The following is a 72,089-nucleotide window of genomic DNA, read 5'->3' on the forward strand; positions in this document are numbered from 1 at the left end:
CCTGGTGCCCAGCCTGTGCTCCATCTCCTCCTGTATCTGCTTCCCCCCTTCTCCCATCCCCCATCACCCACTGCTGCCTGGCTGAGTCCCCCCTCTCCTCCACTGCACCCCCCTCTCTGGGGTCCTCACCACTCACCGTGGCCTCCTCTCCTCCACCCCTCCCCCACGGACTCATGGGTCAGCCCTGGGGCTGGTCAACGAGAGCTGAGGATTACAGTGGGCGAGAAGCCGGCTATGAGTCAGCAGTGTGCCCTTCTTGCCAAGAAGCCTAGCGGCATATTGGGCTGCGTTAGTAGGAGCATTGCCAGCAGATCGAGGGAGGTGATTATTCCGCTCTATTGGGCACTGGTGAGGCCATATCTGGACATCTGGAGTATTGCGTCCGGTTTGGGGCCAACCCACTACAGAAAGGGTGTGGACAAATTGGAGAGGGTCCAGCTGACGACAAGGAAAATGACCAGGGGGCTGGAGCTTATTTAGTCTGCAGAAGAGGACAGCGAGGGGGGAATTAATAGCAGCCTTCAATAGGGTGACCAGACAGCAAATGTGAAAAATCGGGATGGGGTGGGGGGTAATAGGAGCCTATACAAGAAAAGGACCCAAAAATAGGGACTATCCCTATAAAATCGGGATATCTGGTAACCCTAGCCTTCAGCTACCTGAAAGGGGGGCGGGGGTCCAAAGAGGATGGATCTCAGCTGTTCTCAGATGACAGAACAAGGAGCAATGGTCTCAAGTTGCAGTGGGGGAGGTCTAGGTTGAATATTAGGAAACACTATTTCACTAGGAGGGTGGTGAAGCACTGGGATGGGTTCCCTAGGGAGGTGGTGGAATCTCCTTCCTTAGAGGTTTTGAAGGCCCGGCTTGACAAAACCCTGGCCAGGATGATTTAGTTGGTGTTGGTCCTGCCATGGGCAGGGGGTTGGACTGGATACCTCCTGAAGTCCTTTTCAACCCTCATCTTCTCTGAGTCTGTCAGTCCTTTGTCCATCCCCTCAGTAGGCACCAACTTCCCCTCTGGCCAGTGGGTGCTCAACTCCTGCTCTGCCCCAGGCCCCTCCCCCACTCCACCTCTTCCCCAAAGCACCACCCCACCATTTCCCTGGTCTGCCCCGCCGCACCCCCAAATCAAACCCCTTCAGGAAAATAATAGTAGAGGAAGCAATAGTGGATGGGAACCTAGAAGGCAGTGACCATGAGATGGTCGAGTTCAGGATCCTGACACAAGGAAGAAAGGAGAGACCCTGGACTTCAGAAAAGCAGACTTTGACTCCCTCGGGAAGCTGATGGGCAGGATCCCCTGGGAGAATAACATGACGGGGAAAGGAGTCGAGGAAATACTTTAAAAAGTATTTTAAAGAATCCTTATTGAGGTTGCAGGAACAAAACCATCCCGATGTGTAGGAAGAAAAGTAAATATGGCAGGCGACCAGCTTGGCTTAACAGTGAAAACACAAAAAAACAGCTTACAAGAAGTGGAAGATTGGACAAATACAAATACCCTACAAAGACCTTGTGAGCTCTCCAAGTTCAGGATTGTTCTCTGCAGATGTGGAACCATTATGGCAGATGTCACTCAAGGCTTCCCATCTATTCTGACTGACAACTGGAAACAGGTCCCTCCCCAATCTCACTTTCTCCTGAATGATCTCATGAGATACAGACCAAAACTGATCCCTTCCTCTCTCCTCTGGGGAAGGATTTGGGAAAAATCAGATCCTGATAGGTTTGATCTCTCCTGCACATATTTTGGTTTGTTCATCCCTTTTCCATTCCTCTCTCTGAGATTCCTTTCTCTCCAGCATAGGGAGTGACCAATGTCTGGATTGTCTCTATCTGCCATCAGGTGATGGGATGGTGAGTGAGAATGAGGAGGAGAAACCCCAGCAGGAAGATGCTGAACAAGTAGAACCACGTGGAACATTATCAGGAAGATCCAAAGGGAATGTTTAAGGAAGTTGTGAAATCCCAGAAAAAGCAAAAGACTGTGAGACTCAGCACAGGCCAGAGGAAAACTTCAGTAGCCACTCAGACCTTATTACATGCAAGAGAATCAACCTGGAAGAGACACGCTACAGATGCCATAAGTGTGGGAAAAGCTTCAATCGGAGCTCAACTCTTCTCACACATTGGAGAACCCACACTGGAGAGTAACCCTACATGTGCTCTGAGTGCGGGAAAAGCTTCATTCGGAGCTCTGCCCTGATCACACATCGGAGAATCCACACAGGTGAGAAACCTTATGGATGCTCTGAGTGTGGGAAACGCTTCATTGATAGTTCAACCCTCATCTCACATCATAGAATCCACACAGGAGAGACGCCTTACACATGCGCTGAATGCGGGAAAAGCTTCAATCAGAGCTCAAACTTTATCAAACATAGGAGAATCCACACAGGTGAGAAACCTCATGGATTCTCTGAGTGTGGGAAACACTTCATTCATCGTTCAGCCCTCATCTCACATCAGAGAATCCACACAGGAGAGAAGACCCACATATGCTCAGAGTGCGGGGAAAGCTTCAATCAGAACTCTACCCTGATTGCACATCAGAAAATCCACACAGGAGAGAGACCCTACACATGCTCTGAGTGTGGGAAAAGTTTCAATCAGAGCTCAAACCTTATTAAACATCAGAAAATCCACATGGGGTATGTCTACACTACTGGATTATTCCGATTTTACAGAGACCGATTTTTGGAAACATTGTATAAAGTCGAGTGCACGTGGCCACACTAAGCACATTAATTCAGCGGTGTGCATCCATGTACCGAAGCTAGCGTCGAATTCTGGAGCGTTGCAATGTGCGTAGCTATCCCATAGTTCCCATAGTCTCCTCTGCCCATTGGAATTCTGGGTTGAGATACCAATGAATGATGGGGCAAAAACAGTGTCGCATGTGATTCTGGGTAAATGTCATCAGACAATCCTCCCTCCGTGAAAGCAATGGCAGACAATTATTTCACACCCTTTTCCCGGGATTGCCCAGGCAGATGCCATAGCACGGCAACCATGGAGCCCATTCAGCCTTTTTTCACTGTCACCGTATGTCTACTGGATGGTGCTGGCAGATGCGGTGCTGCAGCGCTACACAGCAGCATCCCCTTCCCTTCCCTTGCAGATGGTGCAGCATGACTGATCTCCGTCATCGTCGTCCCCTGATTGCTCCTGGCCGGCCTTGGTGAGGTCGGCCGGGGGCGCCTGGGCGAAAATGAGAATGATTCCCCAGGTCATTCTCTTCTTTAAGTTTTGTCTCCTGGAGATTCACTCCTGCCTGGAATATCATAGCAGCTGGAGGCTGCCCTCCCCTCCCTCCTTTGATCTCTGCTTGCAGAGGCAATAAAGTCAGTGTTGTTTCAAATTCATGCATTCTTTATTACTTCATCACACAAATGGGGGATAACTACTACAGTAGCCCAGGAGGGGTGGGGGAGGAGGGAAGCAATGGGTGGCGTTGTTGCAGGGCACCCCTAGAATGGCATGCAGCTCATCATTTCTGTGGATATCTGGGGCTCTGATCTGGAGCGGCCATTTGCCTCTCTGGTTTTTTAGTAGGCTTGCCTGATATTCTAGGCAGGACTGACTCTCCCTTTAGACAAAACTTGAAGAAGAGAATGACCTCGGGAGTCATTCCCATTTTTGTCCATGCGCCCCCGGCTGACCTCACCGAGGCCGGCCAGGAGCACCCATGACAGCAGCAGACGGTACAGTATGACTGGTAACAGTCATTGTCAACTTGCAATGCAGCAGACGGTACAGTAGAGCTGGTCACCCTCTTGGCTAATTTGCAAAGGCAAGGGATGATGCTGTGTAGCGCTGCAGTACCGCATCTGTTAGCAACATCCAGTAGACATACGGTGACATTGAAAAAGGCGGAAATAATTTTTTCCCTTGGTTTCACAGAGGAGGGTTGGGGGGCTGATGACATATACCCTGAACCACCCGCAACAATGTTTTTGACCCTTCAGGCTTTGGAAGCTCAGCCAAGAATTCAAATGGTTTTCGGACAGTGCGGGAACTGTGGGATAGCTACAGTCGTCAGTCGCTCCTCCCTCCGTGAGCGTCCATTTCATTCTTTGGCTTTCTGTTACGCTTGTCTCAGCTCCTTAAGTTTCACGCAGCACTGGGCCGAGTTCCTGTTGTGGCCTCTGTCCATCATGGCCTTGGAGATTTTTTCAAATGTTTTGGCATTTTGTCTTTTGAACGGAGTTCTGTAGAATAGATTCATCTCCCATACAGAGATCAGATTCAGTATCTCCTGCACGGTCCATGATGGAGCTCTTTTTTGATTCTGGGACTGAATGGTCACCTGTGCTGATCAGTGCTCCACGCTGGGCAAATAGGAAATTAAATTCAAAAGTTCCTGGGGCTTTTCCTATCTACCTGGCCAGTGCATCCGAGTTCAGATTGCTGTCCAGAGCGGTCACAATGGTGCACTGTGGGATAGCTCCGGAGGCCAATACCGTTAGATTGCAGCCTCACTAACTCTAATTCGAAATGGCAAAACTGATTTCAGCGCTACTCCCTCATCAGGAGGAGTGCAGCTATCGATATTAAGAGCCCTTTATATCAAAATAAAGAATTTCATTGTGTGGACGGGTGCAGCGTTAATTTGGTTTAAAACGCTGCTATATTCGAAATAAACTCGTAGTGTAGACCAGGAAGGAAGGAAAACCTTCAATCAGAGCTCAAGCCTTATTAGACATCAGAAAATTCACATGAGAGAGAACTGTAATAAATGCCTTGACTAGGGTTGGCCAAAGATTTTTTTTTAAATCACATTTGTTAATTCCCCACAAAGTGATCTTCACATCATCTTCACCGTGGTCTCTCAGCTCCTGCAGATGGGTTGCCTGCTTCTGCCTTTTGCAGCTGACCCTTCTTTGGGGTCAATCCTGCGTTCTTTTCTATCAACTTTTTCCTTTTGAGTCGTAGGAGTGTGTGTCCCTCCAGCTAGGAATGTTCATCAGCTCCAGGTGGGGAGAGAGAGGTTTGATCCCAACAAGCTACACTGAGGCAAAACTACCTGGGCCTTCCATCCACTAGGGCTGCACATGGTGTTGGCTGCCTGCTAGTGACCTTGGTGTAAAAAGACAGTTATAGTTGTAGTGCAGCTGCAGCCCAGGTGCAGTGGTTGGCATTAGCTTTCCCTTTGACCTGACCTAAACTCCATCACTTTTCCTAGTCTAAACAAACCCTGCTCATCACGGTTATACTGTTCCCCCATTTCAAAGCAATTGTTAGTCATCAACAAATTGTTTCGTTCCCAGTTGCTCTGATGTTGCTTCAGGTTGTGCTGGAGAACAAATTGTTACTACCACTTTTCTCACTTAAAATATATTGAACTATAACAAAGAGATGGAACTGGGAGAGAGAGCTCAGTGGTTTGAGCATTGGCCTGCTAAACCTAGGGTTGCGAGTTCAGCCTTTGAAGGGATGATTTGGGGCAAAAATCTGGGGATTGGTCCTGCTTTGAGCAGGGGGGTTGAATTCAATGACCTCTTGAGGTCCCTTCTAACCCTGATATTCTATGAACAGGGCAGGGATAGGGGAAAATGTCACTTCACCCTCTCTAACAACAGAAGAAGCTAGGGTAAGTCAGAGGGCTTCCCTATCACCATCCAAACCATTCAGTTGGGAAGGTCAATATATTTTCTAAAGGGCTGTGAAGAAGGGAGTGGGTGGGTGAGATTCTGTGGCCTGCATTGTGCAGGAGGTCAGACTAGATGATCATAATGGTCCCTTCTGACCTTAAACTCTATGAGACTATAAGATACACATGCATTTGGCCCCCAAAGCAGTTGTGGCCCAGGCCCTGCAGGAGGTTGCTCGTGAAGAGATGTCCTTCCTAATCAGGTGCGGGTTGCCTGTTATTTGGGAAATGCAATTCCCATCTAGGTAGGGAAGAGGAAAATGGAAGTGATGTTTCTGTTCAGTCACCCCTGGGTGATGCTGCAAATATGTAGAAAATGAAATCCGTGTTGAATGTGATATAGCTGCAGAAAGAGACCTATTTTCCATAGATACCTGACATTTGGTGTTTTACAAGGATTCTAAGCCACACCTGAATTTAGTCCCTAATTTAAATCTGTGCCACCAGATTAAAGAAATAAAGGGCATATTTGGGGGAGGGGAGGAGTTATACTTCACTATTGCTACTGATCTTTTATGTGCTTGGTGAAGAATTCTACACCAGAGAAGTATAAAATTACTCCAAGAAAAGTCAAAGATTTGACAAGGACGCAGGTAGAAATCGCATGTACTAGTGGTTGATTTTTCGCCCCAGTGATGGAAGCTATGGTGACCTGTGGCCCAGGTAAACTATTTTTAGAATGCTGCTCCCTAGTTAAGTGGCATTGGTCTCACTCCTAAAGGATGCCATTATTAAATTGGGAACAACTGTCTTTTACCATTTGGATCGAAAGTTTCATGAAGCACAGAGAGAGAAACATCTGATTGCTTCAGAGCCAATCCATGCCTATGGGTCCCAATCTAGCTGCCTTTTTGGACAAGAAGCAGTTCCATGCTGGGCAAATTATGGTAGCTAATGAGGGAATGTATCAGATTCCAAGTTCAGACTGCAGGATACATGAATGCTGAGTCCTGACTCTGTGGTTTGGTCTCTTAGTTTTGCTATTAAGTCTTATGCATTTGTATCACTTCTCCACCTGTTGCTACTCTGAAGGATTAGAAAATGTGATAATAGAACACAGGTGTTTTTTCTCATGATGCAGCCTTCCCACGTAGCGTGAGAGCCCTTCCACCTACACTTATGGGCGAAATGAACTCACATAAATGGAAGGCTCCTAGGTTATTGTAGAATGTGACTTCACACAAAACTCAATGGTGGAAATGGGAATTAAGAGAAAACTGCCCTATAGGTTTATATTTTGTAATCTTTGAATAAGTTGTTACCAGTGACAATGAAATTAAACATGAAGTTAATTAGTGTAAAGTAAGAGGCTGATTATGTGATAACTTTCAGTGTTACTATATAATTCAGGTTTTCTTCTAGTTCTCTCCCCGCCCCTCCTACTATATTGGAAATGGTGGCTAATCCTGAAAAGTAAAACCTCACTCCAAAGGAATTAGAGCGGGGGAATATGTGGGAGAAATAGCATGTATGAAAATAGAGCCCCAGTGTAGACTGTAATTATTTCTCTTTCAAATGGAATTTATTTTGATAAACTTTAAAATAAATATTCTGTGAAGAGGAAAATTGCTTGAGTCAAGATGTGTAACCTTCTACCGAGTTAGAGGGTAACAGCCACATAGTCCCCAATTTGCTTGTTTGCTAAACAAAGACACATCGGGCGGGAGAGGTCAGAATTTAAAATGGTGATGGATGCAGGATGATTGATTTTTGCAACCAGTTATTTTTACGGGTGCTGAGACCGTTTTTCCTTTTGAGGAGGCAGCTGTTAGAGCCCAGCTGCTTACCCCTCAGGCCTGGCCATGGAAACCTCCCCGTAACTGGCCTTTGTTTCTTTCACGTTTGATACCTTTGGGGTTCACACGTCCACACTGCATGCGGTTTACGGCAGCAGATACTTTGAGAAAACTGCCGGGCTCAGTCGGGCTCTTCCAAACTGACGTTGGCCCAAACTCTGCCTCACTTCATCTAGAGTGGGACATGTCTGTATCGAAGGATTGGTTCACACCTGATTTGCCCAGACACCTCGCAGGAGGTGTGGTAAGATGGGGTAAGCTGGAATCTACAACGATAAAGTAAAAGGTAAGGGTGGGAGTCCTTCAGCTTTCAGCTCAACAAGCGTGTTCTGTTCATTCTCTCTGAAGCATCTGGCACTGGTCACTCTCAGGCAGCACACTGGGCTAGATGGCCCATTGGTTTGACCTAGTATGACCTGTCTTGTGTTCTTATGTAAGTCATCTAAGGGAGACTGACTTCCAGGATCCCAGGACTGATCCTCTGGGGAATGAAGCACAACAGTGACAGGCTGTGCAGCCTGCACTAGTCTCCTGTACCTGAAAAGCCTGCTAGCCCGAAGTGCTGGGCCAGCTATGCCAGTACCTGGTTCCTCAACTGCAGCTACAGGTCCTGCTCCATGTGACTCCAAAGCCAAAGAGCTGCAGAGATCCAACCCTCATAATCTTTGCCATTTATTTTCCTTTTTCTATTATTAGTGATGCAATAGTGAAATCTAAGGAGAAAACTAATTCACTTTGAGGCTGTGGGCTAAATATAAGCAATAATTTGGTTTCGGTATTGAAATGTTCACCTCTCCAAATCTGGGATGCACTGCCTGGGTGAAAACCTCTGATTGGGGTTTTGGTACCACTAAATATGCACCTGCCTCCTTGGGTTGCTGTTCTAGGATTTATAAGGGTTGATTTTCTGCTGTATTCTTCTGATGGTTTGACTAAATTGATGACTTGATTCCAACGCAATATCCTAGTTAACTCGTTGATTTACTGATTTGACCTGAACTTTATCACTGTATTGTTTAACCCTTCATTAGCTAGTCGTTTAGCCTTAGCGATGTATGTTCTTGGTTGTATTTGTTCATGTTAATAAAACATGAAACTGGGATATTGAGTCATTTCTTTCAATAAGCAACAAGGGCTGGAACTGTGGAGAATGTGAACGGAGATCAGACATTGGACGTCTGAGCCTTATCAGATTTGTCTAAATTAACAGTGTGTTTCCCAAAGGGGAGCAATGGAGGGGGCATCTATCTTAGCTCCAGCTGTGGCCGGGTGGGGAGGGAGAGCTCAGACCATCACAAGGGAAAATAAGCTCCCCTACCCAGGCTTTCAGGAATTTGGGGAGGGGTGCAGTGTGTCTGAGTGAGGAGAGATCAGTGAGGTGGGGCTGATCTGAGTAGGGGTCGGGGTCTTGCTCTGCAGCCACTCTCATGGCCCTGCCCAATCCTTACCCCAGTCTGATTTGCCCAGGGTTGGGCCTTGTCAGGCCAAGATGGGGTTGGAGCTCTGGTTGGAAGGGCTGTAAAAGGTAGTGAACAGTTTGTAGATTTCAGCCAGCAGGGTGTTGGTAGGGTAAATGTGTGTGTTAAAGGGACGCTGCTGACAGAGGACAGGATGAAGGTGGTGCAGGCAACTGTAACTGCGTCTCCTGCTTTTCAGAAGTTTGAGTCTTGCGGCTGCAGAGGTTCTGCAAGGGGCTGATATTGCTCCAGCCAATCTTAACTCTGCATGAAGGAAGGGTTTTGCCCTTTAATGATTAATTCTCCTCAGTACTAACTGGGCTCTGAGGCTGACCCCAAGCTAAATGCTTAGAAAGAAAACAATGAAAATATCAACTGTCCATGACTCGTTTAAAACAAATCCTGTCCCTCCTGTCTGCACTGGCAATGATGAGAGGAAACCAAGCCAAGTGATTCATTGCCTCGGGAGAAGTTTAACCACTTCCATTCTCTGTATCTTTACTGTAACGGAAAGGAACAAGAAAAGCAAACGGAGTTCACAGAGAAAAAGTGGCAGATTTCTTTTCTCTCCAAAGCTCTGAGAGCAAACCCTGTTCTCCACATGACCCTCTTCTTTATATTTAACTCCTCCCCATTGGGCTGGATTACTGCTAGTAGCACATCCTCGCTCTGCTTCCTTCAGCGTCTCAGTGTGATTACGATTAGATGAGTAATGTCCGTCCTTTCCCTTCAACCTGCAAAGGAAACTTCTGCTTCACCACACCAGCTAACAAGAAGTCATGAAAGCAGTTTCCTTGGGAATCCAGTCCTTGTATTACCACCAAAAACACTAGACTGAGAAATGAGTGGTTCTTTAAAATCAATGTCTTCAACTAAGGCCTGGTCTACACTAGGTGGGGGGGGGGTCAATCTAAGGTACGCAACTTCAGCTACGTGAATAGCGTAGCTGAAGTCGAAGTACCTTAGCTAGAATTACTTACCCGTCCTCACGGCGCGGGATTGACGTCCACGGCTCCCCCGTCGACTCCGCTACCGCCACTCACTCTGGTGGAGTTCCGGAGTCGACGGGAGCGTGTTCAGGGTTCGATATCGCATCTAGATGAGACGCGATATATCGAACTCCGAGAAATCGATTGCTACCCGCCGATCTGGCGGGGAGTGAAGACATACCCTAAGAGGCTATATTCTGATCTCACAGGACCAGCCGCCCACCCAGGTCAATATATAACTTAGATATTTCCCCAAAATCACATTGATGCCAATCCTTCAGTATCTAAATGCTAAAGGTTTATTTATAGAAAGAAAGAAAGAAAGAAAGAAAGAAAGAAAGAAAGAAAGAAAGAAAGAAAGAAAGAAAGAAAGAAAGAAAGGTGAGAATTAAAATTGGTTAAAGGAATCAAATACAATAATTGCAAAGTTCTTGGTTCAGGCTTATAGCAGTGATAGAATAAACTGCTGGCTTGATAAGTCTTTGGGTGCTTCCAAGTCACTGGAAGTGCCTCTCCCTTGGTTAGATGCTCCCATTAGTATAAGTCCATAGTCCAGATGTTTGAGCAGGAAAGAGGCTGGAGCAGGCTAGAGGCACAGTGGAGATGTTTCCAGGGCCTCTTTTAACTTCTGCCATATGAAGGGAAACCCATTGTTTCAAAGTCCTCAGCACAGCTAGTGGAAAATCACAGGTGAAAGATGGGAGCTTGGAGTCACATGGGCAAGTCCCTGTCCATGCCCCATTTTGCTCAGTCATTGCAGGATGGATACTTTGCAGGATACGTCAGATAGAACATTCACAGAAAAGTCCGTTCAGTGTAGATGGGTGCCTCCCATGGTCCATTGTGAATTAAGTGTCCGTTCGATGGGCCACTCACTGGCTAACAGCTCACTTCAGCGGATGCATAGAATGGAACACAGAAAGAAGATATTTATACATACAGAGACCGTGAAAAGGTGGAAGTAGCCATACCAACTCTAAGGCTTTGGCTACACTTGCATTTCAAAGCGCTGCCGCGGCAGCGCTGCCGCGGCAGCGCTTTGAAGCGCTAAGTGTAGTCAAAGCGCCAGCGCTGGGAGACAACTCTCCCAGCGCTGTCCGTACTCCAGCTCCCTGTGGGGAATAACGGACAGCGCTGGGAGCGCGGCTCCCAGCGCTGGGGCTTTGACTACACTGGCGCTTTGTAGCGCCGCAATTTGCAGCGCTGCAGAGGGTGTGTTTTCACACCCTGCTGCAGCGCTGCAAATTTGTAAGTGTAGCCAAGCCCTAAGAGGCCAATCAACTGAGATGAGCAATCATCAGCAGGAGAAAAAAACCTTTGAAGTGATAATCAAGATGACCCACAGAAGGTGTGAGGACACTTAACGTGGAGAAATAGATTCAATTAGTGAAATGACCCAACCATTCCCAGTCTCTGTTTAAAACTAAGTTAATTTTATCTAATTTGCATATTAATTCAAGTTCAGCAGTCTCTCTTTGGAGTCTGTTTTTGAAGTTTTTTTGTTGCAAAATTGCCACCTTCAAGTCTGTCACTGAGTGGTTAGAGAGGCTGAAGTGTTCTCCTACTGGGTTTTGAATGTTATGATTCCTGATGTCAGATTTGTGTCCATTTATTCTTTTGCATAGAGACTGTCCGGTTTGGCCAATGTACCTATGGCAGAGAGGCATTGCTGGCCCATGATGGCATAGATCACTTTGGTAGATGTGCAGGTGAATGAGCCCCTGATGGCGTGGCCACTTTGGAGAAGTGGGGCTCCAGAGTGTCCAGCCCCTGCTGCTGTGCCAAGAAGCACAGACGTGGGACAGCATGGCGGAAGCTGAGCTGTTTGGTCCTGTCCTCCACTGGGCACAAGCTGTCATTGTCTCACCAGGCTGGGACAATGGTCGGTCTTGGGGCTGGTCTATTTGCTCTGAACCCTCAGATCATGTGCTCTGATCCATGAACAGCACGTCAGGATCAAGGCACATGTCCTGGACCCCAGACCCCAGCTGCAGAAGCCTTGGTAGGATGGATGGAGTGGCCGTGAGGACAGGAACTGCAGTGTCCCTAGGACAGAAGAGCTGATTCCCTGAGGCTCCTCCTGTATCTCAGGGTCTCCCTAGAAAGGAGCCAGTGACTTTTCTCAGGGTCCCATGTCCTGCATCTCACAGGTGTTGGTTTCAGTCTCTCAGGCCCCAGCCAGGCCTGGTTTTCACTGTTAGTGCTTAATGCAACCGTGCAGAGCTCTGGCTGAGAGTCCCAGCTCCTTCCCTCTGCTCCCCTGCGCCCCCGCCCCAGGAGGCGTAAGGGTCCCAACATTGCACTGCACTGACAGCTCTGGGAACGTGGGGCGGCTTGGGTCCAAGCTGGGAGGACACAACGGAAACGGGACTCTTCTAGTCTCTCCTTTGCAGCCCCCTGACGGGGTTAAGGGGAAATTCCGCCCCAGACCGGCCCATTCTACTCACCTCCAAGAGGTGCTGCAGCTTAGCTGGGGTGGGGGGTCTCAGTGAGCAGGCACCCGACCATGGCGTCCAGCCTCTGTAAATAGGTGTTGTGCAGAGCCTGCAAGAAGCGGGAACACCCGTCAGTCATGGGACATGGGGCTACACCAGTCACGGGACCAGGGGGGTTCTCTGAGAGCCCTGGCCAGACCCAAAAGGCACATCCTGGCCTCTCCCATTCACATCATTCCAAGGACACTTGGCAAGAGTTCCTAGTCGGATGCCTGCTGGCTCCTCAATCCTTGGCCTTAGCAGTTCTCTGTGCAGGGGCTGGTACCCAGCAGACTAGGGACCAGCCAAACTGCAATGGGTGGGAAGAAGGATCCCCGGGAGAGTCCAGGCAGCAGAACACAGAATGAGGAGAGGGAAGGCTGGGATCAGCCACAGAGGGTAATACAATCCCCTGGAGGGAAGGGGCCATCCCTGCCAGTTTGTCTCGGGCCTGTTCCCAGCTCTGCTCACTCCTCCCCTATTCTCAGCAGCTCCATCAAACCAAGGGAGCAGGGACCAGAGGCGGCTCCTGCTCCTGGGACAGGGAAGTAGGATCGTGACCTACCTGGAAGTGGGCGGTATCCTGCCCAGTGCCCATCGTGAAGATGGTGCAAAGAAGAGCCCGCAGGAGGAGTGATTCCAGCTCCAGGGCAAGCAGCGGCTTCAGTTTGCTGCGGGGAGAGAAGAGCCCGTGTTATCCTTGGCGGCACCGGAGTGGCGCTGGCACTGCCATGGCCATGACCCCCTCCCCCGCAGTGATCCCCTCCCTACGGCCGCTGTAACGTTCCTGGAGTGAAATCACCCCCCAGCCAGGAAAGTGGAGACGTTCCCACCTCCTCTGCTGGGGGATGGGAACAGCCACAGCTGGGGGTAATCTAGGCCGGAGAAGATCTGGGACTCCCGGCTCCAGACCCGATCAGCACCAGGGTTAAGGCAGCTGGATGGGACGGTCCTGGTACCTGAGGCTGCAAACTGCAGCCATGGAGCTGGAGATGATGGAGGTTGGCTCTGGCACCATGGGCAGATTTTCAATCAGCTCCTGAGAGACCCCAAGAAGATAAATTTGCATGTGAGACTCAGGCCCGCAGACCCACAGGCACTTTCCAGGAGGAGACCAAAGTGCTCTGCAGAAACAGCCAGTGTCACTCCCAACCCCAACCAGCTGGGCCCCCCCTTCCGCCCCTCCCTCGAACTTCCTTCCCCTGCCCCACCCCTCCGGCCTTGCACTTCCCCCCCAGCCAGGTCCCGATTGGTGTCAGAAGCTCTCCTTCCCTGCTCCCCAGCCCTCAGCCACAGGAACCACTGTCCTCTGCTTCCCTCTGGCCCCACCAACTCTTTCTCTCGTTTCTGGGTCCCTCGCCCCAGGGGCCAGACACGGGGTCCCACTCACTGCAATGCTCTCCACGAGGGCCGCTTTGGAGACGTGGGGCTCCAGAGTGTTCAGCCCCTGCTGCTGTGCCAAGAAGTACAGACGTGGGACACTACGGAGGAAGCGGAGCTGTTTGGCCATCAACTAGGAGTGGGGTGGGGGGAGAGAGAGAGACAGTTAGGTAGGGACCTCCCCAACCCACCTACACCAGCTCCATGGCTCAGGAACCCCATGGAGTTGGACAGGGAAAGCCGCCCCGCTTCCCGAAACCAGTGTCGCCCTGCACAGACTGGGGTTGTAACTGGGACAGTGTCTGTGGGGAGCGGACACCTTGGCCTGCGTGAGACAAATGCCCCCACTTTGGGGTGCCAGGTAACAAGGGAGCAGTTCCCCCCATTGGGGGTGATGGATTCTCTGGGACAAGACCCCCCTGTGTGGGTGGGGATGGAAGAAGGGGCAGGGCAGACTCAGGGGCAGCGCAGCTGTAAGATTTTTGTACCTCAGCTCTGCCCTGGAGGTAGTCCTGGATGACCCTGATGGTGTCTTGTTCAGGGGACACCTCCTCCTCCTCCTTCTCTTCTTCCTCCTCCTCAGCCCACTGCTGCTGGGCACTGGGGGTCTCTGCACCAGGGAGAGCAGGAGAAAGGACAATCCCTGCTGCCACTGGGGGGATGCAGTGTAGAGAAATGGCTCAATGTCCCCCATCCTCAACAAGGAGCCCCATGGCACAGAGGGCCGCACCCTGCCCCTCCCAGAGACACCCTCAGGCCCATCAGCCTCAGGGCCCCGTGGCTGTCCGCCCCCAACCTCATCAGGAGGCTGGAGCTCCCGGACTCTGCCCAGCATCCCCTGCTCCCGGGTGCAGCTGTGCCACCTCCACTGGTGTTAGTGGGGCTCCCATATCTCAGTCCTGGCGTCTTGGTGACCCAATGGGCACAGGGTGTTATTAGTCCCCTACTGCCCCCATCCTTCCCCCTGTCCCCTGGGTCTCCCCTCACGTGCACAGAGGGAGCCTTCAGCCTCAGGGCTGTCAGACCCCACAGAGGAGGTGCTGGCCCCTCAGGAGTAGGCAGAGCTGCCGGTCCCCATGCCGGAGCCGCCCAGCTCCTGCTCGGTTGGCTGGGGGCTCCTCGGTGGCCAGGCTGGTGGATAGCTCCTGCTGGGCCCTGGGGCTGGGCTCCTGGCTCCTCTGCTTCCTGGAAAAGAAGCCGCAGAGCCACCTTGCCCGGCTCCTGCCCTCGCCTGGGTCCCTCCTACATAGCATCACCCGGGGCCATCTCCATTTGGGACCAGAAGGTGCCTCAGGGCCTGCTAAGGGAGCTGGTCTTTTCCTCTTCCTCCAGAAGGTCAGGGAGCTTCTCCGCTTTGCCTGCCCACTGGCCTCTTCCTCGCCCGCGGGGACAGAGGGGCCACTCTCCTCCTGGGCAAGACGGACGCTGCTCCCTACTGGCTCCAGAGCCACCTGCCCAGCCTTCCTCCTCAGCATCCGCTTCCACCGCTCCATCCTGGAACTGAGTGGGGAGCAGCCATGAGTCTGGGCTCAAGGCAGCTCTCATTAATGGGCCTGCCTGCTCCCTGCCTACGTCCTCTGCTGAGGCAATTCCTCCTCCCCACACACCCCACCCCAGGGCAGGGGGGGCTGCCGTCCACACGCACTGGCAGCAGCTCACAGCACAGGCTGCTCCCAATGTTCCCCCTCACCCAATAGGGCCCTGTGAAACTGGGAGAGTCTCATTCTTTCAGAGCAATGGGGCTCTCCGTTAGTTTGGACAAGCCGCCCTCCACCCCAGTAGACCCCGCTCCTCCCAGGCCAGAGAAAGAGCGGAACCCGGATAGTCCTAAATGAAAGTTCGTTCACACGGTGCCAATCCCAGGAGGGAGGAGTCGCCCTCAGTTCCCACTGATTTCACTGCTTGCCATTGTGGGTGTTCAGCACCTGGCACGTTCTGCCCTCCCCAAAGACTCTCGACGTTGGGAACAATCTCCTGCAAGGGAAAGGCTGGGAGCCCTATTGCTGGGCCATTCCCACCCCACTGGCGATGGCTCTGGAGACCTCCGCTCACTTGCTCTAGATGAGATGGAGCTGGATGGCAGATGCTCTCTTCCTCAATCTCCTCCACCCAGGTGGGCTGGAAAGGGTGATGCACAATGCCCTGCCAGTAGGGTAGAGGGTAGAAGCCAGGAGACCGAAAGTGGCTGTGAAAACAAGACAATGTTTTATTGCCAGGGAATGGATAAATTCAGCCTAGCAACTGGGGGTTCACAACACTCACCTACGGCCAGCAGGACACCCCCCATCTCCAGGTCTCCTAGCACCTCACGCACATTCCTGAAGCGTGACGGCCCAAGGGCTCTAGGGCATTTCTTCAGAGGTGTCTCCACTGTCGTCGTCTTTGCTGTTGTCATGTTCCATTCTATAGGAGTTTATAAAAATATGCTAATGAGTGTGAATATAATGTAACTGCAGTATGCTTCATGCAAAAGGTCTCTTGTAAGGTATCATTACAAGGCTTATAATCTACTGAGTGTGGTCATCCTATTTGTATAAATGTATCACTTTTGTATCTGTATCTGAGTGGAAGGGAACAAATGGGGCAGCCATCGTGAGAAATCCACTAGCTACCACCTGAGCTGGAACAAAGGCTGGACCAGGGGAAAGGAGTGTGAGGAGGGCTCCAGGGAGGCATGGCAAGGCCCAGCCCAGCCCAGACGAGTGGCTCCCTCCAGTCCGTTCCCGACTGAGCGGCTCCCTTCGGCCTGGCTTCGTCCGCCCCTGCCTGGCCCCAGCTGAGTACCCCAGGCCCAGCCCGGTCCCAGCCTGGCCACGGCTGTTTTGACCATATATGGCCTGTGACGTTATGGGTGTAATATAATCTCTCATTGGAAGGTGACAGGGCCAGAAAGAGTTAATTAACTCACAGACTGACTTAACCCTTTAAAGACTGGTTAGGAAGATATGTAAAAATCCACCCACTTTCCTTTGAAAGAGCCCGTGTGGATAGCTTTGAAAAGGTCTCAGATGGAGTAAGGGCTGTTAAGAAAGTTGAGCAGCTCTATAAGCAAGTGGCTGTGTTTGGCCAGCTGGTTGGGAAGACAATGGTGTTGGAACAGGAATGTCTCCATTCTGATTCTTTAAGTGAGCAGTCTGTGCTTCTGTGTTGATGCAAATTACTTGGCTGGCAGGGAGAAGACTTGCTAATGGCTGTTAGCAAAGAGAGCCCACCCCATCAGCCAGTAAATTCTGTTAAGCAAGAAAAATCAGGGTTTGATCCTTCAGAACAAGGAGGAAGTTTGCAAAGGGAAGCCACAGGTTCATGGGTGGCAAGTCTGTAGAAATTTTGGTGGTGCTCAGAACCCGCCCCCCAACTCTGCCCCCACCTGCCTAAGGCTCTGAGAGGGGTCTCGGCGGGGGAGGTCTGGGGTGCAGATCCTGGGCTGGGGATTAGGGTCCAGGGTGCAGGCTTTGGGATGGAGTTTGGGTGCTGGGTGCAGGCTCTGGGCTGGGGCAGGGGGTGGGTGTGCAGGAGGGGGTGAAGGGTGCAGGCTTTGGGACGGAGTTTGGGGTTGGGAAGGGGTGTGTGGGAAGGTGTTAGCCAAAAGGGCTCGTTCTCCCTGGAGCTAGTCAATTACCCCAAGGAGGCACAGAGACCGAAGTAGAGTATAAACAGATAGCAGCCCTTTATTAAAACGATCAGCTGAGCGGGTGCCCCCCTCGGTTCATACCAGAGGAGTGACACACCGAAACAGAGCAGTGAGTACATATATATACCATTTTTGACGTCATATCAGACCATAGTGATACAGCATATTTTCAGGATTTTGCAGACGTGGGGTACATAGGTCTATTTACTTGTACTCTAAACGTTCCACGTTTTTCCCCTTGATCCTGGTACTATTCAATATTTGTTATTAGTTATGTAAGCAGGTCATGGATCATTTAGCAATAGCATCATTTCCTAGAACAACCAAGCACATTCCCAAAACAGACAACTAAGCACAAATCATATTATCTATCAATCCCCCCTTTTTATGAAAGCATTTTAAGAGCTTCAATATCCCCAGTCCTCAGCTTTTACTGGTTGGAATAACACCATAACTCGCTGGTTTATAGTTTGGTTGATCAACCGTCGGATTATTGTCACTAAACAGGGGGTTAAACAAGCTAAAGCTAAGAGGGCCATGATAATACATATAACAAAAAGGAAGCTTTGGCGTATCCATTCTTTGTGTGGTAACCAGGAAGTGAGCCAATTTGTGTCCCACCCCTTCCAGCTTTGCACTGGGACGTGGGTTAGCTTCCTCATTTCTTTTGTTAAGCGTTTAACTGCCTTTCCATTATCATCTATTTGTAAGCAACAATTTGATTCATTTAATTTTGCACACAATCCTCCTTCTTCTGCAAGCAGATAATCAAGGGCTATATGATGCTGATAAATTGCAGTTCTCATTTGAGTAGCTTGATCAGCTAAAAGATCAAGTGCTGTGGCTGTTTGATTTGTTACTATTTCCAAAACAGCTTGCAATCTGATTATTCGATTCAGATTATAAATCGGTTCCCTAGCTCCTGTTACGAGCTCATCGGGGTTCCACGTGGCTGGTCCATAATGTTCTATGATTCTTTCAGGAGGCCACTCCTGTGTACCCCATTTTTGGGAACTTCCAGCTGTTAAAGTAGAATCAATAGATCGTTGTTCCCTAATAAGATCATCATATACTTTGACTCCTAGAGTTTTTCCTTGTAAGAGAGGTAGTAGGAAGAATAGAGGCCTAATATATCCTACATAACATACCCCGGACCAATTGGGTGGTAGCCGACGGTAAGCGTATTGACCACAAATCCAGTAGTGGCCTTTTAGGGCCCATGTCCCATTAGCAAAGGGTCCATCCCAGGGGTCAGGAGTAGTTGTGTTAGGTGACAGGGACCAATTATTAGTTTTATACTTGGGCATTTCAAAATACAAGTGATCGCCAGGTCCTAATGGTCCTCCCCCCAGAACTGATTCACCTTTAGAATTACAGTGCTCACATTTCCAGGCTCCTGCTCCCATTTTCCATACACAATTGCAACCCCCTCCTTTAGGCTGAGTAGTGCTTGACCAAAATTGCCTAAAGTGGGTTGTTCGGGTCCCATTATAGTGTTGCCATGCCCAGCGATAGAGTCGTATTACGTGATCCTTGGCTGTGGTATTATCTCGTTGGCAACTTAAGAATAGATAATTATCAAAGAATTTATCCTGTTGTATTGTGTTGCAACTGCTGCTACTGGCAAAATCATCACTATCATAAAGTTGATAGGAGCAGGCTATCCAGCTGCCATTAGTCAGCTGTACATGGGTTTGATTCCATCGCCCCTGATATTTAGAGCAATTGTATGGTAAACAATTAGGATCCCAGCAATCAAAGCCTGGGGATAAGGTCCATTCACATTGACTTTCCCCTACATATACTCCTTTTGGTTTTGTTCTATTAAGACATAATATACCCATCCCAGAGGAATAGAGTTGCCATGGGCTACTATCCTGGGCCCATAGTTCTGTTCCATTACGGACCATGCTTAAATTACTGACCCACCATTTGGGCTGTACTGGTTGGGCTACCCATGGCCATTCGTTTAAGTCTCCTGGTCCTCCACATACCCAACAATTACTGAGATTAAAAGACTTTGCTATTGTTTCACCTAGTTCCAGAAAGGTATTTTCCCAACCATTACACTGAAGAAGGTATATACTTAACATTAACAATAATACTTGCATTATGATTTCTTAAACGAACCCTTAAGTCCGTCCAGGGGCTTGTAGGTCCAGTTTGAAGCTTCTCCTGTGCTCCCTCGGGCTTCCGGTGCCGAGGTAGACAGAGGGTCGATCCAGTTGCCTGAGGCTTCGCCTGTGCCTCCCCGGGCCTCCGGTGCCGGGGTGGACAGAGGACTGTCGTCCTCTTCTGGTGGTTCGGCTCCTTCGTCAGGAGTAAGAAACCGTTTTACTCTTGTGTGATGAGTCCACTTGTTGTTCCCAAGAAGCTTTACTGCGGCGTGGCTGATGAGGGAGATGGTGTGTGGACCTTCCCACCGTGGTGTAAGGGGATCACGTTTCCACTTCTTGACGAGGACCTGGTCACCAATTTGAAATGGATGGACAGGTCGGTCGAGGGTTAGGGACTGGAAAGATGCTGCGTATTGATGTAGCTGGGATAAAACAGTCTGTAGGAAAGAAACTTGTTTCCATAAGGTATCTTTTCCCACTTCCCAGGTCACGTCTTCCCGGAATTCTGCAATAGGAATTCGGGGAGGAAATCCGAATACTAGTTCAAAGGGTGACAGTTTTAATCCTCGTCTTGGGGCCCTTCGCAAGCGAGTTAGTGCTAGGGGCAAAGCATCAAGCCATTTCAATCCTGATTCCATGCATATTTTAGTAAGAGTTTCTTTTAATGTTCTATTCATTCTTTCCACTTGGCCTGAACTTTGGGGGCGCCAAGCTGTATGAAAGTTCCACTGGATGCCTAAGGCTTGAGATACTTCTTGTGTCACCTTTGAAATAAAGTGACTACCCTGATCAGAATTAATAACCTCTGGTACGTGGTATCGGGGGATTATTTCCTGTATCAAGGCCTTAGCAACAGCTCGGGCTTGACAATGTCTGGTGGGGAAACACTCCACCCAACCAGTTAGTTGGTCAACAAAGACAAGTAAATACTTGTAGCCCCTGCATGGGGGTACTTCGGCAAAATCAACTTGCCATCTCTGAAAAGGATATGTGGCCCAGGGCTGACCTCCCATCGGGGCTGGAGGTTCTCGGCCCTTCTGATTTGTTTGTTGGCAAATTGGGCAAGTGTTGACAATCCGTTGGGCCTCCATATGCATTCTTAATCCTTTAAGGGTTCGAGTAGCTAAGTCGACCATAGCTGCTGATCCCATATGCCCTTCCTTATGTAACAGTCGAAGGGTTTCCTTTAAAATTGGCTGAGGCACAAAGATTTCCCCTCCTGGCAATTTCCACCATCCCGAGGGGAGCAAACGGGCCCCTATGCCTTGGGCATATTGTGTTTCTTCAATAGTATACTGTGGGGTTGGGACTTTACATTCAGTATCTTTTACTATCAAAAGCCACGCAACCCCTTCTTGTGCTGCCTCTCGTGCTGCCTTATCAGCTAATTGATTGTATTTTCGCTGCTCCCCTTGAGGGGTTTTGCCGTGAGCACGTACGTGGATTACAGCAACTTGTAGCGGGAGCATTAGAGCCTCTAGTAAGGATTTAATAAGGCCTCCATGTGCTATCTTTTGGCCTGAGGCTGTAATGAATCCTCTTTCCTTCCATAAGGTGCCGTGAGCATGCACCACCATATAAGCATAACGACTGTCTGTATATAAATTAAGAATCTTTCCTGTGCCCATTCGGAGGGGTTCAATGAGAGCCACCAATTCTGCTGCCTGGGCTGACCAATGTGGATTTAATTTAAATTTATAGATTTGGTCATTCTTAATTACCACTGCTGCCCCTGTGTATCGTTTGCCATTAATTACGTAGCTAGATCCATCTACGTATCCCTCGATGTCGGGGTTAGGCCACGGTACGTCAGAGAGGTCTGAGCGTGGTTTAGTTTCTTGCTGCAGAACCTCAATACAATCATGTATGGGTTCGGGCTTACAGGGGTCCCCAGGGTTAGGCAACAAGGTGGCTGGATTAAGGGAACTGGTGGGTCGAAAGGTCAAGTTAGGAGCTAACAGGAGTTCTACTTCGTAGCGTGAGTGGCGACTGGGATTTAAATGCCTAGCTCCGGCCCCTGTTCCCAATATTTGGGGTACTCCATGCGGGACTATGACCTCAGTATCTCCACCCAGGGTCAATTTCTCAGCTTCCTGCACGAGAAGGGCAGTAGCTGCTACAGCACGCAAGCAAGCAGGCCAGCCTCTGGCGACAGGGTCTAAGACCTTTGAATAATAACCAATAGGTTGCCAGGTTGATCCTGATCGCTGGCACAGAAGTCCAGCCGCTACTCCCTTTCGCTCATGGACGTATAGGGTAAAAGGTTTTCGTGGGTCCGGGAGAGCCAAAACAGGGGGTTGAATTAGTGCTGTTTTAAGCTCTTGAAATGCTTTCTCCATTTCCCTAGTCCACGTCCAGTGTAGCAACCCGTCCTTAGTCAATGATTCATACAGGGGCTTAGCCTTCCCTCCATAGTCAGGGATCCAGAGCCGACAAAATCCGGTTAGACCTAAGAAGGCCCTCAGTTCACATGGATTTTGTGGTTGGGGGCTCTCAAGTATAGCTTGGATTCGTTCCTTACCCAAGCTACGACTTCCCTGTGTTATTTGATACCCAAGAAAAGTCACTTGTTGTTTTACTAGTTGGATTTTGCTTTTTGAGACTTTGTACCCCTGTTTGCCAAGATAATTCAGAAGTTCTACAGTTTGCTTTTTACATGCCGTTTTTGTTTCAGTGCTTAGCAGCAAATCATCACAGTACTGAACTATGGAACATGTGGGATGTTTGACTAGGAATGGGGCCAGGTCTCTTTTTATCTGGCTGCCAAAAATCTCGGGAGCACAGGTCAGTCCCTGTGGAATAACAGTCCACAGATACTGAGCTTTATAATGTGTATCTGGATCTTCCCATTCAAAAGCGAACAGTTTCTGGGATTCGGTGTCCAGAGGTATTGAAAAGAAAGCATCTTTTAGATCTATCACCGAAAACCAGGTATGTTCTTTGGGAATCTGACTGAGGATTGTGTGGGGATTCGGGACAACTGGATAGGGGGCCTCTACAAGTTTATTAACTTGTCGCAAATCCTGTACTAAACGGTACTGTCCATCAGGCTTGGGAATCCCCATTATTGGAGTATTGTATGGGGAAGTACCTTCTTTTAACCACCCACACCGTATGAATTTTGAAATGAGCGGTTTTAGTCCAATTCGTGTGGTTAGTTTCAGGGGGTATTGCCGGACACGGACTGGCCTGCTGCCCTCTTTTAATTGGATCTGTATCGGGGAAGCATTACAAGCTCGTGCCACGCCTCCTGTTTCTGCCCAGACCTCAGGATTAACCCTTGATGTCAACTCCCCCTCAGTCTCCTGGTTGTCTGTTGAAAGGATTTTATCACCCATTAGAGCCATGATATAATTGGAAGTTTGCTGTTTAGGCAAGCATACTTCTATCGTCCCATTATTGAACGAGATCTCCGCTTGCAATTTAGTAAGGATGTCTCGTCCCAACAATGCAATGGGGCAGGAAGGGTGACAAACAAACTGGTGTACGATATGATAGTCACCCACTTTTACTAGAAGGGGAAGGGTCTTTGCTACAACTACATTTCGTCCTTCAAGTCCTTGGACAATAGTATGCCCTGAGGGTCTGCCTGGCGGCGCTGATTTAAGGGGAAGTACACTCAGAGCAGCCCCAGTGTCAATCAGGGCTTCAATTTGGCGGCCCCCTACCCTAATTTCTACCGTGGGATCCAGTCTAGCAGGTTGTGCTGCTAAGAGGGGCCGCTGGGTCCCTCGGCCTCTTCATTGGGGAGGGTCACTATCCGAGCCTTCTGCATTGTAAAGGACTGGGGGTGGGATTGTTTCAGTCCTGCGTCCCTGTCGTATCAGGTGCCTGTTAGGACACTCATTCTTCCAATGTCCTTCCTGTCTGCACAGAGCACACTGATTTCGTCCTAAGCGGGGACGTCGGGGCTTTCCTCCATCCCCTATAAAAACATTCTCATTTCTCCTATTTTGTTTTTCGCCCTTGTCCTGTCCTTGCCTCAAAGCCATTATGAGAGCCTTTGTTCCTTTCTTCCTTTCCTCCTCATCCCGTCTATCATACACCTTTAAAGCAATTTCCAACAGTTCCTCTATATTCTTCCCTGATGCTCCTTCTATCTTTTGTAATTTCTTTCTAATATCCTCATAAGATTGACCAATAAAGAGGGGAGTTAGCACTGCCTTCCCATTCTTATCCCCCGGGTCCAAATCTGTGTACCTCCTACAGGTGTCGCATAAGCGCTCATAAAAGGCTGCTGGATTTTCTTTACGTTCTTGCCTTATATTATATAATTTGGCCCAATTAGGGGTTTTCCGAATACACTTCTTCATACCCTGTACTATAGCAGTGGCATATCTCTGATGGGTCTGTAACTCTTTCTCACTATGCTCCCACTCGGGATCCTTTTCCGGCAGTATATCGCTTACAACTTCCATACTGCTCTTGTTTTCTGATACCCATTCACGGGCCTTGGCTAAGACCATACGCCTCTCGTCCGGTGTTAGTAAAACATTTAATACTACTTGCATGTCCCCCCATGTTGGATTATGTGCTGTTATAAGCATTTCAAAAATTGCTGTCAAGGGGGCCGGGTCCTCTGAAAACGGGGGATTTTGTAGTTTCCAATTATATAAATCACTCGTGGCAAAGGGGACATATACCATGGCAGGCTTTCCCTCTTTCCCTATTGTTTCATGGAGAGGGAGTGCCGTATGCACTGTGGTTTCATCTGTGTTGCTCCTGGTGTTTTTATATACACCGTCCGCATTCTCCTGTAAAAACGTATGTGAAATTTCTGTGTCAGTGGGGCTTGTCTCTTTTACTACAGTGGGAGGGTGTTTAGGGCCCGTACCCGCCATTATTTGTTTATCCAAGGCTTGCAAACTGGGATATAGTGGGGGCAGGAGTACATAATCTGGAGCCGAAGGAATTACAGAGGGTGGACAGGGCTTTAAGGGCGGGCATGGCTTTTTCATCGGTATTCGGGGTTGTCTTTTCATCGGGATCCGAGCCATTAATATTTGCAAAGTTTTTTGTCTACATTCTTGTAGCCAAGGTGGGGGATCGGATACCAGATCCTGCCAAATATTAATATACGGGTACTGGTCCCAATGCCCGTCTCGGGTTACGATATTGTGTACGGCTTGTACTACTTCTAGTTTCAGTGAACCCCCGTCTGGCCAATCTACTCCAAAGGTTGTCCATTCTATTGTACAAAATTTTATGAGATTGTCTTTACTTAACGGGACACCAAAGTCTGATTGGCGTTTAAACGCTTGCCAATTATTTAGCATACAACCAAGGGGTGTCCCTGCATAATAACTCTGAGTGGATCCCATCTTCTTATATGGTCGTAATCACACACTATATACACTTACAGGGAAGAGACCTTCAGACAGTCGGCTGACCCCCCTTGCAATCAAGATATCCTGGTCATTGAGTTTCCTCTAGCAGGAGTCTTGGGGCGGCTGAGGTCAGCGCAAGTCTTACCGGTCCCTATAAGACTGACAGCTCCCTAACATACATTCATTCTCTGATACAAGGTAAAAAGAAAAAGCACTAATATACTAAACAACAGTACTAGGCCCAAAACATGGATAACCCACAAACTAGTTGAATCCCACTGTGCAGGCATGTTAACACAGAAGGTTAAAACAACATACTTACAATATACCTTCCTGTATACAGGCAGCCTCTTAAGTTCCCCTGAGTCCTCCCGCACTTCGGGGGCGTCACTCCTCAAACCTAGAGGCAAACGCACTTACCACCCGGAGTGGCCGCGTCCGGCTCTGGAGACTCGGAACAGGGCAAATTTAAGATCTCTGTGTCCTTGTGGACCCTCTCTAGAGAGGACACTGCCGCCCCGGTCGGCCGAGGTGATCCGAGAGCACGAGCCGCACAATCAGCTCGAGGTGGCCACTTCTCTCGGTACCAGCTCACTAGCCCCCAGTGCGATAGCGCCCTCTACAGGGAGGCTCCTGGCTGGCTCGCCAAATTGTTAGCCAAAAGGGCTCGTTCTCCCTGGAGCTAGTCAATTACCCAGAGGAGGCACAGAGACCGAAGTAGAGTATAAACAGATAGCAGCCCTTTATTAAAACGATCAGCTGAGCGGGTGCCCCCCTCGGTTCATACCAGAGGAATGACACACCGAAACAGAGCAGTGAGTACATATATATACCATTTTTGACGTCATATCAGACCATAGTGATACAGCATATTTTCAGGATTTTGCAGACGTGGGGTACATAGGTCTATTTACTTGTACTCTAAACGTTCCACGTTTTTCCCCTTGATCCTGGTACTATTCAATATTTGTTATTAGTTATGTAAGCAGGTCATGGATCATTTAGCAATAGCATCATTTCCTAGAACAACCAAGCACATTCCCAAAACAGACAACTAAGCACAAATCATATTATCTATCAACGGGGGGGTGCAGCTTCTGGGAAGGGAGTTTGGGGATAGGAGGGAGTACAGGGGTGAGGGCTGTGGAGCTGAGGATGAGGGATTCATGATGTGGGGGGGCTCAGGACTGGGTCATAGGATAAGGGTGCAGGGGGATGAGATTTGGGGCTGAGGATGAGGAGTTCATGCTGCAGGGGCGCTCAGGGATGGGGCTGAGGATTAGGGTGCAGGGGGATGAGGGTTGGGGCTCAGGATTAGGGTGTGGGGGATGAGGGCTCTGGCTGGGGTTGAGGATTAGGGTGCGGGGGGATGAGGGCTCCGGCTCAGGCTGAGGATTAGGGTGCAGGGGGATGAGGGCTCTGGCTGGGGCGGAGGGTTTGGGGCTTTGGAGAGGCTCAGGGTAAGGGCCGGGGCCCGATTCAGGCAGGGCCGAGGGAGAGACCCAGCTCCAAATATTGCTGGAGCAGGGCACCCGGCCCCTGAATATTCCTGGAGCCCGGGCACCGCAGGTGTATATAACCTGCCGCCTATGCACGGGTTAACCCTATAAGGTGCAAACCCCAATGGTATTGAGCTAAAGGTGTGGCATGATGACAAAAATGATTGTAGGTGGACCCTTGCAATGAATTTGTTGTTATCACTAATGGTAATTTTTGTAACTAATGTGTTGCTATTACCAAGAACTGTAAAAATGTTCCAACTAAGGTGACCAGATGTCCCCATTTTATAGGGACAGTCCCAATATTTGGGGCTTTTTCTTATATAGGCTCCTATTACGCCCCACGCCCTGTCCTGATTTTTCACACTTGCCGTCTGGTCACCCACATGTGTGGGTCCCAGCTGCTCCCTGCTCCCCTCACTGAAGCAGGTGTGCAGGGTTACTGCCCTGGGAACTGCAGGGCATCAGTGGACATGGGGCTGGCTGGAGGCAGGGCAGGGGCTGACTGGAGGTAGGGTCTGGCTGCAGGCAGGGCAACGGGTGCAGGGCTGGTGCGGGCAGGACAGGGTGTGCGGCAGGGGCGGGCAGGAGACAGGCTGGCTGAGGGCAGGGAGTGCGGGGCTGGCTGGAGACCGGGGCTGGAGGCAGGGCAGGGAATGCGGGCTGGCTGGAGACGGGCCGGTCAGGCAGGGCTGGTGCAGGCAGGAGCTGGCTGCGGACAGGGGGTGCAGCCCACCCTGTACGGTGGTTGCCCCCTCTTCCTCCCTCCCCCACCAGGGTAGCAGCAGCAGCCCGGGCTCAGGGGCTATTTAAAGGGCCCAGGGCTCCCAGCTTCTACCGCCCCAGCCCTTTAAATAGCCGCCAAAGCTGCACCACTTCCCCAGAGCTCCCCAGGCCCTTTAAATACCCCCCGCCCGGGGGAAGCCGTGTTATACCAATATAATAAAAACCAACAGGATCTAATTAAGAGGGATAAGGCAAAGATGCCACATTTATTGTAAATACCATAACAAAACAAAAGACAACAGTAAACAACGTTGTTTTACTACTTATTTCTATCACTACTTATTCCTTATACACACACACACATATATTCATTCACACAATCATTCATTCAGGTTCTGTACAGATGTTATAGTTACCAGCCTAGACATTGCTCATGCCAAGTTACTGGCCAGGTATCTTGGTCATGAGGATGGAGCCAAGTCTGTGTCAGATGCATTTGATGCTCCTGGAGGCTGGCAGCAGAACCATAGACTCAGGCTGTGGCTACACTTAGCACTTCAAAGCGCTGCTGTGGTAGTGCTGCCGCGGCAGCGCTTTGAAGCGCTAAGTGTAGTCAAAGCACCAGCGCTGGGAGAAAGCTCTCCCTGCGCTGTCCGTACTCCACCTCCCTGTGGGGAATAACGGACAGCGCTGGGAGCCGCACTCCCAGCGCTGGGGCTTTGACCACACTGGCGCTTTGCAGCGCCGCAATTTGCAGCGCTGGAGAGGGTGTGTTTTCACACCCTGCTGCAGCGCTGCAAATTTGTAAGTGTAGCCAAGCCCTCAAAGCCCTCAGTCTTTAGAGTCCAGTTTGATAGGAATTTATTCCTATGTCAGTCCATGAGACTGTTCATTTTGCTGTTGCTAAATCAATCAGCAGGTGGCTGGCTCCATTCTGTCAGATGCTTGTTTTTCCTTCCTTTGAGGTACTGGGGGTCATCTGGTTGATCCCACTTGACACCTTCTTCAGCCGACACTGAATTCTTCAGGCTGGTAACTCCCTAACCATTCATTCATTGTTTAAACTAGGCATGCATTCACATACATTCTCTATCTTAATTACATCTAGTTCACTGTCTTTTTACCTTTAGGGTGTTACCAATTTATGTGACCCTCCTGTCTTTTAACAAGCAAAGATAAAGTGAGATGAAAACTTACAGAGGGTGGGGATCTCTATTTATACACTATAACAGCTACTGTTTTGGCTTACTTAGAGATAATTAATGTTTAACAAGTTTTATACAAAGTATTTCTTTGAGCTTAACAAGTTTTATACCAAGTATCTCTTTGAGCAGGCTTCACACAGATACAGCTGGTGGCTTGCAGGTTAGAGGCTAAATGTTGGGAATCACAAATTTACTTCTAACATAAACCTTAAGTTATAAAGTATTAATTAACAATAAATTAATAAATCATTTCTTTATAAACCATGTTTAATATAAACCTTCTTTAATATCCCTACAGCCGGGCCACCCGGTACAGCGCACTGGCTCTTGCCAGTACACTGTACTGGGGCTTGGGCACAGGGCCCTCTAGGGCGGGGCCCGATTCAGGGAATTGGTTGAATTGGCCTAAAGCTGGCCCTGCTGGCAGCTCCAGCCTTTATAGGCAGAGGCTGGCTGGTGTGTCACACAATCTCTTTATTACTCGCCTGAGATGGGTCACCTGTTACTTGTGGCTCTGAATATGCATATAAGGAAAATCCCAAAAGGTCTGACCATCTATGGCCATCAGGTACCAGTGATATGGAAGTGCCATCACCACAGCGGTGACCATAAAGTCAGGTGTTTTGACCACCTATGGCCTGTGATGTTATGGGCGTAATATAATATCTTATTCAGCCAATCACTCAGACAAAGAAGTTGTTTATATCTGCAGAAGATAATGCTGCCTGCTTCTTGTTTACATTTCTCTGCACGAGATGTCACTATTGTTTCATTGGCAATGGAGTGTGATGTCACAGACTGTGTACATCATCATGTAATGACTGACTGCACCCACCACTTTTAAACCACTTGGTTTGCACCCATGCCCTTAATCCTGTCCTAAAATTACCTTTTCATGTCACTAAGCTCTCTTGTTGCTGTGGGGTACTGTAGGTGTGAGGCAGGGCGGGTTGGGAGAAGAAATATTCTTTATCTGAAGAAGTGATCTGTATGAGGAAAACATTTGAAAACTTGTTTACTGAGTAATGTGAGTTCTTCACTCTACTTGATAGCATTTCTCTGCTTGTAACATGAACTTGTGAACACCACATCCAAGCAATTCCAAAATTCATGGAATATTCTAGGCATCAGTGAGCAGAACTGTATTGGTTTTGGTGAAAATTGGAATGGGAAATAGACCAGTCATGCTTAAGTTAGGTTTGGCGCCTAACTCCTATTGAAATCAGTGGGTGTTATGCACCTAATCTGCTGGTGCAATTTTCAAAAGCACCTTTAAGCATCTGTTTGCATCTTAAGCACCTAAATATCTTTGAAACACTGGTCCTTCATCTCTGCCTCAGTTCCCCATCTATAAATGGAGGTTAATAATACTTTATCCTACTGTTTGCCTATCTTGTTTATTTGTTTAGATTGTATTTGAGGCACGGGACAATCTCTTACTATGTTTTTGTAATGGGACCCTGAATTTTGGTTGGGACATCTAAACACTACCATAAAACAAAAATGATCAGCCCCATAATATAAAGGCCCACCAATGATCTATTTTTCAGGGCAAGTCACAGGCCCAGCTGCCTCAGAGGAAAGTCTGAGAAACACAATATCAAACAATTATGGATTAACCTGCCCATAGGAGAAGTTTCTTCCTGACCCCTATCAGTTGGTGGTAGGCTTATATCCTGAAGCATAAGGATTTATATCCCTTCTACATTTTGTATACCAGCGAAGTTTGGATGATCTGGTCCATATAAATGTCTAATCCTTTTCTGAATCAGCAGCGTCTCACCCAGGAAAAGCAACAAAGAATCCTGTGGCACCTTATAGACTAACAGACGTTTTGCAGCAAGAGCTTTCGTGGGTGAAAGTTCTTGCATCTGAAGAAGTGGGTATTCACCCATGAAAGCTCATGCTGCAAAACGTCTGTTAGTCTATAAGGTGCCACAGGATTCTTTGTTGCTTTTACAGATCCAGACTAACACGGCTACCCCTCTGATACTTGTCACCCAGGAAACTCAACGCCAATATCCTGAGGAGAGAGAGAGACACACACAATCAGACAGAGACTTAGGGCTTCCCCCTCCTTTAGCAACAACTGAAACCCCCTCCCCACAGAGGCATGTCCTGATTTTATTTGCCCCCATGTTAATCCAGCCCAGAGCCTGCCCCCCACCCCCCGGCCTGGTGACAGTGAGTGAGGGTGGGGGAGGGAGGGGGCCGGCATGAGGAGGGAAGGGCCTCGGGGAGGGGCCACGGCAGATCCGGGGCTGCTCTGAGGGTCACAAAGGGCTCGTGGGCGCGAAGAGGCTGCAGCCCCGGAACTGCCGGACAACGCACAGCTTGACTCTGCCCCTCGGTCCCTGCGCACATGGGACGGGACCTCGCCCGGCCCCGCGGCCCCAGGCCGCCGCTCGTGGGGCTGCTCCCCGGCAGCTCAGCCCCTGCCCCACCTGCTGCTGCCCCCCAGACCCCGCGGGGGGGGGTGAAGCCCTTTCACTCCGCGCTGCCTCTGCCCTATGACCCCCCCGCCCCAGCCCGGCTCCCGGGGCAGGGGCGCGGCAGGGGCTGGGCCTGACGCCTGGCACTGGGGGTCTGAGCCCCCAGCCCGTGCGGAGCCGCCACTCACCGTCCCGCCTCAGCGCTCCTCGGACCTGCCCCGCCCCGGCCGCCGGCTGCCCCCGCGCCCCCCCGCTTCGAGCCCCCAGCAGCGCCGGGGCGGGAGTCCCACTGGTGCCGCCCGCGGGGACTGAGCCGCGCAACCCCCCCCCCGCGCGGCTCCCCGGGGCTGGGGCCGCCCCTGGCCGCGAGCGGGATTCGAATCCCAACGGCCGCAGCGCGCCCGGGGCGGGGCGGGGCGGGGGGCGGCGAAGCCTCGGGGCGAGGGAAGCGGGGCATTACCCCTCGCGCCGAGTCTCTGTCCCGCGCTCTCTCCGCCAATCAGGGAGCGGGGAGGGGCGCGGCGAAGTGACGGGATAGGGCCCCTCCTCCACTAGAGGCCGCCTGCCAGAGGGAGAACTACACTACCCAGTGTGCACTGGGAGGGGAGCGTTGTCTGAGCAACCAGGCCGTCCCTGCCGCTCTGAGAAGAGCCAGGAACTACAACTCCCAGCCTGCCCCGGGCGCCCCGTCCTCTCGAGCCCAGGGAAGGGCGGGTCCCTGGGTCCACCTGACACCTCTCCCCCCCCACCCCCGTGCAGTGTATTGACCTGCCCCGCGTAGGAACGTGCCGCGCTGCTTCGCCCCCTGCACAGAGCAGCTGAGCGGGGCGGGGGGAGGGGCGAGGACCGGGGCCGCCGAAGCTCCCGCCCCCCAAACCTGGCGGGGGGGGGCAGGTCTGTGCGGGGCAGGTGAGTGCCGGGTCTGTCTCCGTCCGGTGACTTTACACCTGTGTCTGCACCGCGGGGATGGTCCCAGCGCCCCTTGTTTGCTGGGGCTTTAACCCCCCCCCCCCCGGGGTGAGCTGGTTTCTGTGCGTGTCTGAGGAGCCTTGTACCCGGCTACTGGTCAGCGCCCCTCACTCCCGCTGTCCCTCCCCAGCCACCCCCCCTTCCTCCTCCCTCGGGCGAGCCCGGCTTTGAACACCCCCTGCAGTAACAGTGTCACCCACAGACAAAGCTGCCACTGAACTGAATTAACCCTCCTCATCCCCGAGCCCCCCCTCGCTCCGCCCGTTCCCCAAAGCCCTACCCCTTCCCCTGAGGTCCTGCCCTCACGCTGCCCCTGCCCCGAGGTCCCTGCCTCACATCACCTGTCCCTTCCTCCAATGCCCCACCCTCACTCTGCCCCTTCCCCGAATCCCCACTCCCGCACTGCCCCTCCCCAATACACCCCTCCTCTGCCCTCACATTGCCCCTTCCCCCAAGCTCCCGCCCCTGCACCACCCAGTGACCCAGGAGCAGGCCAGACCCGGGACGGGGGAGGCATAAACATGCTTTGCTCTGCCACAGACTTCGAGTGTCCTTGGGCACATCACTCAGCCTCTCTGGGCCTCAGTTCTCCCGTGCGGGAAATGGGGCTATGTGGTGCTTCCCGCCTTCACGAGCCTGGGAGGAGAACTACCCTACAAATTAGGAAGATGCTGGGATCCTGGAGTCATGGGGAGGTTCAGGGGAGCATATTAGCACCATCATTTGGTATATGGAGTCTGTTTGGAAACAAAATATTTCCCTGAAGTCATTCCAAATCCTGTATTCAGCTATCACCTTGGGAAATACGTAATGGAGCGGTGTGGTTTTTCCTTGTGTAGCCAGCAACGACCTGGCACCACCCCCAGCTCTGCCCCCTTCCTGCCACTGCGACCCCATCTCACCTCCTGACCCTGGCTGGGCACCCCGCAGCCCCTCGTAGCAGGGGGCTGTGTAGGGGGGTCTCCTTGCAGCCCTCAGTGGGTGTCTGGTGGGTGCTGTCACCTCTGCCAGAGACCCCCAAGAAACTCACTAGCTTCCTCCTCATGTGGGGAAGGGCTCCTACTTTCTGACGTGGGAGGGAGATTCCGTGATGGCAGAGCCCATGTGAGGAGGGGTTCTAATCACAAGTCTGGAGTGGCAGGGCAACCCCCTCCCCCAGTCAGATTCTGCTAGGGGGCTGGGCAGGGATCTCTAGGGAGGGAGACACAGGAAAAAACAGTTGCCACTATGGAACCCAGGAGTCCTGGCTCCCAGTCCCCCGCTCTCACCTCTAGACCCCACTCAGCTCCCAGAGCTAGGGATAGAACACAACCCCCACCCTGCTCTGACCATTAGACCCCACTCCCCTTTTAGGCTCACTGCCTCGTCTATCCACCCAGCCCACCTGTCCATCCCTTTGCTGCAGGTTTCTGGGGTCACCCCTGCTCTGCACTCCCCCAGTGCAGCCCAAGACCTTTCCTCCCCCCAGCCACATTTCCTCTCCCCCCTCGTGCTGGATCATCTGCTTGGCCCCCCACCGCCTCTTGAGGTGTGCTGTGCGGCGTGACTGGGGATTGTGCAATGGCTCAGCACCAGGCAATGCAGAATGTAAACCACAGACGCTGCCCTGCCCGACCCCACCGGAGCTGCCGTCCAGGGGCATCGGAGCCCAGTGCCCTGCACCTGTGCCCTCCTGCCCCACGAGGGGCGAGCTACAGTCCCCACCACGTTCCGCAGAGGGGAGAAGGGTCAAGCCAACCAGCCCATTTAGGATGGGGGAAATCAACACCCTTTTTTCTGCACAGCCACTGACCATCAGCAGGATTCCTCCTCCTCCTCCTCCCTCCTGTGCTTCAGTGCGACTAAATCTCCGCACCTAGACAGCCGGTCCATCCGCTGCACCCCAGTCCCCTTACCTAAGCCTCCCTGCCAAAGTCCTGCACCTGACCCCATAGAATTAAGTCTCATATGTCTTTGGGATCTCAACTTCTTGTGCCCAGAGAGTCTCAGCCCCTCAGTAGATGATCTTAGTCTGAGAAACATAGTGTCTGTCTTCTCCAAAGAAGTACTTGGAGAGTTTTCTTATGTGACCATGTGGCCTAATGGATAAAGTAGCTGACTTTGGATCAGGTGATTGAGGGTCAAGTCCCGTTGTGCTTGTGCAGTTTTACCTTCATGCTGAAAGTCCTGCTCCCTTCAGGGCTGGAACCTCTTCTTGGCCACTCAGGCCAATGCTCTGGCTTAAGCAAGAGCCCGGGAAGGAGTTGGGGGGTGGGCGTCACAAAGGCTGGGACATGAGCCCCAGGTGCTTCCAGTCTCACCTTTGCCATTCCTGACTTGCCAAAGAAAATGGGCATCTGCCCAGGCTAGCATGTAGAGCAGTTTCCCTCTTCCAAATGTGCATCTGTCCCTGTGCTTGAGGGGTTTGCTAAATAGCACCGTGGGAGCTTGGGGTTTCTCTGCTTCTCGCCAGCTGGGAAAAGCCTCTTTGGATAAAATCTCCTGCCCCACTGCTAAAGTGAGCACGGAGAGTGGGAACAGTTAGAGGCCCCACCGGGTGGCTGGCCCTGCTTTCCTACCGTCTTCTGATGTTGGCCACAGACCATCAGCAGTCGCTGCGCATGCTGATCTGTGGGTGGCCTTGAGTGGGGTTTGGCATGGCAGGGAGCAGGCTGGCCAGGGTCTTTGTCGCTGTCTGCTGGCCATGCATAGGCATGGTCCTCCTCCTCTGAACAACCAGAGTTAGTCTGTGCTTGAAAGAGAGACACAGGAGACTCAAGACAAGAGGGTGAGAAAGATCGAGAAAGGACCTATGAAGACAGCCCACACAACAGGGACACTGCCTGGTGAAGGGATGTGGAGGCACCAAATTGCCCCATTTTTCCTGGTGCCCTATGCAGCTCCGTACTCCTCCAGCGGCCAGCCCAATCCCCCGACTGGCTGAGCCGGCCAGGAAAGCTGCCCCTGCTCTGCCTCTTCCCCAAAGCCCCTACCCTGCCTCTTCCCACCCCTGCTCCATCCCATCTCCCCCCCCCACTCCGCCCCTTCCCCTGAGCTACATCCCGGTGGACTGCAGGAGGGATCAGGTGCACCCTGCACTCACCGGGCGGTGGGAAGTGGAACGACCTGGCCCCAGCCCGCTCTGCTCCACCAGCTCCCAGCTGCACCGCTGGTGATTGTTGGGGGGTGTTTCCCCACCCCACCCCCCAAGTTCCAAGGCTGGGAGCAGAGTGCAGCGGGCTGGGGCCGGATCACTCCACTTCCCGCCGCCCTGTGAGTGTGGGGTCGGGCCTGCCCTGCAATTCCCGGGCGGCGGGAAGTGGAGTGACCTGGCCCCAGCCTGCTCCACTCTGTCAGCTCGGGCAGGGGACGGGGTGCTAACAGGGGATGGGACTAGGGAACGGGGACACAGGCAAGGCTCTGTGGTGTCAGAGCTGGGAAGTGGGACGTGGGGTGAACAGTCTGCAGTGTCAGAGTTCATAGACTCATAGACTTTAAGGTCAGAAGGGACCATTATAAATCGTCTAGTCTGACCTCCTATACAACGCAGGCCACAGACCTATGTCTGAGCTACTGAAGTCCTCAACTCGACGTTTAAAGACTTCAGGGTGCAGAAAATCCTCGAGCAAGTGACCCGTGCCCCACGCTGCAGAGGAAGGTGAAAACCCCCCAGGGTCTCTGCCAATCTGCCCTGGAGGAAAATTCCTTCCTGACCCCAAATGTGGTGATCAGCTAAACCCTGAGCATGTGGGCAAGACTCACCAGCCAGCACCCAGGGAAGAATTGTCTGTAGGGATGTGGGGTAAACGCTCTGCAGTGTCAGAGCTGGGAAGGGAACAATGTGGAACAGACTCTATCACTGTATAGAGATAAGCCTGACTGGTGTGAAGGGCTTCGGAATCTGCTTGCTTGGAAATTAACTCCAGTAAACTTCACTTTGTCTGTGCTTCCGACTTCTGGTCTTTTGCTGCCTGCGTGACAAGAACCAGGGAAGTGGGCAGGGGAAGGGAAAGCCCACTAACAATGGCACCTTCTCCTCTAGGTGGAAAAGAGGAGACTAAGGGGGGATATGATAGAGGTCTATAAAATCATGAGTGATGTTGAGAAAGTGGATAAGGAAAAGTTATTTACTTGTTCCCCTAATACAAAACTAGGGTTCACCAAATGAAATTAGTAGGTTTAAAACAAATAAAAGGAAGTTCTTCTTCATGCAGCGCACAGTCAACTTGTGGAACTCCTTGCCTGAGGAGGTTGTGAAGGCGAGGACTATAACAATGTTTAAAAGGGAACTGGATAAATTCATGGTGGCTAAGTCCAAAAATGGCTATTAGCCAGGATGGGTAAGAAAGGTGTCCCTAGCCTCTGTTTGTCAGAGGATGGAGATGGATGGCAAGAGGAAGATCACTTGATCATTGCCTGTTAGGTTCACTCCCTCTGGGGCACCTGGCATTGGCCACTATCGGTAGACAGATACTGGGCTAGATGGACCTTTGGTCTGACCTGCACGGCCTTTCTTATGTTCTTATGTTTTCCACTGCCCAGGAGACCCAGCCAGGGACTGATGTGCTGGAGATATGTTGGGAAAAGGAACTGTCTGAATTGCCAAGGCAGGAAGCCAACAATCTACAGCAACATCATTAACCACAAACTCAGTCTGAGCATGCTCCAGCCAGAAGGGAAATGGGCAGGGATTCTCGCTGTTCAGCCATGGCCACACATCCAGAGCTGCTCAGCAGTGAGGGTGCTGGGCAAGCTGATCTGAGCGAACAATTGGAAATGATCCTTCCGTTAGAACAGAACCAGAGTGTAGAAAGGCCCCTGTGTTAAGTGGTTGAGGCTGAGGCCTTAGGAAGCTGGCCTACGATACCATAGGGATCTTTCTGTGGAGGTTTGATTCTTGCCAGCTAGGGGAAGCTGGTGTGTGGTGTCTTTGTGGCTGCACTTTCAGTGATGCAGGTTTCTCTATCCCGTTGTTCCAGGGTCATCCTACTAGATTGCCAGCTGCTTTTCAGCTGCAGTGTGGAGACTGTTTGTGTGTGTGGAGAGACAGTGTGTGTGTGTGTGTTGGGGAAGAGTGAGTGTGTTGAGGTAGGTAGGAGCGGATCATTATTATCCCTACTTGAAAGAGGAGACGCTCAGGCTGAGAAAGGAGAATTGAATTGTCGAAGAAAACTCAGTTCTCGCTTTTTGTTTGGATGCAGCAAAATCAAATACTATATTATTTCTCCAGTAATTACAATGGAGGGAGAGAGTGCCATAGGACACAGGGTCCTGGACAGGTCTCTCAACTGGTAAACAATTACATCAAGCCTTTATACCTTTGTTACAGACAAGCTTAGACAATCATGGAGACAGTAAAAAGCAACAAATACATTTTGTTTATACATAAGCTTTTCTGCTATCTTACTAGAAAAAGCAAGACTGCACATTGCAAGGTCGTAATACTTTCACACAGTTCACTCTGTCTTACATTATCTTGCTTCTACAAATCTCACGTCATAAGGGTCACAGTATGGCCTGACTCTTGCTAACTGACTAACATGCATTAAAATCCCCTTCAAATCCTTATTAATTCTTTCCTTGCTTCCACAGACTTGTCTTAGGTCACAAAGCCAGTCAATGGCTGAATTGGGAATAGGACCCCCAGAGCCCTGATTTTCAAATTAACCATCGGATCTTGAATGTTATACATTGAATGACATCAATAAAGTGCTCCTAGATGAGCTCCAGTCCAACAAGTGTGCACAGTAATTATTCAGCCAGTATTTGAGGAGAACTGCAATGTTAGAGAGAATCATGAACTGCTCAGAGACCACTAATGCAGAGAATCAGCAAAATTTGTCAAACATATAACTGGTTATGACTTATTTACTTGGTCTTAAAAGAGAACAACAAGGACCTGAGTCTCCTCCCTGTCAATAACCCCCTGCTCAGACAATCAGGATAGAGACTGAGGATGGGAGGCTGAGGGGTCTCACCAGAGAGCTACAAGGATGGCCCAGGTCACTGGCGGGGATCACTGCCCCAGCACTACTGCAGCTCCACAGTTTTGGGTGGACCTCCCACAGTGAGAGCTGCCGAGCACTCCCCACACACACACACACACACACACACACACACACACACACACACCTCCTGGTGTTGGGAGGGGAACAGGAGAAAGGACAAAAGAAGCAAGAGAGGAAGAGAAAGGAGGAAGGGATGGATGGAGGAAAAGTTGAAACTAAAAGGACAAACCCTAATGTCCCCAGTGATTCTAAGGGACAAAATCCCAGGTGTGGAATAAAATTCTGCCTCCTTAAGATCATGTTTTCCATGAATTCAACTGTCACCAGAATGATCAGACCGAACAGTTTCAAACCTCGAGGAGTCTCTAACCCTCTAAACAGGGTCGGCTGTTTTCTAGTAAAATCACTTAAATGAAGGAGAAAACTCAAAAGAGGTTCCTCCTGGCGCTCACGTCCGTGAACCTGAATATTCTCAGTCCTCAAAGAGAGACCTGGAGAGGGAGACTTGCTGAAGCAAAGCCACAGGGTCTCTGAGGTTTCCCTGGCCCCTCGCCCCTGTCCTGCCTGGCTGATGTCAGCATCTCTCTGTGAGGTCACCACCTCCCCACCACCTTTGGCCAATAGTCTGAGGTCCTGCAAAAGGCCTTTGTGATGTCACTGCCACACCCCTCCCTTGCTGTGCTAATGTCCTGCCCCTGGCCAGGCACTTTGGAGGTTTGAGCTACTCCCTGTGGATCACCCCACTCAAGGAGCGTTCGTTCTAGGAAGCAAGCCGGCTAGACAGGAAAACATCAGACGCTGCTCCCAATGCTACACTTAGTTTTTCAGAAATTAGTTGACTTTATGGCCAGAAGAGACCATTAGAGCATCTAATCTGACCCCTGCATATCACAGGCCTCCTGTATGACACAAGAGCTACTTTGGGGGTAAACACATTCCAGAAAGGCATCTAGTCTTCCTGAAATGACGTCACGAGATGGAGAATGCACCAATTTCCTTGGTAGCTTGTTCCTGTGGTGAATGATCCTCACTGTTGAATATTTGTGCCTTAATTGTAATATGAATTTGTCTCTTTTCACCTTCCAGCCATTGGGTTTTTTAATGCCTTTCTCTGCTACATTAAAGAGCCCTTTAATAGCCAATCTTTTCTCTCCATTAAGGCACTTCAACGTTTCAATGAAGTCACCTTTCAATCTTCTTTTGAGAAGCTAAACAGGTTGAGCTCTTTCAATAGCTCACTAGAAGGCATTTTTCTCCAGCCCTCAGAACATTTGGTGGCTCTTTGCTGCCTCAACTCCAATTTCACACCATCTTTTTCAAATGAGGACACCAAAACTGGAGGCAGTATTCCAGTATCAGTCTCACTGATACCATGTCACCTCCTGTGAGGTTCTTGACATAATCTGTAACTGTATAGATCACCGTTGCCACCACTGTTCTATATTTGCAGCCAATATTGTATAAAGGTGGTCACATAAAGGGTCTATGGAGAGGTGATGATTGGCTGATTATAATTATGCTATCTCTAGATTAGTATCATTTTTGTAGTTGACATTATGAATATTGGCTCTATGCTGCCTGTATTTCCAACTTGTGCTATGCTTCTGGGGAACACCCCAGCCAGACAAATTGGTGTCAGCTCTGCCTAGCCTGCTTGATGGCCCATTAAGGACCATCAGCTATACAATTGACCCATTGAGAGAAGGCAGATATGCCTTGTGGCTCAGCAAGGTGTGCAGGGACCTGCCTATGGACAGAACTCTAAGGTTTTTCTATGTTGTGTGCTGGATAGAGTGTCCTTGGGACAAAGAAAGCAAAGACCACATGGCAAGAGACTATAAAAGACTGTAGTTTAGTCATTACTGGTTTAAATTGAGATCCCGTCCCTTTATAACTCACTTATCCTCCCCCATTCACAAGTCAAGGGTCATAAATACTGACTCAATAGCATATCTTGAAAACTAGAGCCAATCAAGAATTTTAAGCATCATTTTCGTTCTCAGTGACCCAGAATTAGTAAAGTTGGACTCCATTTATTTCAGAAGCATTTTGGCTGTAGAGCAGTGTAACAAGCCTCTCCTAGCTGCCTCCTGGTGGGGGGAGGCTGGGGAGCTATGGGGACCTGTTCTTGGTTCAGGCTTGTAGCAGTGATGGAATAAACTGCAGGTTCAAATCAAGTCTCTGGAGTACATCCACAACTGGGATGGACCATTCAGTCCTTTGTACAGAGCTTCAGTTTGTAGCCAAGTCCCTCCAGAGGTAGGAAGCAGGACTGAAGACCAGATGGAGATGAGGCATCAGTCTTTTATAGTCTCTTGCCATGTGGTCTTTGCTTTCTTTGTCCCAAGGACACTCTATCCAGCACGCGACATAGAAAAACCTTAGAGTTCTGTCCATAGGCAGGTCCCTGCACACCTTGCTGAGCCACAAGGCATATCTGCCTTCTCTCAATGGGTCAATTGTATAGCTGATGGTCCTTAATGGGCCATCAAGCAGGCTAGGCAGAGCTGACACCAATTTGTCTGGCTGGGGTGTTCCCCAGAAGCATAGCACAAGTTGGAAATACAGGCAGCATAGAGCCAATATTCATAATGTCAACTACAAAAATGATACATATCTAGAGATAGCATAATTATAATCAGCCAATCATAACCTCTCCATAGACCCTTTATGTGACCACCTTTATACAATATTGGCTGCAAATATAGAACAGTGGTGGCAAGGGTGATCTATACAGTTACAGATTATGTCAAGAACCTCACAGGAGGTGACATGGTATCAGTGAGACTGATACTGGAATACTGCCTCCAGTTTTGGTGTCCTCATTTGAAAAAGATGGTGTGAAATTGGAGTTGAGGCAGCAAAGAGCCACCAAATGTTCTGAGGGCTGGAGAAAAATGCCTTCTAGTGAGCTATTGAAAGAGCTCAACCTGTTTAGCTTCTCAAAAGAAGATTGAAAGGTGACTTCATTGAAATGTTGAGGTGCCTTAATGGAGAGAAAAGATTGGCTATTAAAGGGCTCTTTAATGTAGCAGAGAAAGACATAAAAAACCCTATGGCTGGAAGGTGAAAAGAGACAAATTCATATTACAATTAAGGCACAAATATTCAACAGTGAGGATGATTCACCACAGGAACAAGCTACCAAGGAAATTGGTGCATTCTCCATCTCGTGACGTCATTTCATGAAGACAAGATGTCTTTCTGGAATGTGTTTACCCCAAAAGTAGCTCTTGTGTCATACAGGAGGCCTGTGATATGCAGGGGTCAGATTAGATGCTCTAATGGTCTCTTCTGGCCATAAAGTCAACTAATTTCTGAAAAACTAAGTGTAGCATTGGGAGCAGCGCCTGATGATTTATTGTCTAGCTGGCTTGCTTCCTAGAATGGCTCCTTGAGTGGGGTGATACACAGGGAATAGCTCAAACCTCCAAAGTGCCTGGCCAGGGGCAGGACATTAGCCCAGCAAGGGAGGGGTGTGGCAGTGGCATCACAAGGCCTTTTGCAGGGGCTCAGACTATTGGCCAAAGGTGGTGGGGAGGTGGTGACCTCACAGAGAGATGCTGACATCAGCCAGGCAGGACAGGGGCGAGGGGCCAGGGAAACCTCAGAGACCCTGTGGCTTTGCTTCAGCAAGTCTCCTTCTCCAGGTCTCTCTTTGAGGACTGGGGGAATATTGGGGTTCACGTACCTGAGCGCCAGGAGGAACCTCTTTTGAGTTTTATCCTTCCCTTTTAGTGATTTTACTAGATAACAGATGTCCCTGTTTAGAGGGTTAGAGCCTCCTCGAGGTTTGAAACTGTTCGGTCTGATCATTCTGGTGAAAGTTGAACTCATGGAAAACATGATCTTAAGGAGGCAGAATTTTATTCCACACCTGGGATTTTGTCCCTTAGAATCACTGGGGACATTAGGGTTTGTCCTTTTAGTTTCAACTTTTCCTCCATCCCCCCCCCCCCCGCTTTCTCTTCCTCTCTTGTTTCTTTTGTCCTTTCTCCTGTTCCCCTCCCAACACCAGGAGGGGTGTGTGTGTGTGTGTGTGTGTGTGTGTGTGTGCGCGCGTGTCTGTGTGTTGCGGGAGAGTGCTCGGCAGCTCTCACTGTGGGAGGTCCACCCCAAATTGTGGAGCTGCAGTAGTGCTGGGGCAGTGATCCCCACCAGTGACCTGGGCCATCCGTTTAGCTCTCTGGTGAGACCCCTCAGCCTCCCCTCCTCAGTCTCTACCCTGATAGGCTGAGCAGGAGGTTATTGACAGGGAGGAGACTCAGGTCCTTGTTGTTCTCTTTTAAGACCAAGTAAATAAGTCATAACCAGTTATATGTTTGACAAATTTTGCTGCTTCTCTGCATTAGTGGTCTCTGAGCAGTTCATGATTCTCTCTAACATTGCAGTTCTCCTCAAATACTGGCTGAATAATTACTGTGCACACTTGTTGGACTGGAGCTCATCTAAGAGCACTTTATTGAGGTCATTCAATGTATGAAATTCAAGATCCGACGGTTAATTTGAAAATCAGGGCTCTGGGGGTCCTATTCCCAATTCAGCCATTGACTGGCTTTGTGACCTAAGACAAGTCAATTCTCCTTTCTCAGCCTGAGCGTCTCCCTCTTTCAAGTAGGGATAATAATGATCCGCTCCTACCTACCTCAACACACTCACTCTTCCCCAACACACACACACACTGTCTCTCCACACACACAAACAGTCTCCACACTGCAGCTGAAAAGCAGCTGGCAATCTAGTAGTATGACCCCGGAACAATGGGATAGAGAAACCTGCATCACTGAAAGTGCAGCCACAAAGACACCACACACCAGCTTCCCCTAGCTGGCAAGAATCAAACCTCCACAGAAAGATCCCTATGGTATCGTAGGCCAGCTTCCTAAGGCCTCAGCCTCAACCACTTAAAACAGGGGCCTTTCTACACTCTGGTTCTGTTCTAACGGAAGGATCATTTCCAATTGTTCGCTCAGACCAGCTTGCCCAGCACCCTCACTGCTGTGCACAGGGCGGGGCTAAGCGCGCGCGGGCGGGCGGCTGGGGGGGCAGCATCCTGGGGGGGGCGGTTGGTGGAGGCCCCGCCGCCGGCGCCGGCATGCCCCGCGCAGGGGGGCGAGCGGACGGACGCGCGATGCTGCGCCTGCGGCGGTGGGCGGTCTCTGCCCCGTTGAGTGAGCGCAGCAGGCATGACGGCGCAGGTCCGCCCGGGCTGGGGTGTGTCCTGTGCAGGCATGCCGGTGCGCTCCCTCCACCGAGCCGCGCCTCCCCAGATGCCCGGATGCCGGAGGAAGAGGGGACCCCGAGGACTGGGGGGGGGGCGGGCGGCGCTCCCGCGCTGCTTGGGGCAGCCTGCATCTCTGTATGTGTGGCCATGGCTGAACAGCGAGAATCCCTGCCCATTTCCCTTCTGGCTGGAGCATGCTTAGAGTGAGTTTGTGGTTAATGATGTTGCTGTAGATTGTTGGCTTCCTGCCTTGGCAATTCAGACAGTTCCTTTTCCCAACATATCTCCAGCACATCACTTCCTGGCTGGGTCTCCTGGGCAGTGGAAAACATAAGAACATAAGAAAGGCCGTACCGGGTCAGACCAAAGGTCCATCTAGCCCAGTATCTGTCTACCGACAGTGGCCAATGCCAGGTGCCCAAGAGGGAGTGAACCTAACAGGCATTGATCAAGTGATCTTCCTCCTGCCATCCATCTCCATCCTCTGACAAACAGAGGCTAGGGACACCATTCTTACCCATCCTCGCTAATAGCCATTTATGGACTTAGCCACCATGAATTTATCCAGTTCCCTTTTAAACATTGTTATAGTCCTAGCCTTCACAACCTCCTCAGGTAAGGAGTTCCACAAGTTGACTGTGCGCTAAATGAAGAAGAACTTCCTTTTATTTGTTTTAAACCTGCTGCCTATTAATTTCATTTGGTGACCTCTAGTTCTTGTATTATGGGAATAAGTAAATAACTTTTCCTTATCCACTTTCTCAATGTCACTCATGACTTTATATACCTCTGTCATATCCCCCCTTAGTCTCCTCTTTTCCAAGCTGAAGAGTCCTAGCCTCTTTAATCTTTCCTCATATGGGACCCTCTCCAAACCCCTAATCATATTAGTTGCCCTTTTCTGAACCTTTTCTAGTGCTAGAATATCTTTTTTGAGGTGAGGAGACCACATCTGTACACAGTATTCGAGATGTGGGCGTACCATGGATTTATATAAGGGCAATACTATATTCTCCGTCTTGTTCTCTATCCCCTTTTTAACGATTCCTAACATCCTGTTTGCTTTTTTGATCGCCTCTGCACACTGCGTGGACATCTTCAGAGAACTATCCACAATGACTCCAAGATCTTTTTCCTGACGTTGTAGCTAAATTAGCCCCCATCATATTGTATGTATATTTGGGGTTATTTTTCCCAATGTGCATTACTTTACATTTATCCACATTAAATTTCATTTGCCATTTTGTTGCCCAATCACTTAGTTTTGTGAGAGCTTTTTGAAGTTCTTCACAATCTGCTTAACTATCTTGAGTAGTTTAGTATCATCTGTAAACTTTGCCACCTCACTGTTTACCCCTTTCTCCAGATCATTTATGAATAAATTGAATAGGATTGGTCCTAGGACTGACCCTTGGGGAACACCACTAGTTACCCCTCTCCATTCTGAGAATTTACCATTAATTCCTACCCTTTGTTCCCTGTCTTTTAACCAGTTCTCAATCCATGAAAGGACCTTCCCTTTTATCCCATGACAACTTAATTTACGTAAGAGCCTTTGGTGAGGGACCTTGTCAAAGGCTTTCAGGAAATCCAAGTACACTATGTCCACTGGATCACCCTTTTCCACATGTTTGTTGACCCCTTCAAAGAACTCTAATAGATTAGTAAGACACGATTTCCCTTTACAGAAACCATGTTGACTACTGCTCAATAATTTATGTTTTTCTATGTGTCTGACAATTTTATTCTTAACTATTGTTTCAACTAATTTGCCCCGTACCGACGTTAGACTTACCGGTCTGTAATTGCCGGGATCACCTCTAGAGCCCTTTTTAAATATTGGCGTTACATTAGCTAACTTCCAATCATTGGGTACCGAAGCCGATTTAAAGGACAGGTTACAAACCTTAGTTAATAGTTCCGCAACTTCACATTTGAGTTCTTTCAGAACTCTTGGGTGAATGCCATCTGGTCAGTGACTTGTTAATGTTGAGTTTATCAATTAATTCCAAAACCTCCTCTAGTGACACTTCAATCTGTGACAGTTCCTCAGATTTGTCACCTACAAAAGCCAGCTCAGGTTTGGGAATCTCCCTAACATCCTCAGCCGTGAAGACTGAAGCAAAGAATTCATTTAGATTCTCCGCAATGACTTTATCGTCTTTAAGCGCTCCTTTTGTATTTTGATCGTCAAGGGGCCCCACTGGTTGTTTAGCAGGCTTCCTGCTTCTGATGTACTTAAAAAACATTTTGTTATTACCTTTGGAGTTTTTGGCTAGCCGTTCTTCAAACTCCTCTTTGGCTTTTCTTATTACACTCTTGCACTTAAGTTGGCAGTGTTTATGCTCCTTTCTATTTGCCTCACTAGGATTTGACTTCCACTTTTTAAAGGAAGTCTTTTTATCTCTCACTGCTTCTTTTACATGGTTGTTAAGCCACGATGGCTCTTTTTTAGTTCTTTTACTGTGTTTCTTAATTTGGGGTATACATTGAAGTTGGGCCTCTATTATGGTGTCTTTAAAAAGGGCCCATACAACTTGCAGGGATTTCATTTTAGTCACTCTACCTTTTAACTTTTTTTTAACTTTTGTTTAACTAACCATCTGCTTCCTCACCATGGGGAACAGGGGGAGAAAATGATTTTTAAAAAGCCTTTTGAAAAGTAAAAAGTAAAACAAGCCAAGCAACCCCCTCCCTTGCTTTGTGCTGGGTGCCCAGCTGTGGGCTTGTGTGTGTGGGGGGGGGAGGCTGGCGGGAGAGGTGTTCTGAGCACACTCTGGTCAGGGAAGGGGTGGAGTTGGCCAAAGGGGCAGGTTGAATCTTTAGCAGACAATTCCTTTCTCCATTGTGTTAGCTAAGCGTTGCTGTTAAATGTCAGCCGACAAATGCAGCATTTGAAACAATCCGACTCTAAATCCCCCACCCTCTCTGTTGCTGTAGTTCTCACATCCTCTGCTCTTGTGATGTCACCACATGACATAGTGTCTTATTCCCATAGTGTCCTGTAGGTTAGACAGGAATAAGTTTATGAGGTAAAAACTGAAGCATAACTCCATCCCTTCCTCCTTTTGACTTCGGAAAAATAAATCCTGTCGCCTCCTCAGTCCCAGCCCAGCCCCACCGGCGCTGCTGTGGCTTGAGACAGGTGCCCTCTCATCTGGCCCTGAGCTGCTGTGGGAGAGAGGGCTGGAGGGGCAGTTCTTTCTCCTGGGGCAACCTGCTCCCCAATCTCCTCATTCCCAGCCCCACCCCAGAGCCCTCACCCCTGCGCCCCTACCCTCTGCTCCAATGCTGAGACCCTCATCCTAGCCCCACTCCAGAGCCTGCACCCCAGCCGGAGCCCTCACATCACTGTGCCCCAACCCCCAAGCCTCTCCACACTCCAAACCTTTCAGCCTCACCCTGCCACACACCATCCATGTGCAGAATGAATTTTGTAAGGAGCGCAATATGCAGGTGATGTGTCACACCTCACCTCCATATTTGTGCCCAAAACAAAATTCATTCCACACATGGACATAACAAATTAGAGGAAACACTGCTCCTGACTTTCAGCCTCTCTCTCACATCTTGAATTTCACACATTGAGTGATCAGAATAAAGTGCCCTCAAGTGAGCTAGAGACCAACAGTGGTTCATAGTAATTATTCAGCAAGTATTTTAGAAGACCTAGGACATTACTGAAAATCATGACCTGCCAAGAGACAATTAATGGAGAGAAGCAGCAAGATTAATTCCATACATTGGATTGGTTGTGACTTATTTGCCTGATTTGAAAAGAGACCAAACTGACCTGAGTCTCCTTGGTGTCGATAGCCCCCTGCTCAGCCAATCAGCACTGAGACTCTGAGGGCAGGAGGCTGAGGGGTCTCACCAGATGTCCCAAAGGACGGCCCAGGACACCATCAGAGGGGATCACTCTCAAACCCAGACCCACCTCTTGGTGAGGACCTCCTGCAATGAGACCAATACCCCTCCCCTGCCCGCACTCCAGACCCATCCCTCCTAGGTAGAGGGAAGGAAGCTGGAAAAGGGAAAAAATAAGCAAGAGAAGAGGAGAAAGGAGGGAGGAAAGAGGAAAAGATAAACCAAAAAGGATACACCCCAATGTCCCCAGGGATTCCAATCATCAAAACCTAGGGAGGAAATCAAATTCTGCCACCTGAAGCCAGCGCTGTCTGGGCCTAGAATGCTGCCTGCGCCAGGTGGATCAGACGGAACAAGTTCCAAACCTCTCTGAGCCTCTTACCTTCTCAAAGGGATGTTTGTTTTCGGCACAATCAGTGGTAGGAAAGGAGAAAACTCCACAGAGGTTCCTCCTCATGCTCACAACTCTGAATCCTAATTCTCTCTCAGCCCTCGAGGAGAGACCTCGCGAAGGTGACTTGCGGCAGCAAAGCCGGGAGGTCTCAGAGACTGGCCTGGCCCTGCACCTCTGTCCTGCCCGGCTGATGTCGGGGTCTCTCTGTGAGGTCACCCCCTCCCAACACCTTTGCCCAATAGGCCGAGTTCCTGCAAAATGCCTTTGTGATGTCACTGCCACACCCACCCCTCCCCTCAAAGCTGATGTCCTGCCCCTGGCCAGACTCGTTGGGTGTTTGAGTTGTTTCCCCTGGATCTGAGGTTGCCAACTTTCTGACACAAGTTATCTGCACTATCTAGCACAAGTTATCTGCACTGTTCACACAAGTACGAGGCATCTCTGCTCACTTTGGCTAAAGAGAAATGGGTCCCTTTGCAAAATCAAACACTGACAAATAAGAGAGCAAGACACTGTATGATTTCTAGAGCTGATATAGGGCAATTGGTTCAGCTTCATTATGATTGCATCATCCATGACTTCTAGGAATAACATGATGCAATTCATATCATGTATGAGGCAATACCAGCTTCAGATTGTATCCTTCATTGTTTTGCCTAAAAAGCAAGTACTGTCCAGAGCCATTCATAGATTTATTCATAGATCCAGTCAAAGATGTATTATAGTCATTACTGGTTTAAATTGAGATCCCGTCCCTTTATAACTCACTTATCCTCCACCATTCCCAAGTCAAGGGTCATAAATACTGACTCAATAGCATATCTTGAAAACTAGAGCCAATCAAGAATTTTAAGCATCATTTTCGTTCTCAGTGACCCAAAATTAGTAAAGTTGGACTCCATTTATTTCAGAAGCATTTTGGCTGTAGAGCAGTGTAACAAGCCTCTCCTAGCTGCCTCCTGGTGGGGGGAGGCTGGGGAGCTGTGGGGACCTGTTTGAGAGGGTCACTAGTAGCAGCGTAGCACAGGAGGTGTCCTATCGGGTTGAGTCATTGCAGATGATGATGTAGTGCAGCAGACCCCGTTTTGCCAACCTTGCATTAGGCAGCTTTCCATGTTAAGCGAACTCCCAGTGCCCACAGGTGCAGCAGCCGGCGATTTGTCCTGTGGCCGCTAGGTGGCGCTGCAGCCTCGCACTTTCCCGTTCCCCCGGGTATGGGAAGGTTTGATAAGGTGAGCTGGCTCCACCCGGCCCCGGGGAGATGCCGTCAGTGGGGTCTGCTGTGTAAGGGCTGAAAGTCAATTTTACTGGCATTTTATGATCTTTCAATCATGAAGGGGAGCAACTGCTTACCCTGACTGAAGCATCTTATCTCGTTTCCAAATTGAAGTGTCTCCTCTTTGTGTGCGAAGAGACAGGTTAAGGACGCCACAAATGGGAGATGCTTTTGGTTTGGAAAACGAAATATTTTTGCAAAGATTTTTCATCCAAATTGATTTAGGATTAATGGGGTCAAATTCCATGCTGTGCCCTGTGGCTTTAAGGCATTGGAGAACTGCTGAAGAGGTTAAAGGCCGCAGAGCTGGGTAGCTGGGTGTGGGGCCTCCAAAGTTATTGTGCTCTGGTGAGACTGAGCAGTTGTGGGGATTGTGCAAGCTGTGGTGTTTACATGCACATAGAAAATGTAATGAAACTCCATTTTAAAACCACTCATGTCTGGGAATGGAAGAGAAGCTCTTTGAAATAAGTGTCCCCTTCATACTCTTCAAGATCACTGGCTCCAACACTCAGCTGCCTCAGGGAACTCAGTGGTGGTGCATTTGAGGGTGGATCGAGAGGTTTCTGGTTCAAGTCCAGCTGCTCTCTTACATGTCCTCTTTTTTAATTGATCTATATTTTCATATCCATCTCCTGTATGTTCAGGAGTTCCGCTGAACGGGGACGTGAAATGAATTTCATCATTCAATATCTTCCTGTTAAAATGTACAAACACTGAGGAAAGCTGTCCATCAGCTGAAATCCGTTCTGGTCCTCTGAGGCGGTAGTTTGTTTTCATTCTTGAAACAAAGATAGAGTACGACTGTAGATGTGCAGGTCCTTGTTCTCCACGAGCGATGCTGTGCAGAAGAAGAAGAACCAGTGGCAATCAAGTGGACACTAGGGAGTTTAGACTTGCCTTCCAAGGGGAGTATTGGGGGCAAAAGACATATCTGGCTTCAAGACTACGCTTAATACATTTATAGAGGGGATGGTATGATGGGCTAGCCTAATTTTGGCAATGAATTTGGCAATTGATCTTTGATTCTCAGCAGGTAAGTATGCCCAGTGGTCTGGATGGGATGTTAGATGGGTTGGGATGTGAGTTACTGCAGAGAATTCTCTCGTGGGTGCTGGCTGGTGAGTCTTGCCCACATGCTAAGGGTTTAAGTGATCAGCATCTTTGGGGTCGGGAAGGAATTTTCCTCCAGGGCAGATTGGCAGAGGCCCTGGAGGTTTCTCGCCTTCCTCTGCAGCATGGGGCACTGGTCACTTGCTAGAGGATTCTCTGCAGCTTGAGGTCTTCAAAGCACAATTTGAGGAGTTCAGTAAGTCAGACATAGGTTAGGGGTTTGCTATAGAAGTGGATGGGTGAGATTGTGTGGCCTGCGTTGTGAAGGAGGTGGGACTAGATGATCATTATGGTCCCTTCTGACCTTCGAGTCTATGAGTCTATGAGACCATGGGAGGGTGGGGAGGAGCTGTGAGGCCGGCGGGTGTGTGCGGTGCAGGGCATTTGGAGTGTGGGAGCTGCTGGGGGGCCGGTGGGTGCCTGGGCTGCTGCTGCTGCCCCAGCCGGGTCTGTATGGGGGAGAGATCTGCATTAGCCCCCTTTGTGCCCAGCTCTGGGGGGCAGGGAGGTTTCGGACTCTTTGCGGTGGCTGGAGACAGCCTCTGAGCCGGAGCCTGCCGGCGAGTGGAGAGACCTGGGGGAAAGAGCTGCGGCTGAGCAGGAAAGTGAGTCTGGAATTCAGCTCTCACCGCCCCAGATCTGCCGCTGAGGCCAAAGCAGAGGTTCTTTTGGTTCAGTTCTTGGGTAACCTGCATTGAGCTGTGCGCTCATTGCTTACAATCCCTTCAAGCCTATCTTTGCATAGTTAATCAATGTGTGTTCTATTTCCCCCTAAAACTCTTCGTTTTGCTAGATGTGGTTGGGGCACCTGCTCAGGACCAGAGACTGGTGCATGATCCTCTCCACTTGGAGGGAGGAGCAGACTGGGTAATAAAGTGATCCCGTCAGGCTTTTGGCCAGGGCAAGTCGCTGCAGCACTGGGGACCTAGGCTGGGGAGCTGGGGAGAAGCTTCCTGGTCCCTGCAGCTGGGTGTGTCCCTGCCTGTGCAAAGGTTTGTGTGAGTGCAGGGACGGGAGCGAGCTTCATCTTCTCCCAGCAGCAGTGTGAGAGGGAGCCCAGGCTGGGGAGACAGAGAGCTCAGCGGTACCCCAGCTCCAAGTTGCACCCCTGGGGGCCTTTAAACGTTAGGAACCATCAGAGTTAAGGTGACGTTTATAAACTTTGTGCAGTGCTGTTGTGCATGCGTGTTATGATACAGACTCACAAGCGTGGACTTGGGGTGAATTCTCTGCCCACGACAGCCTGTGAGCGCGAGGAGGAGCCTCCTTGGGGTTTTCCCCTTTCCCACTGCTAATTGAGTGAGAAGACAGACGTCCCTGTGGAGCAGATAAGAGCCTCAGAGAGGTTTCATGTTGTAGCACCTCAGCTCCTACCTATTACTTGGGAACAGCTTGGCTCCTACCATTTTCGGGGCATTCAGAGAAATGGACCCCTGAGCCCCAGAAGGAACTGCAAGGGAAGCCCAGAGCTCTCACTTCAGATGCCAGGCAGAAGCCCTGAGCCCAGGTACCCAGAGTGCCGTCAGGAGTTGGGAAGGGCATGAAAGTCCTGAGCCCAGTGCCCCAGTCCTGGCTGCAGCCACAGGGGGCCAGAAGCTCTGAGTCCGGGCACCCAGAGATGTGACTGGAGCAGAAGCTGCCAAGGCCAAAGCCCTGAGCCCAACACCGGGCTGATGCAGCACACTCACTTCTGCATTGCCTCTGCAAGTGCGTCTGATATCCCCACGGAGAGGAAGTCCTGTCCCCAGCCAGGCAGAGAAACAGCTAGGAGGCCCCTACTGGGTTCTCCTGGCTGGGGGGTCCAGCAGGACAGGGAGATCGGATTTCACGGGGCAGGGCTAATTCGATCTAGCCAAAAATGGCACAACAAGAACCAATGGCTGTCAGCTGAAGTGTAAAAATTTCGTAACCTTTTAATCGTTTTTCAAAATCCTGACTTTCTTTTCCTAATTATTTTATGGTTTATTTTATTAATGAAAGCAAACAAGTAACGTTAAATGAAGGGGTTTTTGGTTTGTTACTTTCCTTATTTTTTTTCTTAATATATAATAGTTTTTTCTTTCTATGTACTGTTTAAACAATGAAGCTCTTACTCATCTGTTCTTTTCAATATATATTTTATTGCCATTCTTATCTTTGTGAAGGTCCCTTTTTCACCACTCAATCCTGTGTTTATCAGAGAATTGAAAGTAATTAAATTAAACTGTATTAAAACAAAACTCATTTTATGCAACTTCAGTTTCCGCTAAAGTTCTAAGCTATAACCCTGAATGTGCAAGGAGCAGATAAACAATATCCAAGAAAAAGAGCTGGAATTTTTCATCTTATTTTCACCTAGTCCTTACTAAGGAAAGTAGCAAACAATTGCCCTTTGTAATGAAACACTGCACCCTACTACAGTACAAACTCAAATGAGCACAGCAGGAGGCTATCGCGGCTATCCACATCTGGCCCTGTTTCTTTACAAACTTCCTTTCTGTAATGATGCTCTGGTAATAAGGGGCAATCAGTCATCAAAGGTAGCTCTTGCCATGGTAGCCAGGTTGCTATTCATTCTCCGCAAGTATGCAAATGAACTGGAGGGACGGGTGCTGAATGGTGGATCCTCTCTGATGTCACAATGCTACTGCTCAGCCAGCACCAGGTAGCAGCAAATGTGCAGTGTGTATGAGGGGAACAGGGTTTCCCAGGGCTCCTGTTTCCCCAAATTTCCTAAAGAAGACAATAACCTAACTACATAGAACAGGCATTAATGATGATGCCACACACATGATAATTAGTCTCTGAAATTTGATTCAAGTCTCGCATGGCTTTTTTAGAAACAAGGGTTCCAAAAAAGGAGAGACCTTGTAAAACAGAAAATGTTGATGCTCTGATGTATTTGCAGTTGTGTTAAAATTGAATACTGTGACGTTACATGTTGGGCAGCGTTTCTGTATGTGCTTGCATGCTAGGCAGCTCAGTAAGGCAGAACAAACTTGGGACTTAGCACCAGTCAGTCAGCAGGTACCCAGTGAGTTGTGCCTCTCTGTTATAGGCAGTAGCCTATGTTCTCTCCCTCTGATTTTTGGGTTCTTATGTGCTATTGTTCTGGTCTTAATAAACAAATTGACAAGATATTGCAAACTTTCAGCAAGAATATTTTATGTTTTCTCTAACTTGTCTGCTTGTGTGCCAAAAACAGAAAAGCCACAGTCTAAAAAAAAAAAAAAAATGAAGCCAAAAGTCCTTTCGAAAGAAAAAAAAGAAAGTTTTCCAGCACAACATTTATTTCAGCTGGGAAATGTTGATTCCTTGTAATTGAGACATTCCTGGGAACACGTCCATCTCAATGAGATGTTGTTTGGTGGGCTTCCCACCAAAATGGAAGAGTGGAAGAGTTCAAAGGTTGTTGTAGGAGAGTCACAGCATTGCCACCCTCACTGCCGTCCTGCCTTCAGACCTGGGCTTGGAGGAAGGAGCCACCAACCGTTCTGAAACTACAAGACATTCCCAAATGTGGAGGTGGCCACAGGGTCAGAAGCCCTGAGCCTGGGCACCCAGAGATGTGGCTGAAGCAGAAGCTGCCAAGGCCAAAGCCCTGATCCCAATGACAGGCTGATGCAGTGCACTTGCTTCTGCACTGCCTCTGGAGTGCATCTGATATCCCTACGGAGAGCATCCATACAGGGAAGTCCTGTCCCAAATCCAGAAGACAAACAGCTAGGAGGCACCTACTGGGGTGCTCCTGCCTGAGGGGCTCCCAGCAGGACAGGGAGATTGGATTTCATGGGGCAAGGCTAATTCAATCTAGCCAAGAAAGGCACAACAAGAACCAATGGCTGTCAGCTGAAGCCTGAGAAATTCAAATGAAATGTAAGGCACACATTTTTGACAGTGAGAGACACTAGCCACTGGAACAAATTACCTAGGGAAAGTTGGATTCTCTGTTTCCAGCTATCCTCACATCACAACTTGTTGTCATTCTGGAAGGTGCCTTTTAGTGAATTCCTACAAGCGATTGGGCTTAATATGGTGCTAAGTGTGTGAAATTTCATAGCCTGAGAAATAGAGGCCGGATTAGGCCATCAAATTGTTTCTCAACTGACACCTCTGTGAAAAACTCATTGTGGGGTGAGGAACAGACTCTGCTGTTTTACTGGGTAGCCTGCTTGCTCCCAGAATCAATAATGACCAAGTGGGGAGATCTTGGGGTGCAACTCAAACATCGAACCGGGCTGGCCAGGGGCAGACATCAGGCCTGCAAGGGAAAGGTGAGTGTGGCAGTGACTTCACAAAGGCCTTTGGCAGGAATTCAGCCTATTGGGCAAAGACGATGAGGCGGATGTGACCTCACACAGCTCCCTTGACAACAGCCAGGCAGGACAGGGATGGGGCAGGGGGAAGCTCGGAGACCCTGTAGCCTGGTTGCAGCAAGCCTCCATCTTTGCTGTCTCTCTGTGAGGACCAAGGGGATTGGTGGGGAGGAGATACTTTGTGAGTTTTTTCATTTCTGTGTTTAGATTTTGTCGAAAGAAGTCATCACCTGTGTAGAAAGTAAGACAAAATATAGGCTCTGTGTACAAGATAGAGGATTCAAACCTGGGAACCACCAGCTCTGAAAAAGACTTGGGGTCATGGGGGATAATCAGCTCCCATGAGTTCCCAGTGGCCAAAGGGCAAATGTGACTCTTGGAGCCATACAAAGAGCAGAATCTCAAGTAGAAATAGAGAGGTTCCATATTTGTGTACTGAGCACTGGTGCAACCACTCCTGGAAAATTGTGTCCACTTCTGGTGTCCACAGTTTGAGACAGATGCTCTCACATTGGACAGGGTTCACAGAAGAGCCACATGAATGATGAAAGGATTAGCAAACACTCCTTGTGCTGACAGAGTACAGGAGCTCATTCAAAGAGAAGGTTAAGCGGTGAGCCTCAGGGAAGAAATATTTACTAATGAGCTCTTCACTTTAGCAGATAAAGGTTAAGAGCAGACAATGGCTGAAAGTTGAAGCCTAGACCAATTCACACTAGAGAGAAAGCGCGCATTTTTAACCTCAGGGTTTGGAGCCATTCACCGAGGGTTGTGCTGGATCCTCCACAACTGGCCTTTTTTAAAAAAAATCAAGATTGTGTGATTTTCTAAACAATCTGCTTTAATTTCTGTGGGAATTATTTTCAGGGAAATTCAATGGCCGATGTTAAATAGAAAGTCAGACCAGAGTGGTTCCTTTCGGCCTTGGAATTTATGAATCTGTGACTCGCTGCGGGTGTTTGAAATTTGTCCTTGTGGGCTTCCCTCTTCCTCCTTTCCTCTTTTCTCATCTTCTCTTTCCTCTTATTCCATTTCTTCCTGCTGATCTTCTTCCTGGGATCAGGTAATGAAAGTCTGCATCATCATGGAAATGCACAAGAGGACTGAATTAAGGGTGCCCAGGGCAACACTTATTTGGACATTTGCTAACAAGAGAACGTAAAATTTCGTAACCTTTTAATCGTTTTTGAAAATTTTGACTTTGTATTTCCTAATTATTTTATGGTTTATTTTATTGATGAAAGCAAACGTAAGTAACGTTAAATGAAGGTTTTTTTGGTTTGTTAATTTCTCTATTTTTTTCTTAATATATAATAGTTTTTTCTTTCTATGTACTATTTAAACAATGAAGCTCTTACTCATCTGTTGTTTTCAGTATATATTTTATTGCCATTCTTATCTTTGTGACAGTCCCTTTTTCATCACTCAATGCTGTGTTTATCAGAGAATTGAAAGTAATTAAATTAAACTGTATTAAAACAAAACTCATTTTATGCAACTTCAGTTTCAGTGAAAGTTCTAAGCTATTACCCTGAATGTGCAAGGAGCAGATAAACAATATCCAACAAAAAGCTGGAATTTTTCATCTTATTTTCACCTAGTCCCTACTAAGGAAAGTAGCAAACAATTGCCCTTTGTAAAGAAACACTGCACCGTACTACAGTACAAACCCAAATGAGCACAGCAGGAGGCTATCCCGGCTATCCACATCTGGCCCTGTTTCATTACAAGCTTCCTTTCTGTAATGATGTTCTGGTAATAAGGAGGCAATCAGTTGTCAAAGGTAGCTCATGCCATGGTAGCCAGGTTGCTAGTCATTTTCCCCAAGTATAAGAACATAAGAACGGCCGTACCGGCTCAGACCAAAGGTCCATCTAGCCCAGTATCTGTCTACCGACAGTGGCCAATGCCAGGTGTTCCAGAGCCAGAAGAGTACCCTGAAGTGACCTACCACAGGACAGGCCCAACAAAGAAAATAACAGAACGCCACTAGCCGTCACCTTCAGCCCCCAACTAAAACCTCTCCAGCGCATCATCAAGGATCTACAACCTATCCTGAAGGATGATACCTCACAATCACAGACCTTGGGAGACAGGACAGTCCTCGCTTACAGACAGCCCCCCAACCTGAAGCAAGCACACACCACACAACAACAATAATAACCAAGGAACCTATCCTTGCAACAAAGCCAGTTGCCAACTCAGTCCACATATCTATTCAGGGGACACCATCATAGGACCTAATCACATCAGCCCCACCATCAGGGCTCCTTCACCTGCACATCTACCAACGTGATATATGCCATCATGTGCCAGCAATGCCACTCTGCCATATACATTGGCCAACCCAGACAGTCTCTACATAAAAGAATAAAAGGACACAAATCAGACGTCAAGAATTATAACATTCAAAAACCAGTCGGAGAACACTTCAACCTCCTAGACGCTTGATTACAGACCCAAAAGTCGCAATTCTTCAACAAAATAACTTTTCCAAAAAAATTTCCCCATGCTAATTTTTCCCCTAGTGTTACTCACACCTTCTTGTCAACTGTTTGCTATCCTGATTATCACTACAAAAGTTTTTTTCTCCTGCTGATAATATCCCACCTTAATTGATTAATCTTGTTAGAGTTGGTATGGCAACCCCATTTTTTCATGTTCTCTGTATATATATCTTCTTACTGTATTTTCCACTGCATGCATCTGATGAAGTGGGTTTTAGCCCATGAAAGCTTATGCCCAAATAAATGTGTTAGTCTCTAAGGTGACACGAGTACTCCTCGTTCTATAAACTACAATAGGGCCAGGATTTCATCCCATGATATCAAAATTCATCTTAGTAAAAGTATCAATGAATCAGTTTGCAGGATTTATATCAAGCATCCTAAAGTAGTTTACATATTGCTCTAATTAAGAGATCATCTCTCTGCTGGAGAATGTTATCTTAGGATAATGGTCTCCCGCTGCGAAGCATTTATGGAAAAAATGTTGACGTGTGATATTTATTTTCAAAACCTAAGGCTTTGATCCTCTCTCAATGTTCTGTTACGATGACTTTGTTTCTGTTCAAATTATCAGAATATATATCTAATAATTTTCTCAGCTGAATGTTGAAGCAGTAACGTAACAGATGTTTCCCAAACAGTTATTGACCTGAAGCATCGTGATTCGTTTAGAACAACTTATTGTTTGATTCAGCCAGTCAGATCAGTTCAGTTTATCCATAAAAACACATCCAGAGAAAGTTGACAATGGTGATGGAGAGAGGGTGGATGAGAGGGGCTGAGCTGTTGTCTTAAATACTCTTTATGCCTCTGATTAATTAGCACAGATTTAATTTAATATACATCTAGTTTAAAATTGGAAGAACTTTACTACTTACTCTCTACTTTCTCTTCATGTAAATTCAAGCATTGCACTATGCAAACTTGGGACAGCTATAATGTTAAAGAACCTGAATCTCTAAACAGGACTCAGGGAGGGCATTCGGATAAAAATCCCAGCACCTTCCCTCTTCTGACATTTGGGGAAGAGAAGTTCTCTGGGCTTCTCCCAGGGCATCGCCTGATCCCACCCCTATATTTCATATTTACTGCTGATTGATAGATTTAACCCTCCAGTTGGTTTGGTGGCTTTAGCTGGTTTTGTCAAGCTCTGTTATTGTCTCTAATTCCTTCATCAGCACAGGAAAATACAATGAATCAGCCTGGCTGATTCTCCTCTGTGTGTCTTTAAAAATACAGTGAATTTAAAAGACACTATTATTGTTTATTTTTTTGTTTGCACAGGTTCCATTCTGGGAGCTATGTATACAATTCATTGTTAAACCTCAGGAACATCTGAGTTCAACTCCTTTAAAATAATGTTTGAACTATAAAGAAAATTAAACAGTGATTTCTTTTGAAATGTCAAGCTATTTTGCCCTTTTTCTAAAAAAATTCTCCGTGTCAACTAAGTCCTTGGATTGTTTGAAAACAAAATGTATTTTTGCATGGGGAAAATTTTATGTTCAATACCCACATGAGTAACTCGTGGGTGCTGGGAATCCTTGCAAGGGGGGACACAAGGAAGCACTCCCCCTCCTCAGTATGCAAAATGGGAAAAGATCAATGGCTGGAGTAGCTTCCACTGCTCTAATACCCTATTAAAGTCAATGATTTAGTTACATAACTATAGGCACTCAAGTATGGAAATTTTGGCCTATGTGACTTGACCAGGGCCACAGTGGGAGCCAGTGTCAACGCTAGGATTAGTCCTTTGTTCTCATCCCTGAGCCCACTACATACTATATTGCCTCTTCTATTTGTCTGCCCCTTTTTGTGGTCAAACGTCATGCTGGATGCTCAGCAGAAGAACTTGTGATGGTCCTAATGTATCAACGGTAGCCTGAGTGGTGCTGCCCACTCCAGCTGCAAAATGATCTGGGGCCTTCCCAAAAATCAAAGAGCTTCTGGCTGTGATTTGTCAGTCCTCAAAGGCCAGCCAGGTGACTGTAAATAACTTACAATCATTAGGAAAAATTAGTATCAAGATTCCAACTCTAGCAGTCAGACAACATTGGTTCAATTTACAAGAGATTACTTTTATATTCCTTGGTTCCCACAAATTAGGAAGGGCCTGTGACCACAGGTCCTGCAGGGTACAAAGGGCAGGTCTACATCCCTTTTCTCTTTGTGCATAGTCCTGCCTGCTACCTTTTCAGTTTCAGTTCTGCTACCACAGTACTGATCAGCACATAAGTATAGGAAAGGGCACACACACACACTCCCTCCTGGTGTTGGGAGGAACACAGGAATGTTATGTGCTCTTATTCAGCACATAAGAATGTTATGGCACATAGGAATGTTATGGAATAACATAGGAATGCCTTAGGGCACATAGGAAAGGGCACGCTGGTAGCACACGGCCAGGCGGACCAGTGTGCCTCTGCCTCCCAACGGGGCTGCGCACCTGTGTCTGTCTGTCTCCCCCCCAGCTCCACCAACGTGGCCTGATAGTTCACGCTTGCGATCTGGTCACCCTCCCCCTCCGTCCATCCTTCACTCCCTTCCCTGCGTCTCTCCATCCTTGTCCTCTGTCCCGTCCGCTCTGTCCATCCGTCCCTGCCCCCTTCGTCCCCTCCGTCCCGTCCCTGCATCCCCCCAGCCCTGTCCTCTGTCCCGTCCCCTGTCTCCATCCGTCCCTGCCCCCTCCGTCCCCTCCGTCCCGTCCCTGCATCCGCCGCTGAGCGGGGGGCGGACTCCTCCTCGGTGACGTCATTGCCGCGCGCTACCAGCCAGCTGCTTTGTTTGCGTCAGGGCCCATTTTTCCCCCTCCCTGCCCCACGTGTTCCGAGAACGTTTGTTTTAGTGGTTGCCGCGGCGACAGTGGGCGGAGCCCGGGTGACCACGCTGGTTGGGCGGGGGGCAGAGGGCGGTGACGTCACAAGTGGGGCGGCCCGGTCGCGCGGCGTGACAGTTCCCAACGGACAGTGTCAGCGCTCTGGGCGCGAGCCCCGCCCGCGAGGACACCCCGCACTCCACCCCCCGCGCACCAGCTCGCAGCAGCAGCGGCTCCCCCTGGCAGCGGCGCGAGCAGGGAATCCCCGGGAGCCGTCTCGCGCCGCCCCCTCCTGCTGCCTCGCTGCTTCTGCTGCCCGGCGGCGGGACCGCGGCTGGCCCCGCCCCCCCTGCTCCGGAGGGGCCTGTCCGAGCTGTAATTAAAGGGTTTTTGTCTTGCAACTTTTTCATATTTTTGGTGCAACGTTTTTACCCCCCCCCCCTTTGAGCCTCTCCCCAGCTGGACTCTCCGTCGGGCTCCCAGCCCGAGCAGCCCCTGACACTTCCATGGGGTGGGTGGTGTGTCCCCCGCTCCCGTGGCACTTGATGGATCTCGGTGGCACAGCAGCGTGGATCCGGGTCCCGAGCAGCGGCTGCGTTACAGGGCTGTCTGGTTCTCTCCCCCGTGTTGTCTGCAGGCAGCCACCCGGCCAATTGGACACGGCTCTCAGCGGCACGCTGCTGCCCTCCCTGGCGATCCTCGCGGCGGGCAGGGAGAAAGCCCTGAGGCAGGCAGGTGTCAGCAATGCGAGTATCCCTCCCCACCCTGCACAGCCTGCCCGGTGCTCCGCGGTGCCCGGTGCTGGATCGCAGCGCAGGGGAGCTGCCCGGCCCCAGCTGGCGAGAGTGACCGGGGCTGAGCTGGGCTGCAAATGAACGGGAGGGGACGGATGGAGACAGGGGACGGGACAGAGCTGTGCCATGCTGTGCCACAGAGCTCCCCTGCCCAGCACCCCCCTACAACTCTTCCACCACAAATGCACAGTGCTGTGCACACACACCTCGCCCAGCACATCCCTGCCCACAGCCCCACCACAGCTGCCCAGCACCCCACACAGAAACCCCCACTCTCTAGTTTCCCAATACACACAGATTTCCCCTCCCTTCCTTCCTCCCTCCCAGTGCCCTTCCCTACAGCCCCACACCATAACTGCACAATGCCCCACACAGACCAGCAGTGCCCTGACACACACAGATCTCCCCCATAGCCCAGCACCCTGTTTTTCACTCTTGTTTTTTCAAGACCCAAAGGGAGAAATCCCCTCCCTCCTCCTACTCCATGGGAGGAGGGAAGCGGGGATTGAGCTTCTCTATGAATAGCTCCAGTGCCTGATTCTGCTTGAACTTACTTTTCCTGAAAGAGGCACCATTTTTCTCAGTTTTACCGTCACCCCTGGGGTTCTGAATAACAGCAGTGAAACTGACCAAAGCTGCTAGTGCTTGGCAGCATTGTGAGGCGGAATAGAAGCTCTGGAACTGCCAGTTTGCAGACTCAGGAAGACAGGTCTGCACTGGTTTACATTTGGAAGGTTATCTTCAGATAATGAAAGCTGGGCATGTGCTTTCTTCAATCCCTGACAATGCATGGCAGAGAATACAATTATTAAAGAAAAACAGTTTTAGCCCCTTTTTGCACAGTTACCTGCACTTATACAGGTTGCAACCTGATATTCCTTGCACAATCTACAAGTTTGGGTGCATCGGTAATGCCCTAATTGTATTACCGTTGCACCGTGATTTTGCTTGGTTCTTTTTAACCAAGGTGAAGTATTCCTAGAAAATAGGTGAAACATTTGGATTTGTAACAGTAATGTAAATACTGTGATAAATTCAGTGCCCTGGCTTCCCATGGTTCCACAATCATAGAAATGGCACTGGAATTTACTTTTATCTTCAGAATTCTTCCCCCTCCTCCGCAGATCACCATAAGAACTTCAGGAAGGGCATTTGAAATAACACATAAAAGTGATTCCATGCACAAGTCTAGAGTGTTTTCTGTTTCTCTGGAATTTGGCAGTCTATGGTGCTTAATATGGGCATATATGTTTGATTACTATAGAAATTTTTCAGATCCTGTAAAAAAAAAGTCTGTCTTCACAGAATCCTCTCATCATTGGTACAGAAAGTGAAACAGAAGTGCTGCAGTATGTTAGGGTTTCTGGATTTGTTTTTCTCAGGAAACAATTTTGGTGCTTTTATTATGCCAGATAATTACAAAAATGTACTATCTTAAAAATATTGGTGATTGGCAGCAGTAGCCCTGGAAACGAAAATGGGTGAGATTTTCAAAGAGAGTAAGTGATTTAGGAACATAAGTCTCATTAACTTTTAATGGGACTGGCATTTCTAAGTCATGCAGTTTTCAATGTCTCACCCATCATGTAAAATAGGGCTTGAATTTTCTATGATTTAGTTGACCACTGGCATGTACTTTCAGTATTTTCAAAAGCATATACCAAATGGTAAATTAGAACATGCTGTAGCATGGCTAGTGCTGAATTATCAGACAAGTAGTTTCAAAACTTCCAATTTTTATGCAGTATGTAGCTATTTATTTGTTCTAAAATCCATACTCTTACTGGCAGACTATTCTCAGACCTTGTAACCTTGTATGACTCTTACATAAACAAAGTTGTAGCTTCTAGTAGAGACTTAACTGATTTGCTCCGCTCTTTGTGTTATAGAGGAAAATCTTGTTCTCAGATGCCGATTCTTGAAATGATGAGGGTTTGTCGATCCCATAAATCACCTTCTTTCAAGGCCGGATCAGATATTCAAACAAGGTTATGAACCTCCTTACTTGTACAGTCATAATTCCAAAACAGGTCGATCAAGAGGAGTTAAGTCCCTGCCCTGTATAATTTATAAACATGAAGCTGAGTAACCTTGGATGACTAAATTAAACTCTAAAATAATAATGAAAAGCTTAGCTTTATTTTAGCAAACTGGTATTACAAGTTTCATGACATAAATGTTAATTATCAATATCTTTGGCACTAGAAAATGGATTTTCTCTGCACAAAGTCCATTTCTTGGCAGAGGATACATTGGGAACTATCAATATAAAAAGGATTAATGTGGAGACATGAAGAATAATAAAACATTAAGGATGTTATCTAAATATTTCAAATAGAGAGAAAGAGGTACATGTCTACCTATAATATGAGTTTTAGGATCAGGGCTCAGTTGTTTACAGATTCTGAATGATGCTTTGTTTTGATTCTTGTGAAAGCTTCCTTATTTATTTTCGTGGCCCAGGGTTGTCTCCTGGTTTCCCTGTTTATATATTATATAATAAGCATGTTAATCAAGGGTGATCATGTTAGGTTCTTTTCATCCGTGGTTTAAAACAATTAGAGAAACTCTTTCTTTTCCCCCCCTTAGCTTAGTCTGCAGAAAAATTCACAAGATGAAATGAGCTCTGTGTGGGTTTTCCATGTAGAGCAGTGAAATTGTCCTATTTGTTTTTCTATTTCATATTTCTGTACATGTTAATTTATTTTTATTCCTAAACCATTCCATAAGTTCCTATGTTTAAATATAATTTGAAAGTCAGAGTCACTCTAGGCAAAAAATAGAATTAAATTCTTTATTAGAAGTACATCATTAAGCATAAAGAATGAGGAGTACTTGTGGCACCTTAGAGACTAACAAATTTAATAGCTCTGTAAAGGCAAAAAGGGAAAGGGCATGGGTGGAAATGAAAAGTGCAGGCATTTGAAGAGGATTTCACTGGAGAGAGGATGAGGCTTGGAGATGGTAGCACACATTTAAAAAAAATTCATATTGCTTGTGTTTCAGGCAAAGATTAGGCATTTATTTACCTTTAAAATACATTTTTAACTGGATTTTCAAAACAGTTGCTCTCAGAAACCACTGTGTAACTTAACCCCCTTAATTTAATTGTCTAGTAATTGATAGAATTAGAAACCACAGATATTAAGAAAGATTACACCAGAGGTTATCAAGGTAATTCACTGGACTGCATTTCTGGCATCTTTTGCATGATGCTGCAGAATATTTGGGGCACGGGACCATTGTTTTGTTAGACAGTGCCTAGAACAATGAGGCCCCGAACCCTGATTGGTACAAATCATAATAGAAAGAACTGGGTGGAAATTGCTGAAGGGCCCGATCTTGCTCTAATTGAAGTCAATGGAAAAAATTCCATTGATTTCAATGGTGTAGAATTGAACCACAAAGGAGGCAGTTGGGGGAGGGATACCGCTGGGATAGGTTTACAGAAGGACAAGTGGCATTTGGGACTTCAGACACCTTGCAGAGCCAGAATGAAGTGACATACACAGAAGCAAAGACAGAGGGGTGGTTGGTGAAGCTGTTAACAGCTGGGAGGTCCAGATATGTGAGCCACACTCAACAAAGTGAACATGTACAAGCACCGGGGCCAGAGTTTATTGTTTCCTGGATACTTTAAACAGGATCATTACATGCTGAAATAGATGAGTATTGCTAGAGTTATGAAGGCAAAATTGTCCTGTTAGATTGCACCTGGGAAATCTGGATTTTGTTTTATCTGTTGGTTTTATGGTTACTGTATATTTTGTTCCTGTCCTCTTTATAAAGTGCTGCTGATTTTTTTATATTGTTCCTTATTCATTTGATGCCAGGGCCTTATTATATCCCGTTGTTGTTTTTAGGCTACTCTTGTGGAGTATGAAATATAATTAAAAGGCCACATTTTCAAAGGATCCTCCTCTATTCAGGCGTGTAGAAGTTTTCATGCAAATAGCAGCATGTGCATGTTTCAGGTAACAGCAGATGCATGCACAGGTGATAGATTCAGACTTGCAGTGCTCAGAAAGTGTGCATACAGATATTTGCATGGATTTAAATAGAGGCCACTTTTTGAAAATGTGTCAAAAAATATCAGTAAGTTAGGCCACCTTATAATTAGGTTACATTTAAATAGCTACATAAGTGGGATCAGGGAGATCTACTTTGTCCTGAGCTGTTACAATTGAAAAGTGCTGGGTCACTTTAATAATTTCAAACCCCTATAAAGAACCCCTTGTTATGGCAGGAGTCTTGTAGGTGATGTATGTGATGATGAATATGCCAGAAAAATTCCAAGATATCGTGTGTAATTGAGCAAAACCCCAGGTTTAATGGAATTGAAAAGTACTTGTGTCACAGATGTAGGCAATTACTGTTCATAAAGGGCACCCACAACTTGAAAATCATTTCAATCAGAAAATGCTGCATCTACTATTGTTACAATTAGCCACGGAGGTTGCTGTCACTGAAAGGGATTAATGAAAAATAACATTTTCATCTCTTGTTTTCATTTGTTTGCTGTGTGCATTTGGCAGGTCTCTGTGTAATAGTCCTTGTGTGATGGTGCCTGCCCTTCCTATGCTACTGAAGAATGTGCTGATCAGTACTGTGGTAGCAGAACTGAAACTGAAAAGGGAGCAGGCAGGACTATGCACAAAGAGAAAGGGATGTAGACCTGCCCTTTGTACCCTGCAGGACCTGTGGTCACAGGCCCTTCCTAATTTGGGGGGAACCAAGGAATATAAAAAGTAATCTCTTGTAAATTGAACCAATGTTGTCTGACTGCTAGAGTTGGAATCTTGATACTAATTTTTCCTAATGATTGTAAGTTATTTACAGTCACCTGGCTGGCCTTTGAGGACTGACAAATCACAGCCAGAAGCCCCCTCGAGGTTTGAAACCTGTTCAGTCTCAGTCATCTGGTGAGAGTTGAATTCTAGGCATGGAAAAAAACGAGCTTAAGGAGGCAGAATTTTATTGTGTACCTGGGATTTTGTCCATTAGATTCACTGGGGACATTGGGGTTTGTCCTTTGTTTCACCTTTTCATCCATCCCTCCCTCCCTCCTTTCTCTTCGTCTCTTGCTTCTTTTATCCTTTCTTCTGTTCCCCTCCCAAAACCAGGAGAGGGGTGTGTGTGTGTGTGTGTGTGTGTGTGTGTGTGTGTGTGTGTGTGTTGCGGGGCAGTGATCCCCACCAGTGACCTGGGCCATCCTTTGGGCTCTCTGGTGAGAACTCTCAGCCTCCCATCCTCAGTTTCTACCCTGATTGGCTGAGCAGGGGGTTATTGCCAGAGAGGAGACTCAGGTCTTGTTGTTCTTTTTTAAGACCAAGTAAATAAGTCATAAGCAGTTGTATGTTTGATGAATTTTGCTGCTTCTCTGCACTAATTGTCTCTGAGCAGTTCATGATTCTCTCTAACATTGCAGTTCTCCTAAAATACCAGCTGAATACTTACTGTGCACTGTTGCTGGTCTGGAGCTCATCTGAGAGCACTTTACTCAGATCATTCAATGTAGGAAATTTAAGATCCGATGCTTAGTTTGAAAATCAGGGCTCTTGGGTCTTATTCCCAACTCTGCCACTGATTATGCGACCTAAGACAAGTTAATTATCCTTTCTCAGCCTTATCTTCTCCCTCTTTCAAGTAGGGATAATAATGATCCGCTCCTACCTATCTCACGGTGGGTGGAGATAGGGCCAACTCTAGGTTTTTTGCTGTCCCAAGCAAAAAAAATTGACTGCCCCCACCCCAGCCCTGGGCTCCTCCTGAATCTCCCTGCTGCCCCAGCCCTGGGCTCTGCCCCTCCACCCACACCCCTGCTGCCCCAGTTCTGGGCCTCCCCCAACCTGTACCCCTGCTGCCAGCCCTGGGCTCTCCCCACACACACCGCACCCCATGCCATCCCAGCCCTGGGCTCTCCCCACACACACCAGCACCCTCTGCCACCCCAGCCTTGGGATCTTCCCCACACATGCACCCCGTGCTGCCCCAGCTCTGGGCTCCCCCGGCCCACTTGCACCCTCCTTCCACCCCAGCCCTGGGTCACTGGTAACTTGCTCCCAGAGTGGGTCATTCAGCAGGAATTTTGGATGTGCACAGAACACAGACAGGATTGGTTCCCATATGGTTACAGAACTGCAGTAACATGGAACAATTTCCAGCTTGTGTGATTAAAGGATATCTGGATGCATATTATAAGACTGTCCTACAGAAATGAGGAAACGTTGAGGTGCCTTTATTATTCTTATGTTCCATTCTTTGTTTCTATGGGCAATTTGCCAATGCAATATCACTGTCTTCCTTTTAAACAAATAAAACTATAAAACAAACAAACAAAGGCAATGGCTGTTGAAAATAGCAATTCCAGTCCTAAAAACCACTGGGAAGCATTTCTTGCTCAAGTTTATCCTACTTTTCTACAGCAAATTACAGTGAATCAGTACATTTGATTTGGGAGAAATGAAGTAACAGCTGCCCAAATTGAGCTTCAGCACTCCTGAATTTTGAGGGTGTTCAAATCTGGAAGGCAGGTGCTAGATTCCCTTTCTGAATATTAGCTAAATCTGGAAAGGAAAAGTCAATTTCTGCTTCGATGGCTCAGAAGTGGAAATCCTCTACGTGCCTGGTACTGTATCTAAAGCTGCCCAGGTCCAGTAGAGCCTCTCCTCCCTTACTCTTAAATTCTAGTGGGATCCACGTATGCCTCCCTTTGCTAGGATTCAGATAAAGAGGGAACTGTCCATTTAGTCCACCCAATTCCTTCCTTTGGGGCTGCAAGGTGAGGTCACACCAGTATCTCTAATCCAGTCTGGGGATGTCTTCTGAAGGGGATATCTAGGCAAAGCCTTCTACAACTTGGGCACACTCGTTCCCCATTCACAGTGCCACCCCGCTCTAGCAGTGAGCTCTCCATTGACAGCAAGCTGCAGCTTGAGGTTTCAGCTACCGTACTCCCTCCCCCTCCCTTTCCTGTTGATAGCGGCCAAGGAATGCTGAGAAATGTAGTTTTCCTGCTCCAGAGCTGGCTCTATAGGCAGGAGCTAACCAAGGAACTACAGCTCCCAGGGCCCCTGTTGGTTCTCAGCTCCCAGGCTGGATCCCTGCTGGCTGCCGCCCCTGCAAATGGGCTGCTCCAAGCACCTGCTTGCTTTGCTGGTGCCTAGAGTCGCCCCTGCCTCCACCCATCCTGCACCCCCACCCTGTGCCCCAGCCTGGAGCCTGCACCCAGCACCCAAACTCCATTCCAGAGCCCAACCTCTCAACCATCCCACACCCCAAACCCCTGCCCCAACCCAGGGCCTGCACCCCAGACCTCCTCGCCCGACCCAAACTCCCTTGCAGAGCCTGAGGCAGGTGAGGGGCAGAGTTCGTCGGGGAGGGCTCTGTGCAGTAATATAGTGACTCCTTGGGTCTTTGAATGAGGCTTTATACTTGGGGTGGGGGTGAGGAGGCAAGCAGCGAGTCGGTGGATGGAGAGGGCAAATCTCCCAGATTCAAAATCTGTGACTGTGTCTGTTGGTCCTTCTAGCTGCTTTTCTCTGGGCTGGGGGTTGTTCCCACAGGAAGGTGTTTGCTTCTTATCCCCGAGGCCATCAGTATGTCTGCTCTTCTCTAGTCAGCCCACTTGCCAAGCTTGATTGTCCTTGGTTGGGCTGCCAGCCCTCTCCAAGGATTGCAGCTGTCTGGAGGTACTGCCCTCCACGCCTTCCTCAGTCACACCTCATTCATGCAACAGGGCAGTTGATTACCGAGTGGGGGAGATCTTATTCTGCTTCTAGCAAAAAGACACTTTTCTTTTACCTTAATTACACTACCTTAGGGGCCCGCTATAACATATTACCAAGGTTCAATACAAAGTCATATACAAGTTATACAAAATGCATAATGCAGAGATTTATCTACAACTGCATTGATTGACTGCATTGATTGACTGTGCAGTAATATAGTGACCCTGGTCTTTGAATGAGGCTTCATACTTGCCTCATTAATGCAGAGAAGCAGCAAAATCCATCAAACATATAAGTGGTTATGACTTATTGACTTGGTCTTAAAAGAGAACAAAAGGCCTTGAGTCTCCTCCTGTCATTAACCCCTGCACTGTACAAAGACTGAATGGCCCATCCCAGTTGTGGATGTACTCCAGAGACTTGATTTGAACCTGCAGTTTATTCCATCACTGCTACAAGCCTGAACCAAGAACTTTGCCAAAGTACAAGTTTTGCCCAGGGCACCATTTCCCCTAACACTGATTTTCATATTAACCATCAGATCTTGAATTTCATACATTGAATGACCTCAATAAAGTGCTCTCAGATGAGCTCCAGACCAACAAGTATGCACAGTAATTATTCAGCCAGTGTTTTAAGAGAACTGCAATGTTAGAGAGAATCATGAACTGCTCAGAGACAATTAATGCAGAGAAGCAGCAAAATCCATCAAATATATAAGTGGTTATCACTTATTTACTTGGACTTAAAAGAGAACAAAAAGGCCTTGAGTCTCCTCCCTGTCATTAACCCCCTGCTCAGACAATCAGGATATAGACTGAGGATGGGAGGCTGAGGGGTCTCACCAGAGAGCTCAAAGGATGGCCCAGGTCACTGGTGGGGATCACTGCCCCAGCACTACTGCAGCTCCACAGTTTGGGGTGGACCTCCCACAGTGAGAGCTGCCGAGCACTCCCCCGCAACACACACACACACACACACACACACACACACACACACACACCCTCTCCTGGTGTTAGGAGGGAACTGGAGAAAGGAAAAAGAAGCAAGAGAGGAAGAGAAAGGAGGGATGGATGGAGGAAAAGGTGAAAAAAAAAGGACAAACCCTAATGTCCTCAGTGATTCTAAGGGACAAGATCCCAGGTTTGGAATAAAATTCTGCCTCCTTAAGATCATGTTTTCCATGAATTCAACTGTCACCAGATGGATCAGACTGAACAGTTTCAAACCTCGAGGAGGCTCTTACCTTCTAAACAGGGTCGGCTGTTTTCAAGTAAAATCACTAAAGGGAAGGAGAAAACTCGAAAGAGGTTCCTCCTGGCGCTCAGGTACGTGAACCCCAATACTCCCCCAGTCCTCAAAGAGAGACCTGGAGAAGGAGACTTGCTGAAGCAAAGCCACAGGGTCTCTGAGGTTTCCCTGGCCCCTCGCCCCTGTCCTGCCTGGCTGATGTCAGCATCTCTCTGTGAGGTCACCACCTCCCCACCACCTTTGGCCAATAGTCTGAGGTCCTGCACAAGGCCTTTGTGATGTCACTGCCACACCCCTCCCTTGCTGGGCTAATGTCCTGCCCCTGGCCAGGCACTTTGGAGGTTTGAGCTACTCCCTGTGGATCACCCCACTCAAGGAGCATTCGTTCTAGGAAGCAAGCCGGCTAGACAGGAAAACATCAGACGCTGCTGCTCCCAATGCTACATTCAGTTTTAAAGAAATTAGTCAACTTTATTGCCAGAAGAGACCATTAGTGCATCTAATCTGACCCCTGCATATCACAGGCCTCCTGTATGACACACTAGCTACTTTTGGGGTAAACACATTCCAGAAAGGCATCCAGTCATCATGAAATGACGTCACGAGACGGAGAATCCACCACTTTCCTTGGTAGCTTGTTCCTGTGGTGAATCATCCTCGCTGTTGAATATTTATGCCTTAATTGTAATATGAATTTGTCTCTTTTCACCTTCCAGCCATTGGGATTTTAATGCCTTTCTCTGCTACATTAAAGAGACCTTTAATAGCCAATCTTTCCTCTCCAGTAAGGCACTTCAACATTTCAATGAAGTCACCTTTCAATCTTCTTTTGATAAGCTAAACAGGTTGAGCTCTTTCAATAGCTCACTAGAAGGCATTTTTCTCCAGCCCTCAGAACATTTGGTGGCTCTTTGCTGCCTCAACTCCAATTTCACACCATCTTTTTCAAATGAGGACACCAAAACTGGAGGCAGTATTCCAGTATCAGTCTCACTGATACCATGTCACCTCCTGCGACGTTCTTGACATTATCTGTAACTGTATAGATCACCGTTGCGACCACTGTTCTATATTTGCAGCCAATATTGTATAAAGGTGGTCACATAAAGGGTCTATGGAGAGGTTATGATTGGCTGATTATAATTATGCTATCTCTAGATATGTATCATTTTTGTAGTTGACATTATGAATATTGGCTCTATGCTGCCTGTATTTCCAACTTGTGCTATGCTTCTGGGGAACACCCCAGCCAGACAAATTGGTGTCAGCTCTGCCTAGCCTGCTTGATGGCCCATTAAGGACCATCAGCTATACAACTGACCCATTGAGAGAAGGCAGATATGCCTTGTGGCTCAGCAAGGAGGGCAGGGACCTGCCTATGGACAGAAATCTAAGGTTTTTCGATGTCACGTGCTGGATAGAGTGTCCTTGGGACAAAGAAAGCAAAGACCACATGGCAAGAGACTATAAAAGACTGATGCCTCATCTCCATCTTCTCTTCAGTCCTGCTTCCTACCTCTGGAGGGACATTGCTACAAACTGAAGCTCTGTACAAAGGACTGAATGGCCCATCCCAGTTGTGGATGTACTCCAGAGACTTGATTTGAACCTGCAGTTTATTCCATCACTGCTACAAGCCTGAACCAAGAACTTTGCCAAAGTACAAGTTTTGCCCAGGACACCATTTCCCCTAATGCTGGTCCTTGGTAACATTTCTTGATGGGGAGGCAGGGGAGGGAGAGAGAGACAGGCGTTTTCTCTCTGTTTCTTTCCTCTCCGTTTTCTGCTCCTTCCTTCAATTCCAGAAACCTCCCTTGTGTTTCAGACTGTGCAGTGACACCCTCCCCACCCCAGGACTATGGAGCCTTTGGAGCAGAAAGATCCTAGGAGCTAAGCATGAATCCATGTGTGAGTAGCTGGCAGGAAGGAGTCCTAGCAACTCTTGTGGGAGTGCAGGGGAGGAATGACTCCCCCTTCTCTACATTCTCCCCATGGGGCTCTGGGGAGCAGGGAGGGTTGTGTGATATATTCCATCCAACATTCCCCTTTGATCCAAACCGAGAGACATCTCAGCTATGCACGATCCCCTTTGCAACACCAAACAAGGGATGTTTTCCACTGCCCAGGAGACCCAGCCAGGGACTGAGGTGCTGGAGATATGTTGGGAAAAGGGACTGTCTGAATTGCCAAGGCAGGTAGCAAACAATCTACTGCAACATCATTAACCACAAACCATGCTCCAGCCAGAAGGGAAATGGGCAGGAATTCTTGCTGTTCAGCCATGGCCACACATACAGAGCTGCACAGCAGTGAGGGTGCTGGGTAAGCTGGTCTGAGCGAACAATTGGTAATGATCCTTCAGTGAGAACAGAACCAGAGTGTAGAAAGTCCCCAGTGTTAAGTGGTTGAGGCTGAGGCTTTAGGAAGCTGGCCTACAATACCATAGTGGCTGCACTTTCAGTGATGCAGGTTTCTCTATCCCATTGTTCCAGGGTCATCCTACTAGATTGCCAGCTGCTTTTCAGCTGCAGTGTGGAGACTGTTTGTGTGTGGGAGAGACAGTGTGTGTATGTGCTGGGAAGAGTGAGTGTGTTGAGGTAGGTAGGAGCGGATCATTATTACCCCTACTTGAAAGAGGAGACGCTCAGGCTGAGAAAGGAAAATTGACTTGTCTTAGGTCACACAGCCAGTCAATGGCTGAATTGGGAATAGGACCCAGAGCCCTGATTGTCAAATTAACCATCGGATTTTGAATTTCATACATTGAATGACCTCAAGAAAGTGCTCTCTGATGAGCTCCAGACCAACAAGTATGCACAGTAATTATTCAGCCAGTGTTTTAGGAGAACTGCAATGTTAGAGAGAATCATGAACTGCTCAGAGAAAATTAATGCAGAGAAGCAGCAAAATCCATCAAACATATAAGTGGTTATGACTTATTTACTTGGTCTTAAAGAGAACAACAAGGACCTGAGTCTCCTCCTGTCAATAACCCCTGCTCAGACAATCAGGGTAGAGACTGAGGATGGGAGGCTGAGGGTCTCACCAGAGAGCTCAAAGGATGGCCCAGGTCACTGGCAGGGATCACTGCCCCAGCACTACTGCAGCTCCACAGTTTGGGGTGGACCTCCCACAGTGAGAGCTGCCGAGCACTCCCCATAACACACACACACACACACAC

At 48.6% G+C, this 72,089-nt stretch overlaps 1 long non-coding RNA gene across 1 annotated transcript; it reads right to left on the reverse strand.

Moving 5' to 3' along the window:
• Positions 1-15,883: 15,883 nt before the first annotated feature.
• LOC120385012 lies at positions 15,884-29,202 on the reverse strand. The gene is made up of 3 exons (XR_005589205.1): positions 29,144-29,202; positions 16,012-16,152; positions 15,884-15,934 (listed from the first exon to the last, which is right to left on the reverse strand). It is a non-coding gene; the product is annotated as an uncharacterized LOC120385012 (long non-coding RNA).
• Positions 29,203-72,089: the final 42,887 nt, after the last annotated feature.

This window comes from Mauremys reevesii, linkage group 17 (assembly GCF_016161935.1).
Source record: "Mauremys reevesii isolate NIE-2019 linkage group 17, ASM1616193v1, whole genome shotgun sequence".
NCBI lineage: Eukaryota > Metazoa > Chordata > Testudines > Geoemydidae > Mauremys > Mauremys reevesii.